General features: G+C 38.8%; 1 protein-coding gene and 1 pseudogene across 2 annotated transcripts; both read right to left on the bottom strand.

Moving 5' to 3' along the window:
* Positions 1-1,231: 1,231 nt before the first annotated feature.
* Positions 1,232-2,301, bottom strand: LOC101138891 (protein SET-like; annotated as a pseudogene).
* Positions 2,302-18,251: 15,950 nt separating this feature from the next.
* On the bottom strand, positions 18,252-56,151 carry EED (embryonic ectoderm development). Of its 2 annotated transcripts, XM_004051935.4 has the most exons (13): positions 52,621-56,151; positions 47,485-47,637; positions 45,695-45,787; positions 42,644-42,709; positions 41,420-41,545; positions 40,342-40,423; positions 33,574-33,665; positions 31,626-31,759; positions 29,288-29,393; positions 27,687-27,761; positions 19,853-20,011; positions 19,000-19,073; positions 18,252-18,592 (listed from the first exon to the last, which is right to left on the bottom strand). In XM_004051935.4, exons 1-13 carry the CDS (start codon positions 52,732-52,734, stop codon positions 18,466-18,468), a joined length of 1,401 nt encoding a protein of 466 aa, XP_004051983.1. In that variant the 5' UTR covers positions 52,735-56,151; the 3' UTR covers positions 18,252-18,465. The 2 variants fall into 2 exon arrangements, with proteins under 2 accessions (XP_004051983.1, XP_004051982.1); XM_004051934.4 differs by lacking the exon at positions 27,687-27,761.
* Positions 56,152-70,426: the final 14,275 nt, after the last annotated feature.

Here is a 70,426-nt window from a genome sequence, read left to right as displayed (position 1 = left end):
TAGTAAAAATACAAAATTAGCCGGGTGTGGTGGTGCATGCCTGTAATCCCAGCTACTTGGGAGGCTGAGGCAGGAGAATCGCTTGAGCTTGGGAGGCAGAGCTTGCAGTGAGCCGAGATCACGCCACTGCACTCCAGCCTGGGCGACAAAGCGAGACTCTGTCTCAAAAAAAAAAAAAAAAGATAACACTAAGCTAAGAACATGAGAACAGTGGCACATGTCTATAGTACCAGCTACTCAGGAGGCTGAGGCAGGAGGATCACCTGTGCCTGCAAGTTCAAGGCCAGCCTGAGTAATATAGTGAGACCCCCATCTTCAAAAAAAATAAGACAGCCCTATGTAAAAATGGGTCATGGGTTTTTATTAATTTCCTAGAGCTGCGGTAACAAATTACTGTAAACTGGGAGGCTTAAAACCACAGAAATTTATTTTCTTATAGTTCTGGAGGCTAGAAGTTTGAAGTCAAAGTAGGTGTTGGGAGGGCCATGTGCCCTCTGAAGGCTCCAGAGGAGAATCTATTCCATGATTTTCTCCTAGCTTCTGGGCGTTGGCAGCAGTCCTTGGCATTCCTTAACCTATAGATAAATTTCAAACTCTGCCTCATTGGCTTGTTTCACATGGCATTCCTCACTGTGTCTCTGTGTTTCTTGTATGAACCCCAGTCATTATATTTAGGGCTCACCCTACTCCAGTATGGGTTCAACTTAAATTGGTTACATCTGCAAAGATTGTGTTTCCAAAAAGGCAACATTCACAGGTACCAAATAGTCATGAATTTAGGGGAGTGGGGAGAGTCTATTCAGTCCTCCACTAATCCGAGTAGACATTTCTCCAAGTTAGATACATAAGTGGCCTATAAACATATGAGAAGATGCTGGATATCATTAGGGAAATGAAAATCAAAACCGCAATAGAACACTTTATATCCACTAGGAAGTAAGGATGTGGAATTGGAACCCTCATCCACTGCTGATGGGAATGTAAAATGGTGCAGCCGCTGTGGAAAACAGCTACCATGTGACCCTGTGAACCTACTCCTAAGATAAAGAGAAACGAAAACATGTCCTCACCAAAACTTGTACATGAAGGTTTACAGCATCATTATTCATAATAGCTAAAAGGTGAAAACCCAATCTCTACCAACAGATGAATGAATAAATAAAATGTGGTATATCCATACAATGGAATATTATTCAGCATAAAAAATTAGAGTACTGATACATGCTACAATATGGATACACCTTGAAAATATTGTGCTAGGTGAAAGAAGCCACAAAAGACCACATATATGATTCCATCCATATGAAAGGAGAAATCATGTTGTCAAAATGCCCACCTTTGCTCAATATATTTCTCCCGAAAGTGAGTTAGGAACCATGGTATGGAGAAAAGACCTCAACAACGGGGTGACTGAGCACAACAGCAAAAACACAAAGACTGCAAGTTGCTCCCAGGGATTGGATAAAATGTTTTAAAAGGAAGGTTGGAATCCATTGGTGTTCTGTTAGTCATCTTCTCCTTCATCTTCCTCTCCTTCCTCCCCTTCAACACCTTTATCTTCACCTTCATCTTCATCCTTGTCTTCATCTTCTTTTTCTCCTTCTCCTTCCTCATCATCCATTATTGGGAACCAAGTAATACTGTAATTGATTTGGCCAAATACCATCTTTGATGACCTTTCCTCATTCATCTGCACCTGCATCAGAATGGCCAGTAAGCCAGGTGAAGAAGCTTTCTGGTTCCCCATGCTGCCTCTTCCTGCTGGCATTATTCTGCATTTTACTTGCATTTTTCATCAAATCCTTTCCAGATTTCCATTTGATTTTAGTGAGTTTGAAGATGGAGCACCACTCTCATTCAGATGAAATTTTTTGGAGAGAACTTTATTTTTGAAGTCAGGATTTTTGTCAAAATAAAAATATTCTGTAACCTGGTTTAATATCTTCAAATTCTGTCACTTCAACACTGGTTAAATATGGCAGTGCCTCTTCATCCTCCTCCCCAAGCAGTGCAGACACTTGTGGATGGTTGACAAATGCTGTTACCCCAAAGTCTGGGATTTTGGCTATCAATTCAGACCTCATCTGAAAAAACAGTTGGCCAAGTTTGTTATAGTTCTGTTCTGTTTTCAAAGTCTCCTCATTGGCTTATTAAGTCTACTTCATTTTGTACTTCATCAATATGTTCAGTTGCTTCTTGCTGTTCTTTTTCTCCCTTCTTCAGCAAGCCCAGACAGACTGATGTCTCTTCCAGCCTCAAGGCAGAAGGTGCTCTTGGTTTCTTCTTTTGAAGCAGAAATAGAAATCATGGCATTTGGGGGGCCATGTTGTGTGGAAAGGCCAAAAATGAGACCACAGATGATCTTGCCCCTCAGGAAGAAGCTCAGAAAACCCTAATATTATTGTTTTAAATCACAGCATCACAACCCCTGAACTTTTGCTACCTAGAACAGTGTAATGAAACCATCAGTAACAGTTATACTAGTATAAGAATTTCAGCTCAGAGTAGACATATTGCTGATTTGAAACTTTACAAATGATAGTTCTCTCTTGAAGGCAGATCCAGGTAGCTTTCCCTGTTACTCTTACCACCTGTGATAAACTGCAAAAGTGTCACAAGTTCTTTCCCTACCTGGGTCCATGCCCTTGCAATGTGACTTTGAAGCTCCTCCTCTCAAGAGATGGAATCTATTTCTTCACCCTCTTGGCCTTCTTACTTGATTTGACCTAAAGAATGCAGCAGAACTGATAATGTTCCAGTTCCAAGCTTAGGTTTCAAAACTACTTGCAAGCATCTGCTCTAGTCCTTGGAAGTTTGCTGATTTACTACAGGAATAAGCCAAGGAGAGCCTGCTGGATAAGTAAAGACACCTGGACTCATTTCCTCAGCTAACAGCCAGATCCCATGAGCAAAGCTACCTAGCTGACTTGCAGCTGACCACAGTCATGAGTAAGTCCAGTCAAGGCCAAAAGAACCACCCAGCTGAGCTCAGCCCAAATACAATCATGAGTTAAATAAATTGCTGTCCTAAGCCATAGAGGTTGGAGGTGTTTTGTTCAGCAGCAAAAGCTAACTTCTTTGTAATTCCTTCATCATATGAAAAAAAAATTTTTTTTTTTTGAGACAGTTTCACTCTTGTTGCCCAGGCTAGAGTGCAATGGCGCAATCTCGGCTCACAGCAACCTCTGCCTCCCGGGTTCAAGTGATTCTCCTGCCTCAGCCTCCTGAGTAGCTGGGATTACAGGTGCCTACCACCATGCCCAGCTAATTTTTTGTATTTTTAGTAGAGACAGGATTTCACCATGTTGGCCAGGCTGGTCTCGAACTCTTGACCTCAGGTGATCCACCCGCCTCGGCTTTGCCCAAAGTGCTGGGATTACAGGTGTTAGCCACTGGGCTCGGCCCATGAAAATAATTTTTATGTATTAGTTTCCCTTTCCTATAGCAAATGCTGGTAGATGTTTATTTAATATCCACTTCTTCCCTTCTTCCTTGTTAACAGAACCCCAATTTTGTCCTGGCATCCATCTCTCCTCTCTGTGACTCAGAAGCCCCAGGAGAAGCCCCTATTTTAATCAACAATTTTCTCTTCTCTTTGCGGTGATTGGTTTAGGATCAGCCCCATAACCTGAAAGGAAGTGTTCTGGGAGCTTCTGAGAAAAGTGTCTTCATTGTAAGAAGGCCACAGTAAAAAATTAGTCAAGTGTTGTGGCACAGGCCTGTAGTCTCAGCTACTCAGGAAGCTAAGGCAGGAAGATCGCTTGAGCCCAGGAGGTTGAGGCTGCAGTGAGCTGTGATTGTGCCACTGCACTGCAGCCTGAGTGACTGAGTGAGACCCTGTCTCAAAAAAAAAAAAAAAAAAAGTTACACAGCCAGGCATAGTGGCTCACGCCTGTAATCCTAGAAATTTGGGAGGCTGAAGTTAGAGGATCTCTTGATCCTAGGAGTTCAAGGCTGCAGTGAGTTATGACTGTGCCACTGCACTCCAGCCTGGGCAACAAGTGAGACCCTGTCTCTTAAAACAAAATAGAGAAAGCCACACAAAGAGATGATCACTTTCTGTCTCTGTACTTTGACATATCTGAAGGTGATACTTGGAGTTGTAGCAACCATTTTGAAACTTCAAAAGGAACAACCTGAGGCCTGTGAGGTGGCTCACGCCTGTAATCCCAGCACTTTGGGAGGCCAAGGCTCAATCACTGGACCCAGGAGTTCAAGACCAGCCTAGGGAACATGGCAAAAAAAAAAAAAAAAAATACAAAAATTACCTGGGTGGTTGGCACATGCCTGTAGTCTCAGCTACTCAGAAGGCTGAGCTGGGAGGGCCTGGGCCCAGGAGGCGGAGGCCCTGACCTGGGGCCAGGAGACAGAGGTTGCAGTGAGCTGAAATCACATCACTGAACTCCAGCCTGGGAGACAGAGTGAGACATCTCAAAAGAAGAAAAAATAATAATAATAAAGGAACAACCTGAGGAAAATGCCAGTACAATCAGAAAGGCAGAGAATGAGATGAAAATAACTTGTCTTTATTGATGTCTTGTGCTGTTGAATCAACTAGCCCTAAAGCCTATCCTACCTTTGTACTTACAGTTATGTGAGATAATATATTCCTTATTGCTTAAGCCACTTTTAGTTGGCTTTGTTGTTACTTACAACTGATGTTATAATTAACACAACATCCACTAGAATATAAGCTCCAAGAGGGCAAGGAATGTATCTATTTTGTTTACTACTCTGTCTCCAGTGTGTAGTCCAGCACCTATCCCCTAGCAAACATGTAATAGTTATTTACTGAATGACTATAAGCATATTATATCAATCATCATTTGTTAAGTACGACTGCAATTGACACTTGACTAGACAGCATAAAGATCTAATTAGGGAGCCTGACTACTCTTGACTGTGAGTCAGTTCTTCAAGAGAAGAACTTTACCTTTGCTTTCCACAATCTGGCATACAGTCAACCTCTACACATTTGGTGACTAAATTGACCAATGTCACAGAATTTTGCCAACTCTCCAGCAGGGGGTGCCCATAACCAGGTATTCTGGGCTCTGGGAAGTTTTTTTTTTTTTTTTTTTTGCTCCTCGGCCCCTCCTTTGCTGCATTGCCCTTCATCTTCCCCCGAACCCCTCTTGGAGCCAAGGAACACAGCAATGCAAGAAAGCTCAGAAGGGACTTTTCAATTTTTCAGAAACTCAGTGTCTGTCCTATCCCAGCTTCCAGCACCTGTTAGAGAGGGCTGAGAATATGCTTCTATGATCAGAGGATGCTCTCTTAGGTCAGGGTTAAGCAAACATTATCTGTAAAAGGTCAGATAGCAAACATTCTAGGGCCATAAGGTCTTTGTCCTGTCATGCTCTTGTAACACAAGAACTGCTGAGCCAAGCATCCCTGCAGCCTCTGTACTTCTGGCTATGCAAGATCTTGTATTCCTTTATTACTTAAGCCAATTTTAGTTTGTTTTATTGTTACTTACACCTGAAGATATAATTAACACAACTGTCCACAGCTAGACCATATAAGCTTCAAGAGGGCAGGTAACTTAATAAGTAAGTAAATAAAAGCATAAGCAAAAGAATGGGTGTGGGTGTAACTGTGTTTCAAAAAAAAAATTATTGACAAAAACAGACAGCTGGCCAGGTTCGGCTAACCACTGCTTTAGGTGAACAAGGCATTGCCTAGGTCATTGGTTTTCAAACTTGAGGGTGCATCAGAATCACTTGTAGGGCCTATTGAAACACTGATGGCTGGGACTCACTTGAGTTTCTAATTCATTAAGTCTGGGCTAGGGCTGGAGAATTTCAATTTCTAATAGTCTTGCCAAATAAAATACAGAATTCCCATATATCAGATTCTTGAATTTCAGATAAACGATGAATAATTTTTAGTATATGTATGTCTCAAAGATTTCATTATTCATCATTTATCTGAAATTCAAATTTAATCTGGCATCCCTAAATCCCTAAATCTGGCAGTCTTAGACAAGTTTTCAGGTGATGTTCATGCTGCTGGTTCAGGAGCCACAATTTGAGAAACAATGGCAATATAGTCTCATACATAAAGTTGCCTTGCTAATTCAGAAGTCTTGAGTTGGAGTGAAGTAAATACCCATCAGTCTAATACAGGATTTCTGCACACTCAGTCTATATATGTGAACATCTACCTACTTGGTTCACAAGTTTTAGGTTTGCCTAGATACTTTATGCATTCGTTTTCAACAATTATGTATTTGTTGTACACTTAACTATGAATCAGACAGAATTTACTTCAAATTTCAGCCCTGTACATAAGATACTAGGCAAGTTTTTTAACAACTCTATTCCTCAGACTCATCTGTAAAACTGAGATGACAATTTATCCTTCTTGGGGTTGTTGAATGGAAATGAAATAACATATATAAAGAATTTACCACAGTGCATGGTAAAGAATAAGCTGGTCAGTACTCAACTAATAGTGTAGCTACTACTATTGAAAATACAGGCCAGCCACGGTAGCTCATGCCTATAATCCCAGCACTCTGGGAGGCTGAGGTGGGTGGATCACCTGAGGTCAGGAGTTCGAGACTAGCCTGGCCAACAAGGTGAAACCCTGTCTCTACTAAAAACAAAAATTAGCTGAGCATGGTGGCAGGCACCTGTAATCCCAGCTCTTTGGGAGGCGGAGGCAGGAGAATCGCTTGAACCTGGGAGGCAGAGGTTTCAGTGAACCAAGATCGTACCATTGCACTCCAGCCTGGGCAACAGAGTGAGACTCCATCTCAAAAAAAAAAGAAAGAAAAGAAAGAAAATACAGTAATTCTCCAAGTGTGAACCCTGGAAAGTGTGGACCCTGGGCCAGCAGCATCAACAGACCTAGGAACTTACTAAAAATGCAAATTGTCTGGCCCCACGCCAAACCTACTGCACCAGAAATTCTAGGATGTTGCACAGCAATCTGATTTAGCAAGCCCTCCAGATGATCCCAATGCATGCTAACATTTGAAAAACACTGCTGAAGAAAATATAAGAGGCTGTGTGTGTACTTGGGGCTAAGAATACTGGGGTAAATGGGGCACAAATCTTCCCCTTCTTTTCCCAGGACAGTTTTATATAAGGGACTAGACCTAGTGGTGTTCCAGCATGCCTTCACCTCCCCTATACTCTCTTCTATATAGCCTGAAAATCATCAGAAATTCACTTAAGCAAAGATTGTTTAGCTGATTTTTTCATTCATTTGACATTTCTTTGAATGTCTGAGTCATATAGTGTGTTAAGCAACGAGCACTCAAAAAATAAGGAAAGGGCCAGGCGCGGTGGCTCATGCATGTAATCCAAGCACTTTGGGAGGCCAAGGCGGGTGGATCACCTGAGATCAGGAGTTCGAGACCAGCCTGATCAATATGGTGAAACCCCGACTCTATTAAAAATACAAAAATTAGCTGGGCGTGGTGGTGTGCACCTGTAGTCCCAGCTACTTGGGAGGCTGAAACAGGAGAACTGCTTGAACCCAGGAGGCAGAGGTTTCAGTGAATGGAGATCGTACCACTGCACTCCAGCCTGGGCGACAGAGTGATACTCTGTCTCAAAAAAAAAAAGGAGGTGGAGGGGGGAAAGGCTCCTGTTTGAAGAGCTTTTAGTCTGGCACTGATTTTAGAGCATAGGAAACCACAAGATGTGTGCATTTCAATGAGATGCTAAAATGAGCAGGTCATTAAAGGAGGTAGAAGAGAGGCAGTAACTCAGAAAGGCAGAGCCCTTTCCAGAGGACATTTGTTTTACAAATATTAACTGAGCCCAACATCATGCATATAGAAAACAGCCTGACTACCTGGAAAGCCTCTACTACCAGGAAGGCAGCCTAGCAGGATCTAGTTCTAAACCTGGCAAGGCCACCAGAAAGAGGCATCAGGCAGTGAGGGGCCCTATCAAATCCTAGTCTGTTCACAGCTGGCTTCTTGGATGTACTGGCCTTGATTATGGCCCAGAAGACTAGAAAGCACAGCCACAGACGAGAAGAGTCCTGGCAGAAAGCTGAGTCAGGCCTCAGTCTGGGACAGGAACTGCTAAATCCTACACACAGAAGCAATTCAATAGGCGGCAGAGCTAGTGACAATTCTCTACCACTCCCACCCGTAACCTTGGACATGGGTTTGAAAGACACCAGTTAGTAACAGTGAGAAAATTTCAAGTTGACTGTGGAAAGTTGGGCTGGGCTGGGCTGAAATCAACTTTATATAATTATATCTACTTTGGGCTGTTTTGTGTTGTGCCCAGCCAATATAAAATTGCAGTTTAGCAAAACGTTTGAGAGTTTATTATTAAAATACTCCCTAACTGATTACGGTACATTCACTCTTTTCACATGTGGGAACCACTGCATGATAAAGGTCTATATAGGGCCATCACTAATACAGTGCTTTGCACACCTGGCCAATTAAATGCATGAATAAATGATTCTCTCCTGTCTACTAGGAGCTAACATTTTAGAGCAAAGGCAAAAAAGTATTTTGAAGGGCCCTTCACAGAGAGTTTTGACTTCCCAAGGGTCACAAACTCTGTATTTCAGCCAAATTTACTCAGGGAGTAAGGGGAATAATGCAGAACTCTTACATAAGCTATTCATTTTATTATTTTTCATTAGAGTCAGGGTCTCGCTCTGTCACCAGAGCTGGAGTGCAGTGGTGGGATCATGGCTCAAGGCTCAAGCGATCCTCCTGCCTCAGCCTTCCAAGCAGCTAAGACTACAGGCATGTGCCACCACACCTGGCTAGTTGTTTTTTGTAGAGATGGAATCTCGCTATGTTGCCAGGGCTGGTCTCAAACTCTTGGGCTCAAGTGATCTTCCTGCGTCAGCCTTCTAAAGTGCTGGGATTACAGGCCTGAGCCACCATCCCCTGCAGGTTGCTATTCAGAACTGGGATTATTAAGACTTAATTTGCAACCAGATTCAGGAAGATAAGCCAAGCCTTTCTTATATGAAATATTAACAGTTTAAAAAGCGATTTTGCATGGCTGAGCGCGGTGGCTCACGCCTGTAATCCCAGCACTTTGGGAGGTCAAGGTCGGGAGTTCGAGACCAGCCTGACCCATATGTAGAACCCTCGTCTCTACTAAAAATACAAAATTAGCCAGGCATGGAGACGCATGCCTGTAATCCCAGCTACTCAGGACGCTGAGGCAGGAGCATCGCTTGAACCCAGGAGGCACAGGTTGCCATCAGCTGAGATTGCGCCATTGCACTCCAGCCTGGGCAACAAGAGCAAAACTCTGTCTCAAAAACAATAAATAAATAAAAAATAGTGATTTTGCAATGAAGAAAAATAATGGCCCATATAGCACAGGGTGTCAGTTCAGTGCCATACACTTCTTATGATCAATGATTTTCTGGCAACCCAGTTTATTGGTTTCGGAATTAAACACACACACTTCCTCACTCATTATGCAGAAATGTAAGAGAAATCACCCAACAATTTTTTATTCCACATCAGCCTGGGGTACCCAAGCAAGAAAGGCAAAATGAATCTGCTTTCATTCACATGAAGTCTTGCTCTACATCAGAAAATAACCATGAAATACCAAGAATCTTTGTAGAAATCCACCAGCTCAATTCCAAAGTGATAGTCATTTTCTATAAATCACAACAGGGGAAACCCAGAGGTAACCACTGAAAGCAGGGGAAGTTACAGACTTTACAGTGTTGGCACTGTGGTCTCTGGTTAAAGAGAGGCCATTTAGCACTTTTTACTTATGGTTGTATTTCTCACAATGTGGGCCCCACTTCCAATACCCTTGGTAAAAGCCATCTAGACTCATTTTCCCTAGGTTACTGTGTTTCAGACTGCAGGCTGAGATCCATGGGCAGGTTGTAAAATCAATTTAGTGAGTTACAACCAGCATTACAAAAAGAAAAAAAAAAAGAAATAGAAAATTTCAGAATGCATCATATTGGTAAGTATATTGTTTCATGGGACTTTCTATATGTGTGTATGATTGGGTTATTATGTATAGTCTATTTCTTTTTCTTTTTCTTTTTGAGACGGAGTCTCATTCTTTCGCCCAGGCAGGAGTGCAGTGGCGCTATCTTGGCTCACTGCAAGCTCCACCTCCCGGGTTCACACCATTCTCCTGCCTCAGCCTCCCAAGTAGCTGGGACTACAGGTGCCCACCACCGTGCCCGGCTAATTTTTTTGTATTTTTAGTAGAGACGGGGTTTCACCGTGTTAGCCAGGATAGTCTCGATCTCCTGACCTCGTGATCTGCCCGCCTCGGCCTCCCAAAGTGCTGGGATTACAGGCGTGAGCCACAGCACCCAGCCTGTATAGTCTATTTCTTACTGTGGGTTGCATTAAAAAAAATTTAAAACCTACTGTCCTAGATGATACCTTGTACCTTGTTCAAGCCTGAAGATGCAATTAAGCAGAATGACTGTCCCCTTTGCCTCAAAGGAGCATTTCAATTCTTTAAGCACTTCTGGAAAAAGTGACCATCATTTCTTTAGACTTTTGCCTTTCTCAGGCATTTGCTTAAAGATAATTTTAAAGTCACTGAGTTTCTACCAGTCCTTTTCCAGTATTTTGTAGTAGATGATATACTCAAAGCCACCTCTTATTCCTTTCTCACCCCTTTTTTTTTCCTTCTAAACACCCCAAGACTTCATCCTATTTGTCATCTCAGCCAGGCACAGTGGCTCACGCCTGTAATCCCAGCACTTTGGGAGGCTGAGGCGGGCGGATCACTTGAGGCCAGGAATTCCAGACCAGCCTGGCCAACATGGCGAAACCCCGTCTCTACTAATGATACCAAAAAAAAAAAAAAAAAAAAAATTAGCTGGCTGTGGTGGCACACATTTGTAATCCCAGCTATTCAGGAGGCTGAGACAGGAGAATTGCTTGAACCTGAGAGGTGGAGGCTGCAGTGAGCCGAGATTGCACCACTGCATTCCAGCCCGGGCGACAGAGCGAGACTCTGTCTCAAATAAAAGTTGAGTTACTTTTGTGCAGCGTTTCCACTCCCCTGGTAAGAACAAAGTACTTGTGTGTATGAGACACAAATATCAATTTTGTAATTTCTAATTTCACATAAGAGGTAAAGGCTCTTATGTTTGTATTTAAAATGATCATTACACCAGGCCTGGTGGCTCACACCTGTAATCCCAGCACCTTGGGAGGCTGAGGCAGGTTGGATCACTTGAGGTCAGGAGTTCGAGACCAGCCTGGCCAACATGGTGAAACCCTGTCTCTACTAAAAATACAAAAATTAGCTGGGCTTGGTGGCGCACGCCTGTAATCCCAGCTACTCAGGAGGCTGAGGCAGGAGAATCTCTTGAAACTGGGAGGCAGAAGTTGCAGTGAGCTGAAATCACACCCCCGCACTCCAGCCCGGGCAACAAGAGCGAAACTGTCTCAAAAAAATAAAATGATCATTACACAATATGAAAATGAATAAAATTCATGCTAACAATTTAACTTTACTTAGAATGGCATTAAATAGCAAAATTTAAAACCATGACCAGTTGAGAAATTGTTAAAGAATGGAAAAAGCTTTATAGTTAGTACCTTTAACCTAATTTTTCCTTTTAATTTTTTTTTCTTTTTTTGAGACAGGGTCTTGCTCTGTCACCCTGGCTGGATTGCAGTGGTGTGATCACAGCTCACTGCAGCCTCAGCCTCCTGGGCTCAAGTGATACTCCCACCTTAGCCTCCCTAGTAGCTGGGACTACAGGTGCACACTACCCCACCCAGCTAATTTTCAAATATTTTGTAGAGACGGCGTCTTGCTATGTTGCTTAGGGTGGTCTCAAACTCCTGGGCTCAAGCAGTCCTCCTGCCTTGGCCTCCCAAAGTGCTGCGATTACAGGCATGAACCACCGTGCCCAGCCTTTTCTGTTTTTTGGTTTTTCGTTTTTGAGACAGAGTCTCACTCTGTTGCCCAGGCTGGAGTGTGGTGGCGCAATCTCAGCTCACCGCAACCTCTGCCTCACGGGCTCAAGTGATTCTCATGCTTCCTCCTCCCAAGTAGCTGGGATTACAGGCACATGCCATCATGCCTAGCTAATTTTTGTATTTTTGGTAGAGACGAGGTTTCACCATGTTGGCCAGGCTGTCTCAAACTCCTGACCTCAGATGATCCGCCCACCTCAGCCTCCCAAAGTGCTGGGATTACAGGCATGAACCACCGCACCCAGCCCAAGGAGTTTGCCTTTTCATTTTCCACTGGGCCCTGGATATTACATAGCTGACCTTGTCTTCAGGACTAGGAAAAGGACCGATAGAATCCTGTGTTCCTTTTGAATTAATCTACATTTCTTTGACAACAAGCTGGACATAGGCTTCATGAAGTACAGGGGGCTCCAGGAATACTTTGTTCTGAAATCCAAGAATCCTCACTGTATCCTTTACCCAAGCTCTGGCATATGTCATCATGACTTTGGTTCCCTTGGGGCAAAGAGCATACTTTTGGCCTGAATGGACATTGAGTGTGGGGGTGCTTAACACCTCTGAACAGGTCTTGTCCACTTTTGAGTTGGAGGGCAGGTCAGCTAGGTGTGCACTTCCAAAAGAGCCCTCACTGTCCAAGGTGCAGTTGTAATCCAGGAAGGAAATGAGCTCCATGATGTGCCACTGTGTGGAGAACTCACAGGTTATCACAACACTGAAACTCTTGATGAATGATTACTGGAGGAGGGAGTTTACATCGTGTCAGGCCCTACACTATGGAGTGTAGGGATGCCACCCTTGGTTCCCATTGTCCAAAAACAAAACCCAGGAACTTCCACATCTTACTGTCCTTCACATTGGTGTGGAAGGCTTTGAGGAACCTGCTGTCCTGATGAGCGCCTTGTCTCACCACAAAAGGCTACAACAGGGATATGGCATCAATTGGATCCTCATCCAGCTTGAAATAAACCGTGGAAGCTGCTTTTCCTCAGGACCTGATAGAGGGTGAAGTTCTGGGCTTGGTAGAGACTGAAGCAGACTGGCACATCAGTGGTCACGACTGCAGTCAAAGTGGGAGACACGATGGTAAGGAAGATGCCAGAACCACCTGCTATTTCTCCTAGCTCTATCATACATGCCCACACGGCACTCAAGTATCCTGGTAGCAAGTAAGATAATTACCTCTTCAAATATTTCCTTCACTTCATTCTCTTTTTTTTTTTTCTGGATCTCCAATTAAATATATTGTTAGATCTTTTCATTTTATCCTCTATATTTCTTAACCTCTCATATTCTCCATTTTCTTGATTCTCTGTGCCACATTCTGGTAATTTCTAAAGATCACCTCCAATTCACTAATTTCTATTCAGCTGTGACTAATCTAACCCGTCTGTTGAATTTTTTACTTCAACAAATGTATTTTTCATTTGTAAAAGTTCTATTTGTTTCCCTCTCATATTCACCTCGTCAGTCATCATAGCCTGTTACTGTTAGCTTATTTTTATGACTGTTTAATTCTGACCCCTGTTACATGAAAGGCACTGCTCTAGGTGCTGGGGTTATAGCAGTGAAATAAAAACCCTGCTCTCATATAGACTACATCACAGTAGCAGAAGAAATACAATAAACCAAATAAGCAAATTACGCAGTATAGTAGGTGATAATTGAAATGGAGAGTAACAAAACAAGGAGAAAGTACAGAGAGGAAGGAGAGTTGCAATTTTAAAATAAGGTGGCTGTTTTATATTATCTGAAAATTGCAATATCTAAAGTCTTTGGTGGTCTATTTTTATTTTTACTTTTTTATTTTTTATTGTTTCAACCCTCAGCCATAGAGCTTGCTTCATTGTCAATCTGGTGATCTTTGATTGTAAACTATTCCGCTGACTTAAATCTTCAACAACTTTAGGGGCCTCCTTAAGACTTATTTTGTTTGTTTTGCTTTAATAACTAGTATCCACTGAAGGGGTTATCAAACTATGGCTTGTGGACAGAATCTAGCCAACTGCCTGTTGTTTGTTGTTCTTTTTTTTTCCTCCTGCCTCAGCCTCCCAAGTAGCTGAGAATACAGGCATGCACCATCATGCCTGGCTAATTTTTTTTGTATTTGTAGTAGAGGTGGGGTTTCACTATGTTGCCCTGGCTGGTCTTGAACTCCTGGGGTCAAGCAATCTGTCCACCTTAGCCTCTCAGAGTGCTGGGATTACAAGCATGAGCCACTGTGCTCCACCACTGCCTGTTTTGGTAAGTAAAGTTTTATTGGTACACAGCCATACCCAGTTGTCTACGGCTGCTTTCACCCTACAGCAGCAGAGTTGAATAGTTATGACGAGACTGTATGGCAAGGCCTAAAATATGTACTATCTAGCTCTTTACAGAAAAAACAACCTGATCTGCAGAGATAATATACAGGAAACTAGTAACAACAAAACTGAAATGGGTACTACCATATGCTGTTGGGGCAAGTGTAATTTGGTACAAACTTAATAAGAAAGAAATATCCTATCTAATTATAAAATGAGCCTGAGAGTTACACAAAGACTTGTGTACTGGCCTGTTATTCAAAATATTACCTATAATAGCAAAAAATCTGGAAGAAATGAACATGTCCAACAACAAGGCATTAAATAGATAATGGTACATTCATGGAAATGTATTAAAAGATATGCAAGCAGAATAATCTGTTAAGAATTACTGGGAATCTGAAAATGCAGCATATAAACAATATATTCAGACAATCACAATTCTTTAAACTTACACACACAAAATACATCCCATCACTAAAAGCAATTATTTCTGTGTAGTAAAATTAAAGGTAGTTTTTACTTTTTTCTTTATACTTCTAAATAAACTGCATCTATAATTTAGAAATTACTTTTTAAAGGGTGAGCATGGTATTGATATTTTGTTTAAAGTCTTTCTTGGAAATATAGAGTAAATTTTTACAGTTAAAGTCTGGGATGTGCTTCAAAACAATCTGGCGTAGATGTATAGATAAATCAAGATTGGCTATGTATTGATAATTGTTGAAGCTTGACTTGGTTCATCGTATTCACTACTTTCTTCACTCTTCTATATGTTTGAAACTTTCAAGTATAAAGTTAAGAAAAACAACCCTGTCTTGTCTTTTCGGAAACACAATAGCCAACATATCAAAGCTGGTTTTATCCTTCCTAAGACACTGTGTAAGAAATATACTGGACAATTATTGGGTCAAAAAAGAAACTACAAGAGAAATTGAAAGATGTCTTGAAAGCCTGGCACAGTGATGCATGCCTACAGTCATAGCTACTTGGGAAGCTGGGGCAGGAATGGATCACTTGGACCCAGGAGTTTGAGGGTGCAGTGACAGCTATAACTGCACCTGCAAATAGCCACTGAACTCTAAGCCTGAACAACATAGTGAGACCCCGACTCTAGAAACATATATAAAGATACCCTGAGACAAATGAAAATGGAAACACATGTCAAAACTTATGGGATGCAGCAAAAACAGTTTTAAGAGGGAAGTTTATAGCATTAAATGCCTGCATTAAAAAAGATCGCAAACCAACAACCTAAACCTCAACACCTCAAGGAACTAGAAAAAGAACAAACTAAACCTCAAGTTAGTGGAAGGAAATAACAAAGATCAGAGCAGAAATAAATGAAATAGAAAACAAAAAAATGAAAAAACAAAAAGCTAAACAAAATTGACAAACCCTTATACCAACAGTTAATAAGAAAAAAAGGACTCAAATCAGAAATGAAAGAGGAAATATTACAACTGTTAATACACCAAGTCTCTCATCAAAGAAAAGCCCAAGACGGCACTTTTCTGTTTCTATTAAACATTTAAAGAATTAATACCAATCCTCACATTCTTCCCAAAAATGAAGAGCAAGGAATACTTCCAAACTCATCTTATGAGGACAGTATTAGCCTGATACCAAAGCCAGACCAAGGACACTAGCAGAAACAATATCCCTGATGAATGTAAATACAAAAATACTCAATAAAATACTAGCAAACCATCATCTTCAGCAATACATTAAAAGAATCATCCACCATGACCATGTGGGATTTATCCCTGGGATGCAAGGATGTTTGAACATACGCACATTAATAAATGTGATTCACCATATTAACAGAATGAAGGACAAAAACTGTACATATCACAATAGAGGCAGAAAAAGCATTTGACAAAATTCAACACCCTTTCACGATAACTCCCAACAAAATAGGTATAGAAGGAATTAATGTTCCTCAACACAATAAAGGCCATGTGTGACATGCCAATAACTAACATCATACTCATTAGTGAAAAGTTGGAGGCTTTTCCTTTAAGATGAGGAACAAAGTGATGGATATATTAGCCCAATTTGCTCATTCTACATTGTATACATGTATGAAGCATCACATTGTACCCTATAAATATACACAATGGTCAATTAAAGATATATATATAATTTCTTCTTGGTTTCTATTTCCTGATACAACTTCTAAGACCCTTGAGAATATAATTTCTTCTTGATTTCCATTTCCTGATATAACTTCTAAGAACCTTGAGATCACTTGAGTGAAAATAATGTGTTTTTGTAGGCTAATGAGATAACTGGTGACTGGGGCCTCTGGATAACATCCATTAGGAAAAGAGATGTTACTTCCTTAGTATTTCAGGGAAAGGAGAGAGGGCAAAAATAGAGTATAAACATGTGGCTGATAACTGGCCTGTGAGTTCTGACTCCTGGACCTTTCATTATCTGCACTAACTTTAACACTCGATATTCTAGCCTGGTCAACATGGTGAAACCCCGCCTCTACTAAAAATACAAAAATTAGCTGGGCATCGTGGCACACACCTGTAATCCAAGCTACCTGGGAGGCTGAGGCACGAGAATCACTTGAGCCTGGGAGACAGAGGTTGCAGTGAGACGTCTGAGACCGCACCACTGCACTCCAGACTGGGCAACAGAGTGAGACTGTCTCCAAAAAAATTAAAAAACAAACCTCAAGAATGGAGTAGTGAATAATACATTTCTACGGACCAAAAGGAAAGATGATATTCTCACCCAGTTAATCATGCAACAGGAAGGATTTCATTATGCGGTATTTTGCAACAAGAACCTAGGCAATCTCATTTTGCTAAAAGGATATGACAGTATTCCTTGTCTTTTGTGATGTTGTACGTTAAGAATTTACTTGCTATAAAGGTTTACTTCTTGAAGTTCCTATTAAAATTTCTAAAAAACAATTGAAGCGTTCATTGGACCAAGACAGTAAAAGGCAGTAAGTTTTCCTGTTTATTCAGACTTAAGCATTATACTATTATCAGAGAAGTAAACTGTGCTTCAGAGATAGCTCAAAAAGGGGCAGTATCAAACACTGTACAAGATATCAAAACTAAACTTTAAAAATATACATATTTATAGAAACAAGTTCATGAATCTTTTTAAAAACCTGACAAAATTCAGTCTTTTGTATTTTTCTCTGGCTCACCTCATTTCACCTCCAACCTTAGCTTTATGATCATTCAGGCTTTCTTCACTCCTCTGCTTCAAGTTAACCCCTCCACATGTGATCTTGGTCTTCACTCTTTAGGGAATTTTTGCCCACAAATAAGTGCGGTGTGCCTTATGTTGGAGACAAAATAACCAACTACTCCCAACCTTATGATCTCAATCTACTTAATCCCTCTTAGCCAGTAACATCCTTCTAGAAAAGGGGCAACAACTCACTACATGGACATACTTGCCATCTCTTTCATGATCCAACCCACTGCATTTAAGCTTCTATATCCTCTCCTCCTTTGCCCTAATGATATCTCCTCTAAGGTTACCAATGGCCTAGTTGCAAATCTAATGGCAGTAATATTTTTTAAACTATAAAGAAAGGTTACAGTTAAACATTATCATAGGTTCTAACTCTGTAGAATTTTAAATATTACTTATGAAACTATTACATAAGAAATCATTAAAAAATATAAAACCATAGGAACTATAATCTCCAATAATTATAAACACTTAGAATATATTTAGGGCTTATTATATGTCAAATACTGTTCTGTCTCACACATAACAAATCATTTGATCCTCACAATAACCCCGAGGCAAGTATTATTATCCCTGTTTTATACACAAGGAACCAAGCATTGAGAAGTTGTTTATCCAAGGTCACGTAGTAGGAGAGCCAAGATTTGAATTCACTTTAGTTCTAGAGCCTATACTTAATCTCTGTATTACAAAACTTTCTCTGGTTAAGAGAACTACAAAAAACAACCATTATAAAAAGATAAGGCATAATTTTATTACTTTTAACTTTTTTTCACCACAATGAAAGTAACTAAACACACAGCTTTACAAAAATAAATTTTTATTAAAAGCAGTAGAGTCTGAGCAGGAAGACAGTACAAAGAATGTAAACAATGTAAACATCACTACATTCAGCTCAGCCTGATTGAATGCTGAAAGACAACTCTAAATGCTCTACGTGCCCTTACTAGCAAGATACATTAATTCTATTTTACACAGACAACAAACACACTCTAATTTTGATTAGGCAAAAGTATTTTATCGAAGTCGATCCCAGCGCCAAATACTGGCATCATCACAAACAGCTATAAGAATGCTGCTATCCCTGCTAAAACTGGTTTGTCGAATAGCAGCACCACATTTATGATGAGTCAGTGTTGTACATCTAGGGAAAAAACATGACAACAGGTTAAAGACCACACATAACGTTGTCAGTGTCTACCCTAAAACAGCGGATTAGAAAATAAGCAGATGTTCCAAGTCATACGAAAATCACTTAAAACCAGAATATACTTCACTAAGAGCTCAGTCTCAAATTTTATAAAATTTAGATATATTTTAAGTTCAACAAGCACTACATAATTTGTATAAAAACAAGAAATGACTTGTCACCAAGGTACTTAGGAAAAACAAAAATTATTGGAATAAAAAAGAGTAACTTTAACTCTGAAAACAGTAAATGTTAAAAATGACTTAAGGATGGCACTGCAAATATAAATGATCTTCTCTACATTGGCATACAAGTGTGGAGAAAAAGCCTGAAATTTTGAACAGAAATTTCTAAATACTTACTTGGCTTTATGAGGATCTTCTACTTCTAAATCCCAAACATAAAGTTTGCCAACTTGATTGCCCAATGCAAGCATCTGTATAAACATATTTTTAAAAACATCAAATTAATAAAATTACCAGGTTCTAAAGCATTGGAGGAATCCTCAGACAGCTTTCTTGTTTCAGAAAAAGCTCAGTTCCAGCCTCTGTGCTCTTGACTATTTCTTTGGGTCTTATACTCCTGATTCGTAAATATGAATAAGAGCAATTAATACATCACAAGTGTCTTGAGCAAGTAAGAAGGCATTGTGCAAATTTATGAAGGGCCTTACAAATTTACATTGTTAGCATGGTACTTACTTTTTCTTCTGCCTTCAAGAAATACAGCAAATGCTGTGGAAAGCCTTCCAAACTTTTCTTACAGAAATAAATACCCAAGTAATTTGTTACCAGAAAATCCTAACAATAGATTTATTTAAATTTTTAGGTAACTAGTATTTTATCTGTCTTCTATCCTGATTTTTCTCTAGGAAACAGTTACATAGGTAGACTGACAATCTAATTACTAAAACATTAAGTCTTAGTAATGTTATGATAATGTTTATGTTATGGAACATAAACACCTAATTTCCACCATTGATACCTAACTGCCAACTTAATTTAAAGTAAGCACTGCAGATCATATGCAGAGCCACAAAAGTAGAATGAATAACACCAAAGTATTTGATGAATGACATCAAAGGGCAAAGTAATCAATACAAAACATCAGGGTAGATTTGTAAAGGAAAAAGAACATGGACACAACAGAAAAAGCTAGAATTACAATGGTCTTTCATAAGTCAGATCATTTCAAAATGTGAAAGTATGTTGATACCTTTTGCCAGAAATCCATAGAAAATCTCATGTACCAAATGTCACACTGGCTGTAATCAAATCGCCCAAGAATAGTCACATTAGATTCACTGGGTTTAATTTTATCTATATCATCTTCCATCTTGCCAGGTTTCCAGCACACAATGGCATTTTCACAAGACTAAAACAGAGAGAGAAATGAGAAAAAGAAATGTTAATGAGGAACTGAATCTTACAAAGTAAAAACAAGGCTTTTCTATTGTTTTGGAATTCACAGCTCTTAGAACCTGGTTAATCCATCTATCAAGTACAGTGATGTACATTCATTTATATTTACAGTCAATGACCATACTTAAGGACAAGAAATCTGATTATCAACAGAATTCGATAATACAAAAGAATCACATTGTCTGAAATATTCATTTTGGAAGTCAACATTTCTCTTCCAAGTTAAACCAAGTTCAGCTCTAGATACTCTGACACCCAGAGACTTGAAGTGTTTTATAGCACAGGTCAATTAGAAACACACAGAATTAGAATACATGGCTTTTCAGAATCCGGCATTAATCTGGCTCTTGCTTACTTCCCTAGTTTCATCTTTCCCCATGCAGTTTCCCATTTTGCTTCTAATCACAGGTGGTTTCCTTTACCTTATTAACTATTATTCCTTCATCCAGTATCTGTGCCACACAGTAGGTACTCAACAGGTATCTTAGGAAAGTTGATGAACTCACATAAATAGCCTTAGAATTCAGTTTATAAATAGGGCAATCGAAGGCAAGTAAAGCAGTTGTTTAACATCAAGACACTCATATGGGGATAGGATTGAAATAGGCTTCAAACTTATACTTTTCCTATCCTATAAAATCAAATTTGTATGCACATACCTAAGCAGTAAGTGGTAAAGAATACAATGAGAAAAAATTGCAAAACTGTGGGCACTATTCATATTACTGTCTAGGTCAGTGGTTTGCCCACGAAGGGACATTTGACAATGTGTCTGTGCTCTAATGGGTAGAGGCCAAAGATGCTACTAAACATCTTATAATGCACAGGAAACCCCCTACAAAAAAAAGAATTATCTGGCCTAAACTAAATAGCACCAGGATTCAGAAATCCTCGTGTAAGTGAACAGTGCCCCTAGAGTTTTACTGGACAGCCTACATAATATAGTGACAGGTGGCAGCCCTGTGGGGTTCACAGGCATTTAAATAATTTAATAGTATGGCCACTTGAAGATTAGGGAGGAGACAACACATTTTTCTTCTCTACCTTTTTTATTTAGACTTTTTAAATCCTAGTGCTATATGACATCTGTTATTCAAGTTTTTAACTGTAAAGGACCTTAGAAACCACCCAGTGTGATGACTCTTGGCTAAATGCAAAATTGGATCAATAGTCTGTGGAGTTTTCTTGAAAGACTCATCTCAGCCCCTACTGATTCAGAGTCTCTAAGAGAAAGGCCAAAGCAGAAGAACTGTAAAATAGCTCTTCAAGTGCTTCTTACTAACTGCACCGGTGAAGAATTTTTAAGTACTGGAGTCCCTGGATAGAAAAACTAAAGCAAAGTGAGGTAAAAAGATGTTGCCAGAGCTAATGGATGGCTGCACTTCAAAATCATCTAAGAGCTTTTTAGAACTACCAATTCTCAGGGCCTTGTGCCAGATTTAGAATTTCTGAAGGTGAGGTCTAGGAAATCTATTTTTCTAACATTCTCCTAGTGATTCCGATGCAGAGCCAGATTTGAGACCACCAATATATTTCAGTTCAGCCTACCACCTAAAATTCAGAAATCCTTTCCAGAGATCTAAGTTCTAAGAGCAGAAATTTTAAAAAGCTAATAGCTTTTTACTTCTGCTGGTGGAACAATGTAGATGTATTTTTTCCTGTAAGTCCACTTAAAAGTCTGAGTATCATACACAAAGCAAACATAAGACTTGGAAAGGTAGAGAAAAGGCAAACAAGTTAGAAACCTTGGAACACAAACGATAACCGTTGAGTTTCCAGGGTTTTCTTTTGCCTTATGTATTCCAGACTAGATGTGAGAGAAGGCAGCAACTCAGAAATGCTAATGAGTGAAGACAAAAACAACAACAACAACAATAAAAGCCTGCTTTTTCTAGCCAATGAACCAAAAAAAGTAGCAGCCTAACAAGACAAAATTTTCAGACAACAATGCTCTACTCCAGCCAAACACCCTAGAAAAATATGTGGACCCACCTCCATCTGAACCAGTGAAAATCCATGCTCAGGTTGTAACTAAGCACCCCAAGTGCCTACCCCATGACTCTCCCTGTACCTCTTATAGCAATGGGGTGACCCGCCTCCTCTCGGGCTAGGGTGGTATCAGAGGAGGCCTAATAGAGTTAGGACATTCATAACCATTCATTGGTAAAGCCACCACCAACTACCCAGAGTGTAAATGGAGACCACTAGGGGGGGCGGTAATTAGGCATCCTGGCCCTTCCCAGCTAGGGTGGTATCAGCTGAGGCCTACGGAGAGCCTTAACTCCCACCCCGACTGAGCAGTAATGAAGCACCAACACAAGGTCAACCGAGTGGGGAACCCAGACTTCCACCCCAATCTGGCACAACACAATGCGCCTCCCTTCCCCAGCTGAAAAGGTATCAGAGAAAGCCTGCTGTAAGAGAAGATCTAAATAAGGTCCAGAGTCTCGTAATACCCAAAACACCCAGGTTTCAATCAAAAATCACTCTTCATACCAAGAATCATAAAAATCAACTTTTTAAAAGGTCAAAAATCAGCTTTAAAAAGATAATCAATAGATACCAACACTGAGATAACATGGATGTCAGATCTGACATAGATTTAAGGCAGGAATATAAAAATGCTTCAATGAACGCAAACATACTTAGAATGAACTGGAAGTTTTATAACTAAAATATACTATTATAACCCAAATAAAAAACTCAATTGATGGGCTCAATACCAAAAGAGAAGAGGGTCAAGAGTCAGTAAATTTAAAGACAGTACAATAGAAATTACCCAATCTGAACAAAAAAAAAAAAAGAAAAAAGACAGTCCTAGGGACCAAACAAACGATCTAACATTCATATAATCAGAGTCCCAAAATGAGGGAAGAGAGCAGGGCTGAAAAACAATTTGAGTAATGGCTGAAAACTTTCCAAACCTGGGACAAAACATCAATCTACTACAGATTCAAGAATGTCAGTGAACCCCAAACAAGACAAACCCAAAGAAATCCACATCAAGTCATATCGCACTCAAACCTCAAACTAAATATACTCATGCTCAATCTGAAAACTAAAGGCAAAGAAAACAATCCTGAAAGCAGTAAGACAGAAAGAACATCTTACCTACAGGGGACAAACAATTCCAGTGACAGCAAATTTCTCATCGGAAATTATGGAGGCCAAAGAGGGAGCAAAAACATTTGTCAGGTGTTGAAAGAAAATAACTGTGAATCCAGAATCCTATATCGAGTGAATACATCCTTCAGAAATAAAGAAGAAATGAGGCCATGCTCTGATAAAGAAAAACTAGGAGAATCTGTTAACAGCAGACCTGCTCTAAAAGAATGGTTAAAGAAAGTTTTCGAAACAGAAAGAAAATTAATTAAGAAGATTTGAATTTATCAGTAAGGAAGAACAACAGAAAATGCAAAATGAGTCAATATAATATTCTCCTTTTCCTTTTGGGTTTTCTAAATTATGTTTGATGGTTGAAGAACAAAAAAACTGATATGGTTCTCAAATACAAATAAATATTTAAGACAATTATAAATGGAGAAGAATAAAGTGATGTAAAGGGAAGGAAGCATTCTAAATTTCACTCAAATGGCTTGTGCCCATAATCCCAGTCCTTTGGGAGGCCAATGCAGGGGAATCACCTGAGGCCAGGAGTTTAAGACCAGCCTGAGCAACATAGCAAGATCCCCACCTCTACACATTAAAGAAATTAGCTGAGCATAGTGGTGCATGCCTCTAGTCCTAGCTACTCGGGAGGCTGAATCAGGAGGATTGCTTGAGGCCAGGAGTTTCAGGCTTCAGAGAGCTAAGACTGTGCCACTGTACTCCAGCCTGGGTGACTGAGTGAGATTTTATTTCTGGAGAAAAAAAAATATTGTAAAATGCTGATAATATAGTAGACTAATGAGTTACTATAGAGAAATAAAAATGGAATTCTAAAAACTGTTCATGTAACCCAGAAACTTAGGGGGGAAAAAACTCAGAGAGAAATGAAAAAGACAAAAAGAAAAATGGCAGACTTAAAATAATAACTGATATAAAGCTTAAATATAAACGGTCTAAATACACCAATTAAAAGACATAGGTAGAATAGATTTAAAAAATGACCCAACTATATCATCTACAAGAAACTTACTCAATTATAATATACATAGATTAAAAGTTTGAAAAAAGATTATGTAATGAAAAAAGAGACAATTCCAAAGACATAGCAATACTAAATGTGAATGCATGAACAATAGAACTGCAAAACGTGACAGAACTGAAAGGAGAAAGAGAAAAATCCACATTGTAACTGAAGATTTCAACACCTGTCTCTCAATAGTTGATAAAACAGTAGACACAGAACAAGGATATAGAAGAATTCAACATCATCAACCAATTAAACACTTACACAACATTCCACTCAACAGAGTACATATTCTTTTCAAGCTCCCATTAAATATATCTAAAATAGAGCCATAAAACAAATTCTCAAAAACTCAACAATCTAAGCTACCATCTTAAGAAACTGATAAAAGTTGAGCAAAATAAACCAACAGTGGCCGGAAGCGGTGGCTCACGCCTGTAATCCCAGCACTTCGGGAGGCCGAAGCAGGTGGATCACCAGGTCAGGAGATCGAGACCATCCTGGCTAACACAGTGAAACCCCATCTCTACTAAAAACATAAAAAAATTAGCCGGGCGTGGTGGCGGGCTCCTGTAGTCCCAGCTACTCAGGAGGCTAAGGCAGGAGAATGGCATCAACCCAGGAGGCGGAGCTTGCAGTGAGCCAAGATCGCGCCATTGCACTCCAGCCTGGGCGACAGAGCCAGACTCCGTCTCAAAAAAAAAAAAAAAAAAAAAAAACCAACAGCAAACAAAAGAGAAGACAGCAATAACATTTACAACAGAAAACAAACAATAAAAAGCTAGTTCTTTGAAAAGATCAATAAAATTCACAAACCTCTAGCAAGACTGACCCAAAAAAAGACCTAAACTGCCAATTTCAAAAACGAAACTGCCAATTTCTAAAATGAGACCAGCCCTGGCAACAAAGCAAGACTCCATCTCTACAAAAAAAATTTTTTTAATTAGCCAGGCATGGTGGCCCACGCCTATAGTCCCAGCTACTCGGGAGGCAGAGGTGAGCAGATTGCTTGGGAAGTCGAGGCTGCACTGAGCACCACAGCCAGTTGCACCACAGCCAGAGTAAGACCCTGTCTCAAAAAAAAGAGAAAGAAATGGGTTATCACTATAGACTTAGCAGATGTTGAAAGGATAATGAGGGAATATTACAAACAGCTCTGTACACATAGATTTTACCTTAGATGGAATGTACCGATTCCTCAAACAGCATAAACCACTACAGCTCACCCAGTATGACCCAAAATGAAGTAGTTAATTTGAACAGCCCTATAACTATTAAGTTAATGGACCTCATTAAAAAGTTTCACTAGCCGGGCAGTGGCTCACGCCTGTAATCCCAACAATTTGGGAGGCCAAGGCAGGCGGATCACTTGAGGTCAGGAGTTTGAGACCAGCCTAGCCAACAAGGCGAAACTCCACCTCTACTAAAGAATACAAGCTGGGCATGGGGCACGCCTGTAATCCCAGCTACTCAGGAGGCTGAGGCACGAGAATCACTTGAACCCAGGAGGTGGGGGCTGCAGTGAGCTAAGACTGCACCACTGCACTCCAGCATGCACAACAGAGCAAGACTCTGTCTCAAAAAAAAAAAAAAAAAAAGTCACACTAATTTTGCACAATCTCTTCTGGAAAATGGGAAACAGATCATTTGCCAATTCATTATAAAGTCAGTATTACTAATACCAAAACCAGAAAAAACAGTACCCAAAAAAAAAGTTCAGACCAGTATCATACCTCACGAATACAGACACAAAAATCCTTAACAAAATATTAGCAAACAGAACTCAGCAATACAAAAAATTACACAGGATGATCAAGTAGGAATGTATTCCAGGGTTCCAAGGCTGGATCAATATTCAAAAAACCAATCAATATAATCTACTATATTAATAGGCAACACAAGATAAACCATATGAGCATATAAACTGATGAAGAAAAAGCATTTGACAAAACACCATTCATGAAAAAGCTCTCAAAAATTTAGGAACAGGAAACAGTTCTCAACTTTCCCAACTTGATAGAGAGTATCTACAAAACAAAACAAAACAAACCCTAATATACTTAATTGTGAAAGACTGAATGACAAGTCAAGAATATCTGTTCCTAACACTGCTATTCAACACAGGATTGAAAGTTCACCAGTGCAATAAGGCAAAAAAAGAAAAGGCATATAGATCACAAAGGAAGAAATAAAACTGTCCTTATTTGCACATCACATGATAGTCTACAGAGAAAATCACAAAACACACCTTGAATATGTAGTCTAGCTAGGTCACAAGATTCAAGATCAATATGCAAAAATCAATTATATTTCTATATATTAGTTATGAACACATAAAAATGGAAAATAAAAATATAAAACAGTTTATAATTGCTTAAAAAATACTTAGGTATAAATCTAACAGAGCAAAAATGGGACTTATATGCTAAAAACTATAAAATGCTGATGACAAAAGTCAAAGAAGTTGTAAATAAATGAAGAGACATACCACAATTATGGATTAGAAGACTCAGCACAATATTAATTCTCCTTGAAATTATATATACAGGTTTAATACAAATCCAGTTAAAAACTCCTTCTCCTCAAAACAACTCCCAGCAAGATTTTTAGAAATGTAGAAAAGATTATTCTAAAATTTACACACAGAAAGACAAAGGAATTAGAATAGCTCAAAGCAATTATGAAAAAAAAAGCGGGAAAAATCTATCAGATTCCAAGAATAATTATAGAGCTACAATAATGAGGACTGTGTATGTAGTATTGGTGGAGGGACACATATACAGATGAAACAGAACAGGAAAATCAAAAACAGCCCCACGTAAGTACAGCCAAACAATTTCTGATAGAGGTGCAAAAGCAATTCAATGGCGGAAGAATAGTCTTCCAACAAATGCTGATGGAACAACTGAGTAGCTGTAAGAGAAAAATGAACTTCCACCTAAACCTCGCACCTTCATAAGGAAATCAACTCAAAATGGATTACACATTTAATGTAAAACATAGCAGTATAAAACTTTTACAAGAGAACACAGGAGAAAATCTTTAAGGTCTATAGCTTGGTAAGGAGTTCTCAGGCAAAACATCAAAAGCATAATCCATAAAATAATTTTAAAAAATCAATATACTGGATTTAATAAAAACTACAAACATTTGCTCTGTGAAAGACCCTATTAAAGAGGATGAAATGACAAGCTACAGACTGAAAGAAAATATTTGCAAACTATGTATCTGATACAGGATTCATATTTAGAATATATTCAAACTCTCAAAACTCAACAGTAAAAAAAAAAAAAAAAAGCACAACAAAAAACCAATCCAATTAGAAAATGAGCAAAAGATATGAAAAGACATCACCAAAAAGGATACACGAATGGTAAATAAGCACATGAAAAAGATGTTCAACATCACTAGCCATCAGGGAAATGCAAATTAAGACCACGATGAGATATCACTACACACCTATCAGAACAGCTAAAATAAAAAATAATGACAATACCAAATGCTGGCGAAGATTCGGAGACACTGGATCTCTCATACATTGCTGGTGGGAATGTAAAATGGCACGGCCACTCTGGAAAATAGTTTGGCAGTTTCTTAAAAAACTAAACAAACTTAACCATGACCCAGCAATTGCCCTCCTAGGCATTTACCCAGAGAAATGAAAACTTAAGTCCACACAAAAACCTGGACACAACTGTTGATTAGCAGCTTTATTTGCAATAGCCCAAAACTGGAAACGACCAAAACCTCCTACCATAGATAGTTACATAAACTATGGTAATCCATACCATGGAATACTACTCAGCAATAAAAAAAGGAGAACTACTGATACAGGCAACAACCTGGATGGATCTCAAGGGTTTGAGTGGAAAAAAACAATCTTAAAAGGTCCCAAACTGTACCATTCTTGAAATGACAAAATTCACGTGATAAAATGACATAAAACTATACACACACATTGTACCAGTGTCAATTTTCTGGATTTGATATTGTATTACAGTTATATAATATATAAACTTTGGATTCTGGATAAAGATCATATGGGACCTCTCTGCACAATCTTTGAAACATCCTATGAATCAAGTTATTTGAAGGTCAAAAGTTTAAAGAAAAAAGAAAAAAACAGTTTACACATAAAGCCAAGAAAAAAGTAAATCAGGCTCTGCCCAAGAAAATGTGAAGTGGCCTGAAATTCACATCAAGAAAAGAAACCGGACAGCAATTTCACCAAATTTGATAATCCTAAATGCTCATGTAACATCACCAATAGTTTCTCTAAATTATCAGCTACAAAAAAATACACAGACACACACACACACACACACACACCCAGATGGCCCTGACTTACAATGGTCTGATTTACAATTTTTCAACTTTACCAAAATGGTACAAAACAGCTGCAATTTTGAAGTACTTGGAATTTTGAATTTTGATCTTTTCCTGGGCTAGCAGTATGCAGTATGTGAGATATTCAATGCTTTATTATAAAACAGGCTTTGTGTTAGATAATTTTGCCCAACTGTAGACTAATTCTGAGCACATTTAAGATAGGCTGGGCTAAGCTGATATTCAGTAGGTTATGTGTATTAAATGCGTTTTCAATTTATGATGGGTTTATCACGATGTAATCCCATCATAAGTTGAGGAGCATCTGTATAAATCCATCAACAGGGGCAGGGGTTGGCAAACTACAGCCCATAAGCCAACTCCAGCCACCTGTTTTTATAAATAAAATTTTACTAAAATAGTCACAGAGATACAAAAAAACAAAAGCCAATTCTGTTGGCTTTAGTTACTGGTTATCTTGTAACAATACTGAATATCAGAGAATACTATCACCTTATAAAACTATACTCATCTTACTGGAGCACAAAGAATTATAATTCAATGGCATGTTTTATTCTTAAAACAAGTTTCTAAATATATCAAAATATGAGACTTTAAAAAAGGCAACTTCCCAGCTGCCATTCAATTTAATAAACTACATAAAGTGCTCCCTGCCAAGTTCCAACATGCGCACACACATACACACACACACACACACACACACACACACACACACACGATGGAAGTACAGCTTAACTGCAGTTACCATACCTTAGAAAGTATCAAATCGCCTAACCATCGCACACAATCAACATAATTCCTATGTATGTCTCTGGTAGAAAAATCAGGAAAATGGATTTTCTGAGAAATAAATGGCCTGAAGGAAGAATGGAAATGTAAAAAGTTAAAAGAAAAAATTATAGTAGAATCATACTCTTTTTCATTTTTGGATTTATAAAACTTGGAAAAACAAAATGTAAGACTATTAATTCCTCTGTGTTCCTACATAACCAAGCACCTTATCTATTTATTGAAAGCTAAAGTCTCATTCCACTTTTGTTTATTTTTCTCATTATCCAATTTTATCTTTGTCCTATGATAGATACTTTGTTTATAAACATTGTAGTTTCCTGTGTTTTACTATATATAACCCAAAATTAATCACCTCAATTCTGGGTACCCTAACCAATAATAAAGGCCTGATCAGTTTCTCACTGAAAATATACTAAGCTACCTACTCAGTCCTTAAAATTAAGCATTAATAGTCTATGAAAGTCAATATATCTACACTATTTCAAAAGATAGTCATCTTTCCAGGAACAACTAAACATCATTCCAAAGTCTGCTAAAGATACGTCTAGAGTCCTGCCTTGAGCAATAATTTCTGAAAATGATGCCTTACAGGAATTTAAAATTTCTTAAGTGGGGGTGGGTGTGGTGGCTCCCAGCACTTTGGGAGGCCGAGGCAGGTGGATCATCTGAGGTCAGGAGTTCGAGACCACCCTAGCCAACATGGTGAAACCCCATCTCTACTAAAAATACAAAAAAAAAAAAATTAGCCAGGCGTGGTGGTGGCTGCCTGTAATCCAGCTACTTGGGAGGCTGAGGCAGGAGAATCGCTTGAACCTGGGAGGCAGAGGTTGCAGTGAGCCAAGATTGCACCACTGCACTCCAGCCTGGGAAACAAGAGCAAAACTCCGTCTCAAAAAAATAAATAAAATAAAATAAAATTTCCTAGGACTTTTCCAAATAATTTCTGTATTTAGGAAACTAAATGGCAACACTGTTTTCATTAGAGATATTTGTGAGAAGAAACAAAACAAGCTGCTATTAATTCTGGAATTATTTAATTAACAGTACACTTAACATTCCTAATATACTCAGTTTTAAATCAGAAATAGCTGTATAAGTATAATATGCCATGAATTAGTTGTCTTAGGCAATTCATATGTCCTCTCTTTACCTTTTCCCTCAGATATGTAAAAAAGCACTTTGGATTGGAGCAACTCAAAACAATCCTTCCAATTCAAATTCTGGGATATTTTGTTGAAACATTAAAATGTTATTCGTGATCTGATATAAATTCTTAACTCTGCTATAATTATATTAATTGCTTTTTAGCTAAATACATACTATAATTGTATGGCCAAACCTCTCTCAAAGAAAAAACGAGTACAACTGTTATTTTTTGAAAACTCTGAAATATAGTTTGTATTTATTCCAGATATCTAGAAAATAATCTAAAAATATGAATTTAACATTGTCCTACTAGCTCCTGGTGTTTTAAAGGAGAAAGGTAAAACTTTTAATAATTCTTAGAGGACACTTAGGTCTGATGAATGTTAGTGCATTGAAATATTTACTGATGCTTACAAATTTAATAATCTATTAACAATCTGGCTTGATAACCAGAAAATGAATTCTAGCTCTTTGCTAAAACAAAAGTGCCAACAAAGTTAACATGCAGACATACAACGTTTAAAGTGAAAGTGTTAATGACAGCCTGATAAGATTCTAAAGACAGTTACTGCATTAAGAATTGAGACATTTCAAAAATATACTAAGAAAACTGCAAAATTCCCCAACCTATAGTACCATGAAGTGAGGCTCCTGCATTTGAATTCTCTCCATTTAATCAAGTGAGCATCATTTAGGGAAAAACATTATCATGAATTAGAGCTAAGAACTCCATTGTTTAAAACTGTGGTTTACCATCTTGAATTAGAATTAGTATCATTTAAAAAAAGTTAACATTATTCTAAAGTGTCCTTTACTCTCCCTAGTCCATAATAAGCTGAAGTGATTTAAAACTTTTACATTTATAACTTAAAAGGCCAAGCATGTGCATACCAAAATACAAATAAGTAAAATGTGCTACTAAGTTAAGATGACAACACAATTTAAAGGGGATTTTGAAAACTAAGCCACAAACACTGCAAATAAAGGACTTCTTAAAGGGGTGAATTTTACAGTATGTAAATTGTCCCTTAAAGTTAAAAGAAGGTCTTCTAAACTCATTGTTGGGGCTTATATAGCAATTTTGGGAAAAAATAAAACATATATTCAACAGCACAACATAGCAAATTGTTTCAAATACCACAACTGTTACCTGTTAGTTTTATTTGGATTATAATCATAAGATTCCTTAATTGCATTCATCATTCTCTTTGAATTGATCCTCCAAAGTTTAAGAGAATGATCCATACCACAGGACATTATTTTTTCACCCAAAAGATCATAATCCTGTATGTAAAACCAAAAAGTTTTATATAAATTACAGCTCCAAATTATATTTATCCAATTTTCGCCTAATGTGCAACATAGTGAAAACTGTATTTCAAATCACAATACAAACTACATTTTGGGTTTCATCTAAATAGGCCATAAATCAGAGTTTACTACTTTCAAGATTTACAGCTTTAATTAGTTTGTCAACATCGGAATATAAGAGCATTTACAATGTATAAATCAAGAAAAAATTACTTAAACTTAGTTTTATCTATTCAATTACACTAAAATATTTATTTTGCTTATTTTGAAGGTAAATTGAATACTAAGGTAAAATAATTATTCTGACACAAAGAGCTGAATAGTGATATTACTTTTCCTATCCAACCTCAACCAACCAATGAAACTGACATGTGCATGTGAAAATACATGAATCCTTAAAGAGCTGACATTTTACTTTATAATTCTAAGTCAAAATATTTTGAAGTTAGTTTTAGAGTTCACTTTTAAGTGAATTTTTAAAAGTCTAATAAAAAACAGATTTTAACTTTTTTCATTTGCTGTTTACTAATTTTTAACAGGCATGTAACAGATCATCTATTGTAACAACCTCATTTCATAGGCAGACACTAAGGCCCAGAGATGCTATTTAATTTAGCAAAAGGCACATAATGAGTAATGAAAATCTCACAAACCTATCCACCTATCAGTGAACTCCTGTATTACACAGTAGAGCTATATACTGTCTCCTGCTCTCATTCTAAGAAATAACAGTATTCTACTGAAGGAGTATATTTTCCTTACTAACCTAGATACTGTATGTTAATCCAGCCTTTGAATTAATTACGAGCACCATTTTATAAGAGCCTAAGAACTTTAGGCTTGATGTTTATTGAATTCACAGTTGTGGTACTTCTAATTACCTCACTGTCAACAGCAACAAGACATCCTTCGAGACAATACCACTAATTTGGAGTTATTAATAAAGAACAGTTCACTTGGCTTTCACACACATAAAGCCAGATGTAGAATGTTACTGCAACTTTTAGGAAATCCAAGTTGACAAGGTATTCGAAGGAAGGTATGATTCTCACAAAGGAATCCAAACTTCAACAAAGGAATATTTTAGTACCTTCAACTAAAATGTTACACGCTGTAAAATATGGTGCCCCTTTACATAGTTTAATGGAAAACAACCTAAGAGATGTGAAATTACTACAGGAATCAAATGAGCTAAATATGGAACATAAGCGAAAATAATGTTAAAATCTGAAACCTAACTAAAAACACTTGTATAATGGACCAATGGATTACAATACATCAATATAAAGGTGGTATTTATCTTTAAACTGGTCCTGTATTATACCACGCCACCCAAAGAGAATGGCTAGAAATAAGTTACCTAAAACAGTGTGAGCACAATAAAACACTTCCAAATAGCAAAAAACGTATGTTTCAACTTCAAACAAAAGATGGAAAAGCACTTTAATGGCTACATAGTTTAATTTTTTTCTTTAATAACTGTGAAACGGCAAAACAAACATTAACTTAGTGATTTTAGATTAAAAGGAAAGGAGCAAGATCATACTGCTCTCATAAGACTCCAGGGATCGGTATAAAGTGCAAGTAATTTAAAAAATAAATAAATAAATATAGTCTTTACTTGTTTTATTCCTTCATCTGGAGATTAAAATCTTCTATGTCAAATGTAAGTGAATGTCTGCCTGACAGGCTACATGAAACACACTTTCTTATAAGGAAACAGTTCCATGGAGACTGTTCACAGCTATGTAAACCTGAAAGTCATTGCCCTGCAGTTTCCAACTTACAGCACTTAGAACTTCATCTCTGTGCCCTTCTACGCCTCCAAATATTGCCACCAGAGTGTCCGTCTGGATATTCCATAATCGTAAAGCATGATCTAGTATAAACATACAAAAATTAGGCGAATGTTTTTTATTTACTGTGAACTTTCAACATCTTGTGAAAGAAAAACTACTAAAGTCTAGATGTAAGTTATGCACAGTAAAGCCTAAAAATGGAATCCATATTACATAGCAACTTAAAATGTTTACATCAGATGTAGAATTAGCTAGGTAAGTGCTATAGTTTGAATAGATCCCCCCAAAAGCATGTGCTAGAAACTCAATCCCCAATGCAATAGTGGTGTGAGCTGGGGCCTAATGGGAGGTATTTAGGTCATGGGGGCTCCATCCTCACAAATGGATTAATACTGATTATAAAAGGGCCTGAGGCTATAAATTCAATCTCTTGCTCCCTCACACCCTCTCCTGCCCTTTTGCTGAGACGATTCAGCATGAAGGCTCTCACCAGATGCCGGCACCATGTTCTTGGACTTCCCAGTCTCCAGAAACAGGAGCCAAATAAATTTTTGTTCATTATAAATCACCCAGTCAGACACGGTGGCTCATGCTTGTAACCCCAGCACTTCAGAAGGCCAAGATGGGAGGACTGCTTAAGCCCAGGAGTTTGAGACTAGCCCTAGCAATATAGCAAGACCCTGTCTCAACAAACAATTTAAAAATTAGTGAAGCCTGAGCAATAGGAAAGAAATTAATTAATGAATCCATCAGTCAGTCACCTAGTCTGTGGTATTGTGTTATAGCAGCACAAAATGGACTCAGACAGAATGTTGGTACTCAGAAATGGGACTATTGCTATAAATACCTGAAAATGTGGAAATGACTTTGGAACTGGGTAACGAGGAGAGGCTGGAAGAATCTGGAGGAGCAGGCTAGAAAAAGCCTATATTGGTGTGAGTGGAGCATTGAGGGTAATTCCAGTGAGGGCTGAAAAGAAGACAAGAGATGCAGGCAGAGCCTTTATCTTCTTAAGGATTACTTAAGTGGTTGTGATCAGAATGTTGGTAGAACAATGTTGGTCTCAGACAGAATGAGGTTGGTCTCATTCAGTGAGGTCTCAGACAGAATGAGGTTGGTCTCATTCAGTGAGGTCTCAGACAGAATGAGGTTGGTCTCATTCAGTGAGGTCTCAGACAGAAATGAGAAGTTATCGGAAAATGGAGTAAGAGCTATCCCTGTTGGCAGGGTGTGATGGTTCATGCCTGTAATCCCAGCACTTTGAGATTGAGGCAGGAGGATCACTTGAGGCCAGGAATTCAAGACCAGCCGGGGTAACATAGTGAGACCCAATCCCTACAGAAAATAAATTAGCCAGGTGTGGTGGCGTGTACCTGCAGTCCTAGCTACTTGGGGGACTGAGGCAAGAGGATCAATTGAGCCTAGGAGTTTTGGGCTGCAGTGAGCTATGATCATGCCACTGCACTGCCTGGGTGACAGAGACCAACCCTGTCTTTAAAAAAATAAAATAAAAAGCCAGGCCAGGTGTGGTAGCTCATGCCTGTAATTCCAGCAGCATGGGAGGCTGAGGTGGGTGGACACTTGAGCTCAGGAATTCGAGACTTAGCCTGGGCAACATGGTGAAACTCCATCTCTACAAAAAATACAAAAACTAGCGGGGTGTGGTGGCATGTGCCTCTGGTCCCAGCTACTTGGGAGGCTGAAGTGGAAGGATCACTGGCATGGTGCCGGCATCTGGTGAGGGCTTCATGCTGAATCGTCTCACAGCAAAAGGGAAGGAGAGGGTGTGAGGGAGCAGAGGCTGTGCCACTGCACTCCAGCCTGGGTGACAAGAATGAGACCTTGCCTCAAAACAATAAATTAAATAAATAAACAAAAGCCATCCTTGCAATACAGTTGTGAAGAACTTAGCAGGACTGTGTCCATGCCCTAGGACTTTGTGGAAGGCAGAAGTTAAGAGCAATGAATCCAATACCTGGCAGAAGAAATATCTGAGCATCAAAGCATTCACAGTGATGCATGGCTTCTTCTGGCTGCTTATCATAAAATGAGAAATGATCTAAAGGTGAAATTTGTAATTAAAAAGGAAAGCAAAACAGAAACATTTATAAACTCTCAGCCTGGCCATGTAAAGAAAAAAAAAGCAGGCTGGGTGTGGTGGCTCACACCTGTAATCCCAACACTTTCGAAGGCTGAGGTGGAAGGATCATTTGAGCCCAGAAGTTCAAGACCGGCCTGGGCAACATAGCAAGTCCTTGTCTCTTCAAAAAATATATAAAATAAAAAAGCATGTTTGAGAGAGAATATTAAGGATGTAGCTAAGTGACTAATTGCTAAGGAGATTAATAGGGAAGAGAAGGCAGGTTCTATTCACCAAGACAATGGGATAATGACCACAAAGGCATTTCAGAGATCTTCAAGACATAGCTAGGACCTTGAGGGCAAGGTTTCCAGAGTAGCACCCGTGGGACCTCTACATTCACTGTCCAGGGCCACTTCAGCACTTTGCTCCCCCTATTCCAAGGCAGTGCTCTTTGGTCACCCCATAGCTTGAAGGGGCTCAAGTATGGCTCAGGCCATAGCTTCTGAAGGTACAAGCAGCAAATCTTGGCAGTGTCCATGTGGTGTTAAGTCTGCAGATGCAGAGAATGCAGGAACTGTGGAGGCACGGCTTCCTCTCTAGATTTCAAAAGACATCACAAAGAGCCTGGGGCTCCAGGCAGAAACTTTTCAGAAGGGCAGAGCCACACAGCAGTTCCCACTACAGCAACACCTGGTGGAGCCATGGGGAAAAAGCCATCCCCCAAATCCCAGAACTGCTGAGCTACCAGGGCACACCACCAGCCTGCAAGAGCTGCAGGCACCCGACTCCAACTCATAAGATGCTATGTGGGCTGCACGTGGCAAACCCATAAAGATGGGGCTGCCCAAGGCCTCTGGGGCCCAAACTCCACACCCAGCATGCCCAGAAGGCAAAACATGGAGCCAAGCAAGATTATTCTGGTGCCTTGGATTTAATCTTGTTTGTTCTGTTGAGTTTTGGACTTACTTGGGACCAGTTACCCTTATTCTTGCCTATCTCTCCTTTTTGGAAGGGACTGTCTATCCTATGCTTATCCTACCACTGTATTTTGAAAATAGATAAGACGCCTGATTTCACAGACCCACAGATGGAGAATTTACCTCAGGAGGAATCCTGCCCTGAGTCTCACCCATATCTGATTGAGGATTTGAATTTTGGGGGCTAGAGGCAGAATGCTACAGCTTAAATGAACCCCCAAAAAGCAGGTTGGGAAACTTAATCCCAATGCAGCAGTGTTGGGAGATGAGACCTAATGAGAAGCGTTAGGTCATGAGAGTACCACTCTTATGAATGAATTAATTCCAGTTATATATAAAAAAAAAGGCTTCGAGATCAATTTCTTGTTCTTACTTTCTAATGCCAGGTTAAAGTGGACTAAGACAGTAAGTTCAGAAATATTCATGTGGTCTGAAAAATATTTTAAGCATATTTATCTCAAATAACTTTCTTTAACCTAATTTGATGGAAATATACTTTTGAAATAAAATACAGATTTGACATAAGCAATTTTATCCCATAGAACAAGATACTAGCTTTTCCCTTCACCACACTCACATTAAAAAATTGAAAGGGGACTGAGATTTATGATTTTTTACAGTAAGCTGAAAACATAACTACATATATCATGCACAATTTTATAGAATGACAGTCCTTCAAAAATTATGCAGCTATAATTTGAGCAATGTTATATTAAACATTAATAAAGAATGTACAGCAGGCCAGGTGCAGTAGCTCACACCTGTAATCCCAGCACTTTGGGAGGCCAAGGTGTGAGGATCTTTTGAGGCCAGGAGTTTGAGACCAGGTTGGACAACATAATGAAACCGTATCTCTACAAAAAAATTTTTAAAAATTAGCCAGGCATGGTGGTGTGCACATGTAGTCCCAGCTACTCAGAAGGATGAGGTGGGAACATTGCTTGAGGCCAGGAGCTCAAGCTACAGTGAGCTGTGATCACATCACTCTACTATAGCCTGGTTGACAGAGTGAGATCCTGTCTCTAAAACAGTATTAAAAAAAAAAAGAAAGAATGTAAAGCAAAGACACGTCATGTAAGCTTGAAATGTAACAACGTTCATTCTGTCTGTGAATATAAATGCATCACATAAACACCCCAGAGGTAGTAATACATGTGAAAGTTAACAGTGCTGTAAAAATGATTCCTTGATTTCAATTTTGTACAAGCTTTTGTATGGACATGTTATTTCTGTTGGGGATACATATGTACACCCCCACCCACACAACCCTAGGATATACATACATATGTAAACACCTAGGATTAGTGACTCTGTAACATTTTGAGGAACTGCCAAATTGTTTTTCAAAGTAGTTACATTTTACATTCCCACCAGCAGTGTCTGAGAGGGCTCTGATTTCTTCTTGTGCCAGTCAATACTTGTTAGTATCTAACGTTTTTATTACAGCCACCCTAAGTAGGTGTGAAGTGGTATTTCATTGTGGTTTTGATTTGTAATTCCTTAATGATTAATATGTTAAACATCTTTTCATGTGCTCAAGTGGCCATCTGTGTATGCTCTGTGAAGAAATGTCATTCAGAACTTTTGGCCATTTTTAAATTGGGCTGTCTTTTTATTGTTGAGCTATAAAAATTCTTGATACACGTCCCTTATTAGCTGGGAATCGTGGCTCATGCCTGTAATCCCAGCATTTTAGGAGGCCGAGGTAGGAGGACTGCTTGAGGCCAGGAGTTTGAGGACCAGTCTAGGTAACACAGGGAGACCTCATCTCTACAAAAACATTTTTTACAAAATTAGCCAGGTGTGGCGGCACGTGCCTGTAGTCCCAACTACTTGGGAGGCTGAGGCAGGTAGATCACTTGAGCCCAGGAGGTTGAGGCTACAGTGAGCCATGATCACGCCACTGCACTCCAACCTGGGTGACTGGGCAAGACCCTGTCTCCAAAAACAAAAAATAAAAATCAAAGTCCTTTATCAGAATGATTTATAAATATTTTTTCTCCTTTTGAGTAGGCTTTTTTACTTTCTTGATAGTATCACTTGCAGCAAAATTCTTATTCATGCTCAAACTTCTGATTTTTAAAAATGCTCTTACTGACACAATAGAGGAAGACCAGGGTTAAAAGTTGTGATGTTGGGCTGCGCGCAGTGGCTCACACCTGTAATCCCAGCACTTTGGGAGGCCGATGCGGGTGGACCACCTGAGGTCAGGAGTTTGAGACCAGCCTGGCCAACATGGAGAAACCTCATTTCTACTAAAAATAAAAAAAATTAGCCAGGCATGGTGGAGGGCGCCTGTAATCCCAGCTACTCGGGAGGGTCAGGCAGGAGAATCACCGGAACCCAGGAGGCAGAGGTTGCAGTGAGCCGAGATAGAGCCATTGCACTCCAGCCTGGGCGCCAAAGCAAGACTCTGTCTCAAAAATAAATAAATAAATAAATAGAGGCAGGACGCAGTGGCTCACACCTGTAATCTCAGCACTTTAGGAGGCTGAGACAGGTGGATCAACTGAGGTCAGGAGTTCAAGACCAGCCTGACCAACGTGGAGAAACCGTATCTCTACTAAAAATACAAAAATTAGCCGGGCATGGTGGTACATGCCTGTAATCCCAGCTACTCGAGAGGCTGAGGCAGGAGAATCTCTTAAACCCGGGAGGCAGAGGTTGCAGTCAGCAGAGATTGCACCATTGCGCTCCAGCCTCCGCAACAAGAGCGAAACTTTGTCTCAAAAAAAAAAAAAAAACCAAAAAACAAAGAAAAAAAAAAGTTGTAATATTTAGAACAAGTGAGGCATTATGGTCTATACACTTGTTCAGAAATATCTGAGCCCCAATTAGTGTTATCAAGAGACAAGAAAAAGTAATCAACTCTTCCTAGAGGTAGTGATTTCCAAAATGCAATGCTTTCCCTTTATGGGAATATTTCAAATAACTTATCCTGAAAAACGTAGCATTTTTAAGAAATTCTATAGGAAATCTTTATAAAACAAAAGCTTTTTTAAAAAATAAAAAAGCAATATGAATTTTCATATGTAGTATTTATTATTACATGATTGGACAAAATGATTTGGATATGCTAACATAGCCTGGGATTTTCCTACTAAAATTTACTGTTATAACCTTTTTTTTAATTTGGCTTTATTTCCTTAGAACACTATCTGTCCACACACTGGGGCCTACTGGAGGGTAGAGGGTGGGAGGAGTAAGATGATCAGGAAAAATAACTAACAGATACTAGACTTAAAATAAAACAGGACCTGTCAACCTAAGTAACAGAGAGGCTCTCTAAAATAAAAGATGTTTATATGGAAATAATGCACTGCAATCAGAATGTGCATGCCAAAGTAAACTATGTGTGTTCTCCGAGACGTAAAGGAAAGACAGAGGTTTTTAAAGAAAAAAATGAGAAGGATTACATAATTGTTTTGAAATAAGATTGGCCACAAAATCAGTAACAAGGGTGATGCCAGTCGCAGGATGGAGAGGCACTTACTGCCAGTATTTTCTGTGTAAGGTTGTGATGGTCTTTGTGCAAGGTTGTGGTTGTGTTTTTTTGTGAGTTTTTATTATCAGACATACAAGCATGTGGACTCTCTTCTCATGGTTTTTCCTATTTGTCAGGGTTTTCTTGACATTAGTGACTCCATCTTAATTCTGACAAATTGCACAGACTAAAGAAACATTTGCTTCACTTACCTTTACTTACTGACAGGAGAAGATTTGGATCTCTTGGGTGGAATTTCAGCTCATTGATAGCATTTCCATGGCCAACATAGTGCTACAATAAATTTAAAACATTTCAAGTTTCCTATCTCAAAATCAGTAAATTTTTTTTCATAAATCTTTAGAGAATGTAAAAATAGTTTCACTTAAAGTAGTGGTTCTCAACCTTGGCTGCATACTAAAATCACCCAACAAACTTGAGGTGAAAAGGAAAAAAAAAAAAAAAAGACCCCAGGCACAGTGGGTGGCTCATGTCTTTAATCCAAGCATTTTGGAAAGCTAAGGCAGAATCGCTTGAGGTCAGGAGTTCAAGACCAGTCAGGGCAATGCAGCAAGACCCTATCTTCATACACACACACACACACACACACACACACACAAATTAAAAATTGGCCCCAGCTACTTGAGAGGCTGAGGCAGGAGGATCACTTGAGCCCAGGAGACGGGCTGCAGTGAGCTATAATCATGCCACTACATTCCAGCCCAGGCAAAGGAGTCAGAACCTGTCTCAGAACAACAAAAAAAAGATGCTCAAAACTCCACCTGCAGATATTCTGATCGGATTAGCGGAGGCTCCAATATGCATAGGGTTTTAAGCATCCTCAGGAGAGTTTGATGTGGCCCCACAGTTAAAAACAGCTGATGAAAGTGATTTGAAAAACCCGTCTTCTTATCAACTTCCTAGGCTTCACCTTTATGTTCGTTACAAGGTCCCTTTGATAACACCCCTCCAGTTTAGGTGTCTTGGAAAATGGACTCCCTCTTATTGTTCATTTAGAGCCTCTCAAAGTAAACCATGACAAGGGTGAAAGAGGGAAATGATTTAAAAAGAAAGCACTACAAATATTAACATTTTCCCACTTATTCCTTAATTTACATTACCCAAATGTGACAAACTTCTCAAAAGACTCATCCAAAGAGAGCAGTAAGAAAAGTACAAATCAAATGAGAAATGTTACATTCATACCATTAGTTTTAAATTTAACATTACAAGTTTTTACAGTTGTGGATTCAAAAGAAGCAGATCTACAATTTAACCAGAAAAACCCACCTTTATACACTGCATTGTTATAGGATTTATTATCCTAATTATGCCTCTAGATCCAGCTACAGCCAGCAGAGGATGGCTCGTATTGCTATCATAGGTCCATGCACAAGTGTAAAAGTTTTCATCAGCCTAAGAAATTCCACAGTTAAGAAACATAATGTTTTTGAAAAAGAAACATGTCAATAATTATAATAGAAACTTACAAAGAACTGCTAAAGTTTTTGACACAAAAGTTCTCAATTTTCCTTATACAACCAAATATATACAATGGTGATTTGAGGTCTAAAATCCATAACAAATAATCAAACAAAATTACAGTCTCTCCACTCAATTTTGTTTACTCTTTAGCTGCTTGTACAACTACTCAACTCTGTAGTTGCAGTACCAAAATAACTGCAGAAAATATACAAATGAATGGGCATGGTTGTGTTCAAAACAAAACTTTACAAAAACAGGTGACCAACCTGCAAGCTGTAGTTTAACCTCTGCTCTATCCCCATACCTCTATAAATATCTAAAAAAGAACAATTCAGTTTTCCACTTTTTTCTTTGTGAGACAGTCTCAATACAATAACAGGTCACATTTCAATATCTTTTAGAGAAGACTGAATGTCCTTGCCTTGTCTTGTTTGCTAGGTTTTTCAAATGGATCTGGAAGAAATATCTTATTACTTAGCTTTTACCGCTCTAACTCTTGGGCTTTTCAAATTTTTCTGTTTCTTTATGAACCTGTTTTGCAATTTTTATTTCCTATTTTATTTTATTTTTATATATTTTATTTTTCCTAAACTTTTTTTTTCTTCCTAGGCGTTGATCAAATACTTAGAATGACTACCAGTCACAACCCAAGTTCACCATTATAACTACAATGAAATGATATATTCTAGGCAAGGTCAAAGAAAAAGGAGGTTTTAATCAGTCTTTGCTAACATTTTCTATTACTAGATTTCTAATGCTCCTATCTCTATAGACATCTGCACCCAACCAGCACATCCATCCCACAGTGGATTCTTTTCTTTTTCTTTTTGCCTAGCTGAGTTGACACATACCACAATGGATTTCTAAGGTCAGGAAAACTAGATACCAGGATTCTCTTGGGTGATAGTGAAGAAATCGGTTAAGAAAGAACAATAACTTTAGGGAAATGATTAATTTATAAAAGTTTTGGTGCACTTATTGAAAATAAATTCCTTTGACTAAAGATATTAAAAACCCAGGAAAGGATACATCAGCATCCACGTAAGATTGCAACAACCGGATTTCTCCTTGTGAATGACATTCATACAAGGTAACCTAATGAAAATAAAAATACAGTAAATTTCATCTCAAGTATAGAAAACATACTCTCTCCAACTTTTAAACATATTTTAATCGCAATCATATCTTAAATATACTACAGAAACTACTGCCTTAAAATACCTCCTGTGAGCTTAAAGAAGCCATTATAAAGCTGAATGTTTTACATAATACACAGAGCATATTAAATACTGCAGTAATAGTGGTTTCGATTTCCAATCTTTTAAACTTATATTTCATCCATTCAATTGCCTAGGCAACATAGCAAAACCCCATCTCTATTAAAAAATAAATATTAGGCCGGGCGCGGTGGCTCACGCCTGTAATCCCAGCATTTTGGGAGGCCAAGGCGTGCGGATCATGAGGTCAAGAGATCAAGACCATCCTGGCCAATATGGTGAAACCCTGTCTCTACCAAAAATACAAAAATTAGCTGAGCGTGGTGGCACATGCCCGTAATCCCAGCTACTCAGGAGGCTGAGGCCGGTGAATCACTTGAACCCGGGAGGCGGAGGTTGCAGTGAGCCGAGATTGCACCATTGCACTCCAGCCTGGCAACAAAAGCGAAACTCTGTCTCAAAAAAAAATAAAATAAAATAAGTCCGGACACAGTGGCTCATGTCTTTAATCCCAGCACTTTGGGAGGCCGAGGCGGGTGGATCACGAGGTCAGGAGATCAAGACCATCCTGGCTAACACGGTGAAACCCCGTCTCTACTAAAAATACAAAAATTAGGTGGGTGTGGTGGCATGTGCCTGTAGTCCCAGCTACTCAGGAGGCTGAGACAGGAGAATCGCTAGAACCTAGAAGGCAGAAGTTGCAGTGAGCCAAGATTGCACCACTGCACTCCAGCCTGGGCAACAGAGAGAGACTCAGTCTCTCAAAAAAAAAAAAAAAAACCATAAAAAATAAAAATTCAAATAAAAATAAGTCTTTGGATAGTTTTGGAGTATTTACATATTAGTTATATATTTAAAAGTCTACAATTTGCTTAATGAATTATTTTCTCATGGGTACAGATAATCAAACATTAACTTTCACAAGTATGATAGCCCTTTTCATTTGTTGCATACTCTAAAATTAAAACTATACATACACCATACACAATTTTGTAATACTAAACTTTTATAAATTTCTTTCCATTTTCTTTTTTTTTTTTTTTTGAGACAGAGTTTCACTCTTGTCGTCTAGACTGGAGTGCAATGGCATGATCTCGGCTCACTGCAACCTCTGCCTCCCGGATTCAAGTGATCCTCCTGCCTCAGCCTCCCGTGTAGCTGAGATTACAGGCACTCGCTATCACGCCCAGCTAATTTTTGTGTTTTTAGTAGAGACAGGGTTTCACCACGTTGGTCAGGCTGGTCTCGAACTCCTGACTTCAGGTGATCCACCTGCCTCAGCCTCCCAAAATGCTGGGATTACAGGCGTGAGCCACTGTGCCCGACCTCATTTTTCTTATAGCTTATAGTCAGTCACATTAGCAAAAACCTATTATTATTTTATAATAGTACTGAAGACCTCTGAAGATCCTGTGTATCATCACAACCTATTAATTCATTATCTCCTCTATGTTAATGTTCAAAAAAAATTCTTTATATGGCTGCTAACTAGGTTGATTATGTCTTATGTGATAACTGTTTTCGTTTTCTTTCTTCCTTTTAAAGAAATTCTAACAGCAGAACTTTTTATAATTCAATAAACTATATGACACCCCTTTATGTCACTTTAAATAAAAATAGGGATTCTTTTTGTTAGAAAACCTAAAACACTGCAATCAGCACACTGGAGCACAAACTATACCAATTATAATACTATCAAAGCTAAATATTAACTTAGGTTTACAGTGGTGTCTTAAAAGTGGACTCAAATTTAATTAATGCACTACATTCCCAACTAGGAAAAAAATAACCTCAACCCTTTCTTAAAACTGCAAAATATTTCCTCTGAATTGTTGTTTTCAAAGAATCTAGGAACTAAACAACTATAAGCAGACTACATTATCTTAAAACCTACATTTGACTAAACACCAAAAACAGAAGAAAAAAAGCTATTATTTCATGTTATCAACTTCAGTGGTAACTTAAAAATATTTAGAGTTTCAATGAATTGACCTTGTCAAATAGTAAAAGGCCTAGAGCCTTACATGTCATTATAAAATTTCCTTAAAAGGCTGGACATGGCGGCTCATGACTACAACCCCAGCTCTTTGGGAGGCCAAGGCAGGTAGATTGCTTGAGCCCAAGAGTTCAAGACCAGCATGGGCAACACGGTGAAAACCTATCTCTACAAAAAAAACTAGCCAGGAATGGTGCATGGTAGTGCATGCCTGTAGCTACTCAGAAGGCTGACGTGGGAGGATCACCTGAGCCCCAGAAGTTGAGGCTGCAGTAAGCCTTGATTAACCACTGCACTCCATCCTGGAGGAAGGAGTAAGACTCTCTCTCTCTCAAAAACAAACAACAACAACAACAACAAAAACCACCACCAAACACTACCTGTCTCAAAACAAAAAAAAACAGCAAACTCAAATGTTTACTGCAAGTAATTAAAACATCTCAATAACTTATTTAAATCCACTGGATTTATGCTTCATTTATAGAGCCATTCATTACCTTAATTTTAAAAAAATCACAGCCAGTTCTTACGCTATTTGAATGATAAATACCAAAATCACTTTAAAAAGAACGCCAATTAAAAAAAAAAAAAAGGAACGCCAATTCTTTCAACCAAGTATTTATGAAGACAAATACAAGTATAAAACCTGTTTCATAAATAATTAGGGGTAATATATTAAATAAAGATGTATTTTCAGCCATGCATACTAGTTTTAATTAATTTCTAGAAACCTTCACTCTTACATGAAAGAATCATATTGCTAAACCAGCTTCACAAAATGCACTTTGAAATTATTCTATTTCAATATTACATTAACACCAGATCTGGAAATCAAGCCAAATACTAAATAGACCCCTTAACACTCACTCTGTTGCTTCCTACAGTTGCAAACACTAATGGATCTCCTTCTTTACTGTGCCAGTTAAATTGAACTCCAAACAATGGTTGGTTATGATCTTCCTATAAAATAATCATGAAATAAGAAAAGATTAATGTATCTTACAAACCAGAAAATGACAGTAAACTAACCTATCCCCTTTTTTCCAAAATGCAATACATTATTTTGTGTATCATACATAAGCTAACTTTTGACACTAAAATTAAAAGATGTCTACTAGTCTAGTTTTCACATTTTAAAATATTGTGTATGATAAAGTTTTATCACAACCAAAGGCTGAAATCACAAGTTAGGTAATAACCACTTACCTATGAAAACACTTATAATATTTGCCTTTTTCTTAATAAGCCAATCATATTCTGAATCACAATAAACTGGATAATTTTGGTGGATACAAAAGGACACAATTTATTTTTCTGAAACAGGAAATTAACAGATGGCCTTAATAGCTTCTCTGGCATTCACTAAATTTTATAAGGCTAAATTTTTCCCTTGTAAAGTGAAGCATAGCAGACTCCATTCAAATCACTGTTTTCTGTTAGTCAGAATGAGAATATCTGAACACTGGGGACTAGGGGAAGAAATAAACTGTAACTGCACAGTTACCAGGAGGCTATAGGAGATGTACAAAGAACAATTATTCACTTTTGTTCACAAAGTTATTTTTCAGCTTTAGGATTTTACTGGCCATCTTCTGGCATTTAACACTGACTTTCAGATGCAGTTTAAGGCACTGTTTTCACTTTTAAAGTACGTCTTTCGTTTTCTCATCATTTGAAAAGCCACAGCTTTAGGATTTTGAAATACTGCCTTAAGTATAAAAGGCAGCTAAAAACATCTGCCAGGTACAGTACCTAAAAGTAGTACGTTAATGTAAATAAATATGCACATGAAACTATAATTGACTTTTAAAAAATATGCTGAGATTAATTTCTCTCCTTTTACAGGAGCAAAATCTGACACACTGAGCATCGAATTTTTGCTACACAGACAGAAAAATGTCATACAGTCATAGCTTCTTATGCTTTCCCAAAACTTTACTTATAAAAAATATATTTGGATATTTAGAAAAGGTTTTAACTTACATATGTATGAGATAATACACATTTTTCCTCAGTATAGAAAAAAACAGCCTCACATTTAAAAAACAAACTGGACATATATAAAAGAAAATATCTTAAACACCAGTAACCCCTTTTATAAAGTAAATAAAAATACTATTGGGGACAGATTAATTTAAATAACCAAAACCCCCTTTTCCCTAAATATTTAATATTAAAAAGTTTAAAAATTTTTTACACCTTTTTCTTTGAAAACAGTTACAAATAAAACAAAGGACAGAAACTGTACAAAGTAAAACATCTGTTTCAATTTATACTTAGTCAAAGTTAATGGGTTACATTCAGTTCTTTTTAAAAATTGATGCCAGAAGTGGCTTATGTTTTTTAAGTTTTACTAAAATATAAAGAGTAATAGTTACCCAAATCTTTAATTTGAATGCAAACAATAAAGCAAAAACATCCTGCAACACTGTCACATATTTAAATTAAAACAACAAAAAACAAAACCAAAAAACTAAACATGGGATGGACTAAAATAGATATGCGGTCTGAACTACAAAAAAAAAAACCCTTCAAAAAACATTGTAACTTTAAAATATTTACAACTTGACAGAGTATCCTGAGTACGAAGTGCGTGCCACAGAGAAATAATTTCTGAAGCCTAGCATTCAGCCCAAAGGATCTTTTTTTGCACATACCTTGAGACTATTTACACATTTGAAAGAATATTTGCATTTCTTTGACTTCCATTTTCCCTTTCCCCAACTTTTCCTTCCAGGTGCATTTGGCGTGTTTGTAGGTGTATCAGGGCGTTCAGTGTTTGTACCACTTTCTATACTGACAGCGTCATCCTGTAAGCAGTAAATGAGGAAAAATTACATGAAACAGCAATACTGTTTCTAGCAGTAAATTACTGGGAAGATGCTGACTGACCTAAGAGAAATAATTTCTAGAAGAAGAAAAAATTGTATTCTTGCCTCCACATAAGGATAAACATAATCCAACTACAGGTTAGAAGGCTTGTACATATTTTATATTTCAACAAAAATGAAAATGAAATAAATACTAATGAGAATAATGGAAGAGTAATACTGTCTTTAATAAGGCACTGGTCTGTTCCAGTCACTTTAATACACTGTATCAGTGAATCTTTACAGCTCTTTACAAAAGGTACTGGAAGTGTTGAAAAAGCCTAACTGGTCTCTTGGCTGGTAATTTCACCCCAAAGCTGTGACTCTTAAATCTGACTGATGTATATGTCTTCATAATGTATTTGACTGCTGCTCAGTCTGGAGCATGGAGCTGGGGAGCCGTTTGAAGCAGGAGTGTTAATGGCTTGCTTCTACATTAGATGTCACTTTTTAAAATCCTGTTATTCAAATTCTGCTTATAACGCAAACCATTTAGAATTTTTTAAAAGTGCTACATATATTCTATGCTATTTACAAGTTAAAACTGTCTCATTGTTCTAAAGTAATAATACTCATAAATCAGAACTCCAGAGACTCTCAATCACAATTAAAGTAAATCCTTCCAAAAAAAAAGAAATGACTGCAGGAAACCTTGAAAATTCTCCTAATTCATACCTTATCTCACACACGAGTGGCCCTCTAATCTCAGCTCTCTAATCTCAGAAGAGGATTCCACTACCTCCTGATTACAGATTCCAATGTCTCGTTTGGAAAGAAAAGATTTATTTAATCTATGACCTTAGGGCAGCAGTTCTAAAATACATTCCAGAGGAAGCCTTTTTTTTTTTTTTTTTCCATGAAATGCCTATTAAACAGCCTAGGAAACACCGCTTTAGGGGCTATTTTTAAATTATTGCTTCCTAAAGTTGGTTTTATATAGAAGGTTAAAAAATATCATAAATGAAATAATAGGCGGGTAGCAAGCAGTACGTACTCAACAAATATTTGAATTGTAATTTAATGTAAATATCATTAGTCTTTACAGAAATAGAAAATGCGGTATTTTAATCTCTTTTTCTCTCCACCTTTTCAGTTGCATTCACATAATTAACAACAAATGTAGAAAACAATTCTGTATCTCAGTGGAAAACTATGCATTATCTATATAGCACATCCTTCCAAGTTACCAGACTATAGCCCTCCACTATGTCTTTGAGCTATCTTACAACTCTTTTTTGAGACAGGCTCTCCCTCTGTCACCCACTCTGTCCTCAGTTCAATGCAACCTCCACCTCCCAGACTCAAGTGAACTTCCCCCCACCTTAGCCTCCTGAGTAGCTGGGACAACAGGAGCTGGCCACCACACCCAGCTAATTTTTGGTAGAGACAGAGTTTCACGATGTTGCCCAGGCTGGTCTCAGACTCCTGGACTCAAAGGATCCTCCCGCCTCAGCCACCTAAAGTGCTGGGATTACAGGTGTGAGCCACTGCGCCCAGCCACAACTCTTTTTTCATTATGAATAACTGATAGACATGTAAATTTTGTCTCTACAGTAGAGGTTCAAAATGTCTTCCCTTCCACTCAAGGGGAAAAAAAGTTTCTGTCTCCATTTGGAATTCATCTCTCCATTCCTTTACTCCATATATTAATAAATTTGTACTGTCTTGATTTTGCGGGTTAACCATTACTGTATAACATTTGCCTGGTTCCCTCTGAGTAAAAGTTTTAACATGTGTTCACTTGCCATTTTTTCTGTAAAATTACCTTTTAACACTAGAGAACTGAAATTTTAAAAACTCTAAGACATTTTTATATATCAGTTTCTTTACATTCTGGCTAAACACTGAGCTGCCAATACAGAGGCCACATAAAACATTCGTTAATAGGGCACGTTGCTTATTTTACTTCTGATCACTTAATTTACCCATCTCCTCCCAAGGCAAATCAAGATGGAATCAAATGAAAATGTAATACAGCCACCATGCTTCCATTTTATCTTTAAACTAAAATCAAGTCTTTGCTGAGTGTCTAATATATGTACAGGCTGACCTCCATCCTATTCAGTTCTCAAAGTAAAGAATGATACTGTGCAACAGACATGGTACCACCATCTTCACTTGCTCAACGAAGAAACAGACACAGGGCAGTAATTTGCACCTGCATCTTGCCACAGGGATGCCCTGCATCTTTGCTTTTGCTTAAGCAAAAAGACAAGTCTCCAGATTCAGCCCTCTGATCTTACTACCAAGGCATCCATTAGTACTCTTGCAGAAGCCAACTACTCTGCAGTCATATGATCTCAAAAAGTTCAATAAAATGGCAGATAACACAATAAATGTAAAATATGTGCCTGTCATTCTCTGACTCGCATTAACAGTAGTAACTGCTCAGGTTACCTTAACTCTAACACAAAAACATATTCCCCCACACCCCATCTGCTTTGGCCTTTTGCCATTATTTGGCTCCCTCAAGAGTAAAACTATTGCCCTTATCTTTTCTAAACTCATTTTTATACAATGTTCTCTACTCCCTTACCTTACTACTGCCCCTAAGTCAGGGGTACATGGATGAAATTCAGAAGGCTTGTGAACTCAAATGGGGAAAAAAAATTGCATCTTAATTTTTGCCACCTTTAAAATTTAGCACTTCCTTCTATTATTATCTAGGTAACACATGCTTAATGTTACTGAAGTTGTGACTCTGCCACCAATGGAAATCAAGTATTTTTATATTATACTTCGAAAAAGTGTTTATACCCATCACTACTATCAGACCCGCTGCTAGATCTTGTTACTTAATGTGCTAATAAAGTACATATAGTATAGGACTACATCTAAAATTTGTTTTAGAAATATTTTATAACATGGTGTACAATTTTATAATTGAATTTGTTTGCAACCTCATATCCTGTATTTCATATATCTAAAAATGTTATTTTGAGAAGACACTACAAGATTAAGGCTTCCAAGGCATGCGCACGCACACACACAAAATTAAGGCTATCCAAATGGAGGAACGAAAACAAAACTAATCCAATCATTTGGTCTTGAACAGCTTTAAAATTGCAGCAAAGAATATGTTTTCCTGTAAGGGTCTGCAAGAAGAAAATAAGCTTTATTTTGTCCTTTGCAAGTTTCTTCATTCAGGTCTGACAGTTTCATTATATTTTGCCTGATTATTAAGTATGTGGAAGGGCCAGAAACATTATTCAATGTAATCATAAAATTAGTAGTAGTAATTATTATAAATAAATAACACGTGTATAGTACTTATTATGGGGCAGACACTCTTCTTAGTACTTTAGCTATATTAACTCATTTAATGCTTACAAATACTCTATGAGGTATTAACTCATTTAATGCTTACAAATACTCTATGAGGTAAATACCATACACCACCATCCTCATTTTTAAGAAACTAAGACAATTATGTCAGTCTCTTGCTCGAGGTCAAGCTAACAGAACAGAAATTTTAACCTATCACTTGGATCCAGCATCTGTGCTCTTAATACTCTAATCTGCCTAGAGAAATTTAAGAAAACGCAGAAATAAAATGAACGGTCTCCAAATAATAAAAAGAAGAGGGTAAAAAATGTTAGATCCCAATGTACAGTGAGATTGGGGCGCACAATCGGGGGAAAAATACAAAAGTAACACTTAACACCCAAGCTTTTCTGAAATTTCAAGTCTAGGATCCCACAAACTGACAATCCCAAGAATATCTATCTTGTCTCTGCAAAAAGAATCCTTTCCCATCTTTTCCGTGAAAATCTTAGTCATGACATCATTATATGTTTCAGCTAGGAATTATGACAGTATTTAGAAACTGCGTGTAGAAGATGTAACATTTATTCCTAAAACTAGCCAAACTGAGAAAATGAAGAACTTACGCCACTCTTCTGAAACACTTTAAGGAGTTTTGAGAAGATATTCACAAGTTGTTATATATCATGAGAAGGAGAATCACATTTTGGAGTAGTATCTTTGAATAAATTGTCAAGATACTTCGTTGACCTTACTGGTTATCAACCTAAAACATGAAACTGAAAACTTATTTATGTCAATTCGGCTCTTACTGGCGAGTCAATTAAAACTCAGTTGGGTTAAATGTTGGTACCGACTGATTACGAATATCCATTTCAGAGCTTAAAAAATCTGATTGCAAAACATCTCGCACTTGGCGAAGCCAGGAACCCACACTTAAATACATCTGCCTATACCACTGTTGCCTAAAATCTTCCAGGTCGCCACCCCCCTCACCTTTATCTTAAGTAAAAACGTTCAAAGAAGAAATCACCCACTCTTACTTCCTCAAAGGTAGTCACTCCCCACCCCCAAATCAAAAATCGATCCTCTCAATTCGGCTCCTCCTACAGAAAAGGCGACCTTCAGGCGCACCCGGTCTCCGCGGACAGGACGGAGGCGGACACAAAACCCCCTTTAATAAAGTCTCCCAAACTCCGCAAATCGAAGATCACTTTCCATCCTGAAAATTCCACAAGGGTCTTAGAGTGACAACCCTTACGCTCCTTTAACAGGGTCCCTAACTCTGCCCCGTCCTTCCAACTTTCTTAGAAAAGTCTCTAACGTGCCTTTTAAACTACTAGAATCTCAGACCCGCACTCTCCCCTTAAATCCCCCCAAAGGCCAAAACACTCCCCATCACATGCAAACTGATTTCAGGGCAGACCTCTCAGACCCACGCAATCACTAGAACCACTCTCCTTCGCCTAGTTCCTGCTTGTTCTCGGCCCCACATCAAAATCCCCGTAGGCAATTTCTATTTTCTCCCGCACGCCCGCGTTTTCCTGAGTGACACCTCTCCCTCCCCCCACAGCAGCCCGCTCGTCCCCGCGCCCCCCGTTTTAAAAGAATTTAAAACTTTCACTCCGCAGTCTCGTAACTGCCAGGAGCTGCACTTACATTCTCGTCTCCAGAGAGGTCTGGGTTGCTGTTCTCGTCACTGCTCAGCTTCTGCTTCTTGGCCGCAGGCATGTCTGTTCCCGCCGGCGCAGTCGACACTTCCCTCTCGGACATATTCCTCCGCCTCCCTCCAGGTTCCTGCCGCCTGGGGCGGGGCCTTCGCCACACCGCCGTCAAGCAAGCCCGGCCCGAGCTTGCCGCAAAGTTGCCGCTGCCGCCGCCACCTCCACCGCCCCCCCCACTGTCGCAAATCGCGCCCAGCCGCCGAGGCGGGCGTGCGTGCGACCCCGCCACACTGCTGAAAAAGGGGCGCGCGCGCGCGCCCTCCCGCGCGGCTTCCTGGCTCCTTCCCTTCCCCAACTCCCGTCTTGCCCTTTTCCCGCCGCCCTCCCGGCAGTCTACACGATGTAAGATCCGTTGGATTAAGAGGGCAGTATTAAGTATGTCTCCCTTCCCACCACCGCCTCGAGAAGAGGCGAAACTCAAAGGGATGCTCCCTCACCCCCTTCCTCCTTCCAAAGACGTTTCAGCCGCAATTGGCCCGTTCCTTCGATCTCCGACCCGCTGCTAGGGAGCGAAAGTCTGTGGAATGGGCTACACCACCAATGTCCCAGGAAACAGGGGAAGATACAAGACGTCACCTCTTGCTTTAGCTGTGCATGCCACGTTTCCTTAATCTTGAACTTGGAGGACAGCGCTTCCTGACTATTCACGGAACTATTCATAACCTAATTCTTCCTTGAAGACAGAAATGCAAAAACACTAACCTGCTTCCCCCTGGCTTCCCCCATCTGGCGAATGGAAAGTACCCGTCAGGGGATGCGCAGGCGCCGTGGCGTACTCTTGCTCTGGGTTCGTCGAAACCCGCCTCCTCCAAGCCCCTCCTCTGTTTGAATTCTCGTTTGCTGAACCAGGTAGTTTTCTACTCGGTTTCCGAATCCCAGGGTGGATTTCAAAGCGCTACGGAATTATACTCTAGACGCTTCTTAAATTCTTGTCGGATATTTATTCTGTTGACTATTTATTGTAATGAATGATTATCCTTCCAGTTGCTACCAATAGTGGTTAAGACTTAAATAGAAATATCCTAAAATTATGAGACTAGACTCCAATGAGTTACAGCCAAAGTGCTCTTTTTAGCTGCTAAAGGATAGGCCCTGAACTACGCCAAGGCCTAAGAATCAGTGCTCATCTCCATTATGAGATTGTGATACTTAACCGACAATGAATGTTTTGCTTGTTTTTGCACATCAGATACTATGAAATTCTAGAAGGCAACACAACTGTTAAACTTCGCCAAAATATTTGCCTCTGTTACTATATCTATTCTCTAGCAGGTGCCAGATAACATTGGTGAGCCTTGTGGAATTATTATATGGGTCATGAAACCATAACTGAATGAGCAGCAGGAAAAGGAGAGTGATGACGAAAAATAAAATACGGCATCCGCCACCCTTTTTTTGTTTTTCTTAGAACATGATTGTGACTACTTATCTATTCGGGCTTCTGTAAAAATGTCCTCATCTATAAAAATGAGGAGGCAGGAAGGGAGAAAGGGACCTACCATTTCTTGGGCACCTACTTGATGTTGTATATCTTTTCTCTTTTAGACCTCATTACCCACCTAGAGTGCACCATCCATAAAATTCTAGTATACTTGAATTATTTCTGCATGATAACTTTATAACCAGGACATCAGTTTCCTTATCTGCAGATTGCAAGTCACTCTTTCTTTTGTAGATAAAGAGAGAACTCTTGGTTGAGAATGAGAAAAGGAAGTAAAGCAAAGGCAGGTCAGAATGAGAGGTTTCTGCAGTGAAGACTTTGAAATAAAGAAGCCGAAAAAAAATTAAAGTTGAGGTCTCAATGACAGCAGTCATTTGTTCAGCACTTCCAATGTTCCAGGCACTACTAAGCACTCCTCAGTTGGTGAGAAGAGATGAGACTGGAGTAGAGTAAGCTCCTGAGAAAGTAAGACGTGCTTTGGTATGACATTTTCATCAGCAGACAGAAACATCCTATCCTTTGTTAAGAACATCTTTCCCAACAAAGGGAAGGACGTTTCTGAAATGTAGTTCTACAAGTAAAGGATAATTGACTAAAGCATTTCAAATTAAAATTACTCCGTGTGTGAGAGATTAGTGGGAGCTGGGAAGTGGGAGTCAACGTCTAGTCATAAAATTAGAAAAGTGCTGAACATTTGGATAAAGGACACATATGGTAGAAAAATGCCTTACAGCATTCATATTATCTGTAACAAAGCAAAAATAGTTTAAAGAGGCTTATTAAAACTTGAAGGGGTTATTTTTAAAATGTTTCTGATGAATCAGGGGTGATAAATGGAAATTAGTTTATATTACTACGTTATTGTCACTACATTAAAGAAAAAATATTCTGACACTTGTTAAAATAGTAAGGAACACTTAATTCAGGACTATTTTGATAGCTGTCAAGACTATCACAATAGGAGAGAGATCAGGCTCAACTCCAAATTACAGCAAGGAGCGGGGATGTATAGTCAAGGAGCAAAGTTGAGGGGTTGGTGGTTGGAAAATTACTAAGAAGAGACATCAAGAATGGGGAAATTTTTGCTACGCCAACTTAACAGAATTTGTGCTAAAAAAGGCCAGGGTGATCAGATATCAGGGGTGTGGGTTTTTCTCTAAACTGATGCAGAATTCTTGCTACAGCTGAGCCAGGCAAGCTAGACAGGAAGATGGAGAAGAGGGCTCAGAGGAGAGTCTTTGTTACTAATTTAAGATATGTAAAATGTCATAGGTGTTCCATGCAGAGTACTACTTTTGTGGTATTAATTTAATAACCATAAAAGTCTAATTACCTATTAAAAATAAGTTTTGCTGAGTGCATTGGTGTGTACCTGTAGTTCCAGCTACTCAAGAGACTAAGGCAGGAAGATTGCTTGAGCCCAGGATATCAAAGCCAGGCTGCGCTGCATAAGGAGACCTACTTCTCTAAAAAAGAAAAATTTGTACATTTCTCAACACTGCATTCTCCTACTGTGAAAGATCTCAGGAACCATCACAGTTGGAGAGGTCTTACTACCCACATTTTACAAATGAGGAAACTAAGACTTAGGATAAGTAAACAGTATGCCCAAAGACACACAGCTGTTCAAGTGGCAGTACTAGAGATTGTGTTCAATTGATTGGAAAGCCAAAGCACTTTTACCTCAAGATGAAGGACCCAGGCAGCTCTAAATTTATGTAATTCTATGCACAGAGCTTGGTCTTTAGACCACAGAATTGTTTATAAAGTATCAAATAACTTTAAAAACCTATCTCACTTGGGACAGAAAGAAGATACAACTGGGAAAACAAAGAATCTATATCATAGTTTATAGTAATGTACGGATTTCAGTCTTTACTTAATTTTGACCAATGTAACATGGTAATGTAAGATGTTAATAATGAGGGAAACTGGATGAGGGGAATACAGGAACTCTCTATGCTATCTTTGTTCTGTAAATTTTCTGTAAAAGTATTCCAAAATAAAAACTTACTTTAAAATATCTATCTCATACTTGGCTGTTGAGAATTCAGTAAGAAATACCCCTTAACCCTCAAGTAAGTGGTTGATCCATCTTGGAACTTTCCAAGATCATTTACTTATATAGAAAAAGAAAATTCACAGCGTTCCTTGGCATTGTCTCCTGGTATCTTGTAAGCTTCATATCAGGAAATGAGTTTCAAAAGCTAAATTAAATCCTTCCCATTTCAACTGGAGTCTATTTCTCATTCATTCAACATTTTTGTCTCTTCTGCTTCATAAATAGCAGCTGTTCATCATCATTCATGCAATGTGTAATCATATGCCTGCAGATCTGGTTTTCTATGAACAGAACATCATATGGCTTCTTTGAACATTTTCAAATCAATCAGGAAGAATTTACTGAATGCCATTTACATGCAAAGCAGTAGGATAATTCCAGGGGCAATGGGGAGGAGGGGACAATAAAAAAGAAAATAAGACACAGTCTCTACCTTCAAACAGCCTAATATTCATCCAGCGTTAAGAAATAACGAATGGGGCCGGGCGTGGTGGTTCATGCCTGTAATCCCAGCACTTTGAGAGGCCGAGGCAGGTGGATCACCTGAGGTCAAGAGTTCGAGACTAGTCTGGCTAACATGGCGAAACCCCGTCTCTACTAAAAATACAAAAATTAGCCTGATGTGGTGGCTGGAGCCTGTAATCCCTGCTACTCGGGAGGCTGAGGTGAGAGAATAGCTTGAAACTGGGAGGTGGAGGTTGCAGTGAGCTGAGATCACGGCATTGCACTCCAGCCTGGGTGACAAGAGTGAAACTCTGTCTAAAAAAAAAAAAAAAGAAAAATAACGAATAGATTTAATATATATTTGCTGAGTACCTACTGTGTGCCCAACACTGTTCCAGGTGCTGAGGAAACTTGACAATAAGCAAAACCAGACAATTTCCTGCTGTCATCATGCTTATTGACAAGTAGGAGAAACAAGCATTAACCAAATAAATGTGAAATTACCGTGGTAAGTGGTATGAAGGGGAAGTACAAGGTCAGGGCTGCTGCTAGCCCATATGGTATCTTTGTGCTATTTTTTAAAAGGCCATAACAGAAAGAGCCCAGAGTAGGTAAAGCTTGGCAAGCAAACAATGACTTTGGTAAATTAGAAAAGGCACCCCCTTTTCCAGATTGATACAACCCTGCTGCTCCATGTGCAAGGCTTTGTGAGTGGAGCACAAATTTGATTTTAGTTTTAGTTGTCACCTCAGCTGGGAACCCTTGTTTAGATGAACAAGCTGCACAGGCATACACAGCAGCTGGACAAAGTTTCCATGGACGTGTGTAATAAAGTGAGACATGGGAGGGTTTCCCTGAGAAACAGACAGAAGAGTAGAACTAAAAGAAGAATGGGAGTTAACCATTCTCCCATTAAGAAGAGAAGGAGAAACATTCTAGGGAGTGATAACAGCATGTGCAAAAGTCCTGGCGCAGGAATATGAGAAGAGTACAAATGCCATTGGTACACTGAAAGGTCAGTGCTGGTGAAGGACTGAAAAGAGAAGGTGACAAAAGTGTGGTAACAGAGAAGGCTAGAAAAGAAGGTAGGGGGCCAGATCGTGGAGGATCTTATAGACCTTCTTAAGACAAGTCTATTAACATGTGTCTCCTGTTGATAAGACTTATACAGAAGGAATTAGAATGGCATTGTTTTAACTCTGTTTGTATTTATTTCACTTATATACAGTGAAATGCACAGATCTCAAGTATATAGTTCCATGTGTTTTGACACAGGCATACACCCATATAATCCACACACCATCAAGATACAGATGGAGCTTTCCAACACTTCAGAAAGTTTTCTCATGCCTCTTCCCAGTCAAACCTCTCCTCTCTTTCTCCCCAGGCAGCCACTATTCTGTTTTGCCTATATTTGCATATTAGTTTTGCCTATTGTAGAACTTCATATAAATAGAATAATTCAGTATGTTCTCTTTTGTATCTGGCTTCTTTTACTCAGCATAATGTTTTTTAGATGTATAAAATGACATTAGCTTTTAAAGAAAAATACTGCCTTTAGCTTTCAAATACTATCTTTAGCTTTTAAATATTGTCATTAGCTTTTATGGCTGGGCATGGTGGCTCATGCCTATAATGCCAGCACTTTGGGAGGCTGAGGTGGGCGGATCATTTGAGCTTAGGTGTTCGAGACCAGCCTGGCCAACATGATGAAATCTGTCTGTATTAAAAATGTAAAAATTAGCTGAGCATGGTCGTGGGTGCCTGAAATCCCAGCTACTCAGGAGGCTGACACAGGAGAATCACTTGAACCCAGGATGTGGAGGCTGCAGTGAGCAGAGATTGCACCACTGCACTCCAGCTTGGGCAACAAAGTGAGACTCCATCTCAAAAAAAAACAAAAACAAAAACTGTTATTAGCTTTTAAAGAAAAATACTGTATTTTAAAGGAAAATACTGTCTAGGTCAATGGTTCTCAAATTGTAACAATTCAGAAACATCTGGATAGCTTGTTAAATCACAGTTGCCTGGGCCATATCTCCAGAGACTCTGATACACTGGGTTGGGATCCAGCCTCTCAATGTGCATGTCTAACAAACTCACAGGTGATACCAGTACTGCTGATTTAAAGATCACGCTTTGACAACCACTGGTCTAGATGACAAAATTAGAAATGTCTTATAACCAGTTCCAAGGAATTTTTCTGTTCATTTAATAAACACTTTCTTAAAGTACCTGCTATGTGCTAGGCACTTTCTAGGTGGTGGGATTCAAAAATAAAACATCACGCCTCTCCTCTAGTAACTTATAGTCTAGTAAGGGAAGACAGAGGTAAACCAAATGAGTATCACTAGTTGTCTTAGAAAATCTGTTCACTATCTAATGGAAAAAAACCTTAAAAGAGAGAAAATGCTTTTGCTTTCCCGAAGTAGATAAACTGCCAGGCACAGTGGCTCATGCCTGTAATGCCAACGGAGGCGGGAGGATCGCTTGAGCCCAGGATTTCGAGACCAGCCTGGGCAACATAAGGAGACCCTGAGTCTATAAATAAAAATACGAAAAAATTAGCCAGGCATGGTGGCATGCACCTGTAGTCCTGACTACTTGGGAGGCTGAGATGAGAAGATCACCTGAACCTGGGAGGTCAAGGCTGCAGCAATCATGCCACTGCACTCCAGCCTGGGTGACAGTGAGACTTGTCTCAAAAAAAAAAAAAAAAAAACAAAAACAAAAAAAACCCAACCAAATAAAAAAACAAACAACAACAAAAACAAAAACTAATGTAGATAAACCACTAGGAATAAAAGCAAGGCTGTATAATGGATGTCCTAGACACGGGATTCCTTACTGTCAAGCTAACTGCAAAGGTGATCAGTAAGACCTACTTTACTAAGTGTTTTCCGTGTGTCTGGTACTGTGCAAAATGCTTTCTACACAGCATGCCATTTAATCCTCTCAATATCACTATAAATCTGGTACTATATTATCCATGTCTTACAGACGACTTGTAGCTCACAGATGTTAAGGGATTAGACAAAGGACATTCAATAAGTAAGTGGGAGAATCAGAATTCAAACCCAGATCTCATTGACCCAAGTGCTGGTCCTTTTAAACACTAATACTTAGAGGTCTCTGTTAGAAAACAACCTTCATAAATAATTTTAGTGCTACCTAGTGCTATAATAGAAATGCTCAACAGAGAATACATACAGTACTATGACAGAACAGGTAGGGCAGTAACTTGGTGGAAATATGAGAAGGCATCACGAAGAGGTGAGAATTAGCTTGGAAAGTAAATTTTTGTCAGTGTTACCCTGACAAAAGTCTGAGAGACAGACAATCCATTGGATGCAAACACTACATTCTGAACATTAGCAAAGAACACTGTCTTGTGGCTAAAGAAAAGTTGATTAGGATCACTTATAGCTTGAGTGAAATCTCCCTTGTAATTATGCAGTGCCTTTGTTTACCACATACAGTCATGTGCTGCCTAATGACATTTCACACAATGACGGACTACATGCACAGTGGTCCCATAAGATTTTAATGGAGTTGAAGATTTCCTATTGCCTATTGATGTCATGGCAGTAACAACATGGTAGCGCAATGTAGCACAAGGCATAAAGCATTTCTTGTTGTTAAAGGGATGCACGACTCAGCTACTCGGGAGGCTGAGATAGGAGGATTGCTTGAGGCCTGGAGTTTGAGACGAGCCTGGGCCACAGGGACACCCCATCTCTTAAAAAATAAAATAAAATGAGAAAATTAGCCAGGCATGGTGGCGTGTGCCCGCAGTCCCAGCTACTCAGGAGGCTGAGTCAGGAGGATCACTTGAGCCTAGGCATTCAAGGTTGCAGCTTTGGAGACAGAGCAAGACCCTGTCTCTAAGAAAAAGAAAAAAGAGAGAGAGAGAGAGATGCTATCTTATGAGTGCTAATTCAGCTTTCTGGTTTCCTCGATAATAGAAAGTGCCCTAAAGAATGGACATTCTGGGCCGGGCGCTGTGACTCACACCTGTAATCTCAGCACTTTGGGAGGCCGAGGCAGGCAGATCACCTGAGGTCAGGAGTTCAAAACCAGCCTGGCCAACCCCATCTCTAGTAAAAGTATGAAAATTAGCTAGGCGTGGTGGTGGGCACCTGTAATCCCAGCTACTCGGGAGGCTGAGGAAGGAGAATCACTTGAACCCAGGAGGCAGAGGTTGCAGTGAGCCGAGATCATGCCACTGCACTCCAGTCTGGGCAACAGAGCGAGACTCCATCTCAAAAAAAAAAAAAAAAAGAAAGAAAGAAAGAAAGAAAAAAGAATGGATATTCGTATTCCAGTCACTGGAGAGGTATACTCCACAGCATCTCTTCTTCTTCTTCTTCTTTTTTTTTTTTTTTTTTTTTTTTTGATGGAGTCTCACTCTGTCGCCCTGGCTGGAGTGCAGTGGCATGATCTCGGCTCACTGCAAGCTCTGCTTCCCGGGTTCACGCCGTTCTCCTGCCTCAGCCTCCCCAGCAGCTGGGACTACAGGCACACACTGCCATGCCCGGCTAATTTTTTGTATTTTTAGTAGAGACGGGGTTTCACCGTGTTAGCCTCGATCTCCTGACCTTGTGATCTGCCCGCCTCGACCTCCCAAAGTGCTGGGATTACAGGCGTGAGCCACTGTGCCCAGCCAACAGCATCTCTTCTATTTGTTTATTTGAGACAAAGTGTTGCTCTGTAGCCAGGCTAGAGTCCTGGGCTCAAACAATCCTCCAACCTCAGCCTCCTAAGTATCCACAGCATAACTTTAATACTTTGGCAAATGGTTCATGAATAAGTGTCTAGTTTAGGAGGGGTCACATCATGAAAGGCCTTATGCCATTGGTCTGTAAAGTAATAGGTAGCCAAAGAAGGGTTTTCTCTTTGGCAAAGGTCAGAGGGTAAGGCTGAGAGATGGGCTCAGGGGCTATTTCAGCTATTTCAGTACTGCAGACGTGAACTAAAGCAGTGCCAATGAAGATGAAAAGCAAGGGGTTGGTTCCAGAGATATTTAAAAATGCAATCAACAGGACTCAATAATTCATGGACCGTGAGGGGCTTAGGATGACTCAGGTTTATAGTTTAGCTGACTTCCTGGATCGCGGTATCTCTAACTAAGATAGAGAAAATAGGAGGAGAAGTAGGTGGAATTTTTAACTTTTAGTGTTGAGAAGATAAGCATAATATAATTTAACTTCTCCCTAAACCCAAATATAGTCTTATGGGTAAAGGCCAACAACAATGCCTATCACTAATTAAAAGGAATAATTGGCCGAAAAAAATGGATGTAATTCCAATGTCTTGTACATTTTATCTTTTCTTTTCTTTCCCTTTCTCTCTCTGTCTTTTCCTTTCTCTCTTTCATTCTTCCCTCCTTCTCTCTCTTTCTTTCCTTCTTTTTTTTTTCTTTCGAAACAGGGTCTATGTTGCTCAGACTGATCTCAAACTCCTAGGCTCAAGCAATCCTCCCACCTTGGCCTCTCAAAGTGTTATGATTACAGGCATGAGCCACCATGCCCAGCCAAATATTTTGTTCTTTAAAAATATGTTTGTGTGAAAAAGTGTGTGAGACAATATGTGTGTGGAAAAGCTTAAACCATTTATTATTGGAGGAAAAATTGTTGAACAATGAATATATTTCAATTTTTGAAACAAAGATTTGCTCCTGCTTTTAAATTACCAGCCTTGATTTTATGAATGATAAAATTTTATCCACAATCTTCCTCTTACACAGTAAGAAAAAGTCTGAAGAAAAATATATTTTTTTAGTGACTGTCTTCTGAGATTCTCAGTGCTCTTTTCAAATGTAAATCAAAACCAGCAGTGTCCCTGTTTAAACACTAAGACAAAAAGGATCCAGAAAGTTGTACTGAGAGATAATATTCATTGACGGGGCTTGCTCTATACAGGCAGGTTTGCACAATTTATCTTATTTAATCCTCATAATATTCTTGCATCTGTATTTACAAATGAGAAAGCTGAGACAGGGAAGTTGAATTACTAACTCCAGGTCACAGAGGTAGTGGTGGAGCTGGATTTGAATCCACACAGCCTAAGTCTGAGACCTGAGTTTTTTTTATCACTTCACCATATGGCATCCCGCTGAGTTGTCAACACGTTCCTTTCTTTCTTTTCTTTCTTCCCTTTTCCTTTCTTCTCTCCCCTCCCTCCCTTCCTTCCTTCCTTCCTCCCTCCCTTGCCTCTTTCTTTCTTTCTCTTTCCCTCCCTTCTTCTTTTCTCTTCCTTTCTCCTTCCTTCCTTTTGTTTCTTTCTTCCCTCCCTCCTTCCCTCCTTTCTTTTTCTTTCTTTCTTTTTCTTTCCCTCCCTCCTTCCTTTCTCTTCCTTTCTCCACTCTCTCTTCCTTCCTTTCTCTTTCTTTCTTTCTTTTCTTTCTTCTTTCTTTCCTTCTCTCTCTTTCTTTCTCTCTCTCTCTTTCTTTTCTTTCTTTCTTCCTTTCTTCCCTCCCTCTCTTCCTTCCTTCCTCTTTATAATTTAGGTCATAAGCATGTATTACTTTTGTATTTAAAAAAAAAGCTTACTTGAATTTAAAAATCAATCAGATCAATGAATTTATTTTAAATATCCCTTCCCATTGATTCCCTGAAAAGATCACCTCTGTAACTTTAAGCATTGAATACATTGCAGTTTGAAAGCAAAGTCTTGCCTGGTGCATGTACATGATTATTGTACCTAATTCTCTGAAAAACAGGCTACAATTACTACCAGGTTAATTAACCGTTATTATCTTAAAGTCTGGATTATTACAGATAAATGCCTAATTCTGAAATAAACCTGGGAATTAAAGTCAGATAAATGGGAGTTTTGTTGTTATTTTAACATTTTGTAAACTTTTTTTTTTTTTTTTTTTTTTTTTAGATGGAGTCTTGCTCTGTCATCCAGGCTGGAGTGCAGTGGCACAATCTCGGCTCACTGCAACCTCCACCTCCCAGGTTCAAGCAATTCTCCTGCCTCAGTCTCCTAACCTTTGTAATCTTTATATTGTCTGAAAGTTTATTAATCAGCCATAAGAAATTCACTCCTATCTATAAATTAAAGTCAGTGCCCAAAGAGTCCTGAGATCTGAAATTTATTTTTACTTTTCTTGTTTTTCTTTTTTTCTTTTCTTTTTTTTTTTTGAGACGGAGTCTTATTCTGATGCCCAGGCTGGAGTGCAGTGGCACGATCTCAGCTCACTGCAACCTCTGCCTCCTGGGGTCAAGCAATTCTCCTGCCTCACCCTCCTGAGTAGCTGTGACTACAGGCGTGCCCCACCACACCCAGCTAATTTTTTTGTATTTTTAGTACAGACAGGGTTTCACCATGTTGATAAGGCTGGTCTCGAACTCCTGACCTCGTGATCCTCCCGCCTCGGCCTCCCAAAGTGCTGGGATTACAGGTGTGAGCCACCGCGCCCAGCCACTTTTATTTTTTTTCTGTGAATTATGCAGAAAAGTTGAGATCTGAAATTTAACTTAGCACTGTGAGGCTAGACCCTTAGAAATGCAAAACTGTATTCCCAATTTCTTTGTAAATTTTTTTTTACGTTCATATTAGTTTGTTACTATAAGATGTCTCAGGAGAATTAGCCTGTTGGATCAGATATAATGCTGTTTTTTGTTGAAATAAGCCAACATCAGGGAAGTTTTGTGTTGAAAGAGTAATTACATATATGAAATTACACAGACTTTGCAAAACAGTGTGAGCATTAAAAGAAAATAAATGAAAAAACCAACTTTTAAAATAGGTTACATGTGATTTCACTGACCTTGACGCTAATCTACCATCAGTACATATAAACAAAGCAAGAAAATAAATATACTTAATATGTTTTATGTAAAAATTACTTGCTGCTTTTAATTCAAAGATATGTGTATATTTAAAAACTTGTCTGGGAGAAAATCTTAAATAGGGTTAAAACAACAAGTTTTTACAAATGAAGATATTAGTAAAAATATATTTTCCTTGAAAAGGGGTAAATTAGAAATTAAATATCTTGAATTTACTCTAACATGGGTTCTTACTTTATTTTCTTTCTTTGAGGGACCAAAAGGTGACTTAGAACAAAGATTTGATAGAGCGAGTTCAAGCACTAATAAGGTGCAGAGTGTCAAATAATTGTGAATCAAGACTTTGATGAGTTAAGTGTAAATGACTCAGAAACATGGATTATATTCTTCAAAGTACACATGAGTTTAGAAGTGCAGAGGAAAACATGCTCAGTAAAATGCTCAGAGGCATCCTGAAACCCAAATACTTCAAATGTTGCATTTCAGCATTTGAGGTGTGCACAAAATGAGATCACGGCAATCTATATCCAGGGTAAATAGTGGAGATAATTTGCATTATCTTCATTTTTCCTTCTCATATTTTCTGAATCTTATGCCCAGGAATAAGGATGCTGTAAATTAGCCTTCCCCAGAGGAAAAGAACAAGTAGTGTATGTGTACATATATATAGAGAGACAGATTTATTTTAAGTAACTGGCTCATGCTATTATGGAGCCTGGAAAGTACAAAATCTACAGTTCTAATCTGAAGGTCATGTGCTGGCAGAATTCCTTCTTGCTCAGAAGGTCAGTCTTTTGTTCTAGTCAGACCTTCAACTGATTGAATAAGGCCCACCCACATTATGGAAGGTGATCTGCTTTACTCAGAGTCCACTGATTTAAATGTCATTCTCATCCAAACACCCTCACAGAAACGTTCAGAATAATGTTTGACCGAATAGCTGAACACAGTGGCCAAGCCAAAATTAACCCTTACAGATGCTTAGTTAGTTCATATTCTCTGCCTGTTAATTAAATTTCACATTTAGAATACTAAAGAAATGCTAGTTCAAAGGGATGAATAGAATTCACTAACAAACTTGTAGAGCTGGAAAGGCCATTGGAGACCTTCTAATAGTATTTCTAATGGTATTTCTCAAAAGGAGTGCTATTAGCATTTAGGGCAGAACAGCTTTTGGATGTAGCGGATTGTCCTGAGCATGGCAGGACATTTAGCATCTCTGTCCCCAACCCATAAATGTTAATAGCTCTCCCAATCATTGTGACAACTGAACAAAACCATGCACAGATTTCCAAACACCCTGGGGTGGAGGGGGGATGGAGGTAATACTCTTCATTAAGAACTGCACTCCCACCCCAGTTTTGGAGGAAGAAACAGATTTAATAAGGTCAATTTACTGTATCTTCTATGTAGACTATTACTTTCTCTCTCTCTCTTTTTTCCTAATTTAGCAGGGTAATTATTTGTACCAGACTATTTTGTAATAACACTGTCTAAAATAAAGTTTAAAAAGTAAACTCTGAGTGGTATGAAAAGCTACAATGTACAAAGTTGGGTAAAGGTTTTAATCATTAAATTGCCAGGGTTTTGGTTAGCACACATATGTAATTTTTGGTATTAAACTAAAAGCACAGCTACATCTAAATGTTCTGAGCTTGGTGTGGTGGCACACACCTGTAGTCCCAGCAACTCAGGAGGCTGAGGTGAGAGGATTGCTTGAGCAATCCAGCATGGGCAACATACTGCAGCCTGGGCAACATAGTGAGACCTCATCTCTAATAAAATTTAAAATAAAGAAATAAAAAGTAGAATATCTAAATTCTCTCCTTCCACAAAGCCTTTTGCCATCTTTTCAACCAGGACTAACTGTGCCTTTTCTTGATCTCTCATGACACTTATTTTTCTCTCTTTTATGTTACTTATTGTAGTAATATAATAGCTTTCATTCATTGTTGCTTACGATGAGCAATACAGTTTGCTAAATACTTAACATGTATTGTAACTTTTACCCATCATAGAAAGATTATAAGTAGATATTATTTGTTCTAATTGACAGATGAGGAAGTTGAGACACAAAGAGATTAAGTAATATATCCAAGGCCATATAATTAATACATTTCAGAGTTTGGATTTCAACTAAGATCTGTTTGCCTACAGATTCTGTGTTCTTAAATTATGCTGTTCTGACTCCAGATAGAGCCCATTTTGCCAGTCTCTCTCAGAAACTCTGGGATATTACTCAAGGCCACCAATAAACCTACTTACACATGGCCACTTGGTATACTGGGAGATATGGCAGAGACTTTGGTATTGCTTGTGAGGCCCCAGAGATAACAGAATTAAAAACCCTTGAACAACAACAACAAAAAGATCTTTGAAGATTTCCTGCAGCTCCTGGTGAGTGTTCCCCAAGACAAGATAGGAAGTGACTCTTTTTTGCCTTCAGCAACAAGTTCTCTGAGTAATGTTTTGAGTTGGCACAGTTGGCATCACTAAAATAGCTTTCTGTTCCAGCCCCTGAGGAATTTGGTGAAACTTCTTTGTCAAAGAGAGCTACAAAATAGGAAAAACTAGACCACTTTTTGTTTTTTATTCTTAAAATATAGTGAAAGTAACACATGTACATCTTGGATAAATGTAACACATGTACATTTTGGATAATTTGGAAAACACGAGAAAAGCACCAAGAAGAAAACTCATGTAATTCTATGCAGAGATGGCCACTATTAATATCAGAGTCTTCTTTTTTTTTTTTTTTTTGGCTTTTTCTGTCCACACACAAACATGAATACACACATATTTGGAAAATATAATTCATACCATGTTATAATTTTATAAGCAATTTTTATAACAGTATATGGTGGATACATATTTCGTTTTCCTGTAATAGCATTTTAATGGCTGCATAGTACTACATCATAAAGATAGCCACAATTTATTTAACCACACCCCTGCTCTTTGTCATTTAGATGGTTCCTGATCTTTCCATGTATATTTACATACTTGCATGTGCATGTTTATATGGGCTCTGATTATTTCCTTAGGAGAGGGAAAAGAGAGGCAAGCCAAATCACTAGTTGGAAGTTACATTGTACGCTGGTAAATGTGTCCAGTTAACACTCTCAGTGGAGCCAGGTTGCCCTTTGATGACTAAAAGATATGTAATCTCTCAGAGGCCACATCCTGAAAGTGTTGCTGGAATTGCAGGGAAGGAGCTTTCCACTGGGAGGAGGAAGAGCAAGTGGCTCCAGGTAACAGTGAGAAAATACCAACTGAGCTTTTCGACGTTTATATTAGGATGCCAACTTTGCTACATGCCATGTTTCTTGGTCTACACTCCTAAGACTGTGGATTAACAATACAAAATACCTGTACTTCAAGTTCCTAACAGAAATGTCAGCCTCAACCCAGCTAATTAGCTGCGCCATGTCCCCACCCCAGGCTAAGTTATTTGTGGGCAGAATCCATTTCTCATTCATTGTGATTTCTGTAGTGACTTCACATTCAATGAATGTTTTCTTTTTCTTTTCTTTTTTTGAGACAGAATCTCGCTGTGTTACCCAGGCTGAAGTGCAGTGGCGCAGTCTCAGCTCACTGCAAACCCCTCCTGGGTTCAAGCTATTCTCTTAGCACCCCCCAAGTACTTGGGATCACAGGCGTGTGCCACCACGCCCAGCTAATTTTTGTATTTTTAGTAGAGATGGGGTTTTGCCATGTCGGCCAGGCTGGTCTTGAACTCCTGACCTCAATCAATTCTCCTGCCTCAGCCTCCCAAAGTGCTGGGATTACAGGTGTGAGCCACTGTGTATGGCCTCAACAAACATTTTCTGAATGAATGAAACCAGTATTATCTTTCTGCCTACTACCCTAATTTATATTGACTTGTTTAGAGGATTTAAAAGATGTCAGCTCCTGAAATTTGCTATTGCAAGGACTGAAAGGCTTTTTCCCACGGTGAGAACACAATTACTCCAGCTGAAACCACTTTTACAGGTTGGAGCTTCTGGGTCGAGACCTCTTCCACAGGCTCACTAATCCACATAAGGAGAAAGACCTTGAAATAACCTTGTTCAAACCTGCATTTGGAATCTACCCAATTGCAGCACACTAGTATACAACTCAGCTTTATACTACACATATTATTTTTTAAATTTTTCGTTTGTTTATTTTCTTTTGTTTGTTTGCTTTGTTTTGTTTTCTTCTGTTATTTTTTTGAGACATGGTCTCGTTCTGTCACCCAGGCTGGACTGCAGTGACACGAGCATGGCTCACTGCAGCCTTGACCTCCTAGGCTCAGGCGATCCTCCTATCTCAGCCTCCCAAGTAGCTAGGACCACAGGCACACAGCACCATGTCTGGCTAATTTTTTTTTCTATCTTTTGTAGAGATGGGGTTTTGCCATGTGGCCCAGGCTGGTTTCAAACTCATGGGCTCAAGTGATCTTCCCACCTTGGCCTCCCAGAGTGCTAGAATTACAGGCATGAGTCACCGTGCCCAACCTATACATTACTTAAAAAAATTTTTTTTCATGTCAGCTGCAAAAATGTACCCTTTCAACAAGATTGGAAACTTGTTGACCAAGTTCTATTCTTTCAGGTCAAATTCCAGTAAAACAGGTGTAATTATCACAAGATGGATTATAGTGAAAATATTTCTAAGGTGTTGCAGGGTCATAATAATACTGTTTTGCTAATATCTTTACAAGGAGATTGTCAACTTACCTCTAACACTTACTCATGTCATACTCATGAAAACGACATCTAATATCTCCCACAGCCAGTACATTTGCATAAAACAAAGAACATTTTGTGAGGTAGAACAAGGCTTAAGTAGCCTCATGGTTCTGCCTCTAATGACCATAGTACAGAAAAAGATAATATTTAGTTTCTGATGGCTTTATTATTAAAATCCTGAGCATACACATCCCTATGCAGAGTTAATGTTTCTTTGCATGTGAGTGCTGAAGAAGGAAAACTGGAGTTTTAGGATTTTATGGTAGGGTTTTTTTTGGGGTTGTGGTTTTGTTATTTTAACTTTTCTGAGACGTTATTTCCTAACGTGCAAAAACCTGGGAATAGGAGTTATTGATGAGGTTGGTACTGTACTGGTGTCATCACTTTCCCATCTCTGCTTTCCTGGTTTTGCTAGTCTGTGACCTTATTATTCAAATTCTTGGTTTTCTAGTTTGTGACCTTATTTTTTAAGTTCCTATGGATAATAAGGAATTTGGAGCCAGCAAGGTGGAAAAATCATCACTAGAATTTGGGAAAGGCTTGGGTTAAACTCTCAGCTTGGCTATTTTAAAAGCTGAGCAATCCTGGGCTAGTCATCTAAGAGCTTAAGTCACCAATCACATGAGACTCTGATAAGAATATCTGCCTTTGAAACCTTTATTATGCCAATGTAAGTTTTATTTCATTTTTGAATGTTCATCCAAGGCCTTGTCTTCCTTCCTTGGCTCCTTTTGCTTTGCCTCCCACCTAAAGGTCTCTTTTTCTAGAGTTCTCCCCACTTTTCCTTTTGTCCTATTAAGGTTATGTAATCCTCAGGTGGCCTGTTCCATTCTCAGTTTCACCCATCATATACATACGTGGATGTCTGCTTTTGGTATGTAGCGCTCTTGTTGAGCTTTGGACCTATATATTCTACTGCCTATTGGATATAACCACCTGTAGGCCCCAGAAGGTCAAACATCCAAAACACAAGTAATCATCTTTCTCCCTGTACTTGTTCCTTTCTGATGTGGTGACTAATACTAAGTGAGCCAATCCAGAAACCTGGTATTCATCCTAGATTCTGCCCATCCAATCAGACCCCTGTCAGATCAGCCAAAGGTCTGTAGATGTTATCCCTTCATGGTTTTCTAACATCATATCACCTCCTCTCCATTTCCATTGCCATCACCTCAGTTAAAATCCTCATAAATTATTTCTTGGATGACTTGAATAGTCCCTCTTCTGGCCACTCTCTGTCTTTACTGGTTCCCCTCTAATCT

Source organism: Gorilla gorilla, chromosome 9 (assembly GCF_029281585.2).
Source record: "Gorilla gorilla gorilla isolate KB3781 chromosome 9, NHGRI_mGorGor1-v2.1_pri, whole genome shotgun sequence".
NCBI classification, from domain to species: Eukaryota; Metazoa; Chordata; class Mammalia; order Primates; family Hominidae; genus Gorilla; species Gorilla gorilla.
Note: the sequence above shows the minus strand (reverse complement) of the source record. Positions and strands in the feature narration are given on the sequence as shown.

Excerpts from the sequence above, each read along its gene's own strand:
- EED (XM_004051935.4), bottom strand. The coding sequence starts at position 52,734 with ATGTCCGAGAGGGAAGTGTCGACTGCGCCGGCGGGAACAGACATGCCT. Across the intron at positions 47,638-52,620 it reads ACCTCTCTGGAGACGAGAAT|GATGACGCTGTCAGTATAGA; the intron begins GTAAGTGCAGCT and ends TACTGCTTACAG. Across the intron at positions 40,424-41,419 it reads TAACAATGCAGTGTATAAAG|CACTATGTTGGCCATGGAAA; the intron begins GTGGGTTTTTCT and ends AATTTATTGTAG.